Here is a 72,089-nt window from a genome sequence, read left to right as displayed (position 1 = left end):
AAATGGGCCTATAGTTATGTATAAGAGTATGGTCCACCCCTTCCTTCGGTATCAAAGAAATATAGGCTTCCAACCATGACTTAGGAACTTTAGACTCCTTCAAGACCATATTAAAGATCTCCTTCATATATTTTATAAAGAGATCTGTGAAAGTTTTATAAATCACTACTGGTAAACCATCAGTACCAGGGGTTTTTCCTGTCTTTTGTCCCTTGATCGTAATCTCTATCTCTCCTTCTGTAACATCCTTATTTAGCAAATCCCTAGCTGATTCTGGAAGTTTGGGGAGGTTCGAAAAATCCAAGTACTCCTTAATTTTCTCTTCAGATATCTGCTCATTTGCATAGAGTTGTGAGAAAAATTCCTGAGCAATTTCTTTTTTCCGTTCATTATCCACCTGTATAACCCCTCTCTTATCTTGCAGTTGATCTATCCATCAACTTTCCCTTTCCTTCTTTAATTTATAGGTAAGCCACCAGCTCACCCTATTGGCATGCTCAAAGTGGTATTGTCTGGCCATTCTAACTTTATGAGCTAACTCCTCTTGGTCTAATAAAAGAAGTTGATGTTTACTAACATCTACCGCTTCCTTAGCTTTAACATCTAGTGGGTTAGTCTGTAGACTTCTCTCAGCGGTCCGCAGCTTTGCTACCCACACTTCCCTCTCCTTAAATTTCTGTCTATATATTTAATCGCTAACCCTCTCATATACGCTTTAGCCGTATCCCACAAGGTCTGTATTGAGGTTTCACCGTTATCATTGACCATAAAAAAGGTTTCCATTTCTCTCTTTACCATCTGTTGAAATTCTATCTCTGTTAAGATACTTGTTCTCAGCATCCACCTCTTATTTCTTTTAATTGTATCACCTTTCCATCTAACCAACAGTGGATTATGGTCTGCCCAAATACTAGGCTCTATCTCAATCGCTACTGTACAAGCTTTTAAATCCGTAGTTACCCACACCATATCAAGTCTCGACCATGATCCATGCCTGGGGGAAAAAAAAGTATATTGATTTGTCTGAGGGTGGAATGCTCGCCAAATATCCGTAAGACCCAGCTCGTCCCTCATATCTGCGCACACTTTCGGAAGTATTCTCCTGTTTCCTCTCTTTTGACTATTCCCCAGTTTATAGTCCAAATCCCTGTCAATTACTGCATTAAAATCGCCTAATATAGATACATGTTCGTATTGTAGACCACTAAGCTTTTGATACACCGTTTGATAAAAATCAGATTGTCCATTATTTGGGGCATATATTCCCACCAAGAGGACCTGTAATCGGCCTATGCGTATCTCCAACATTAAAATTCTTCCCTCATCATCCTTATAGATTAGTTTTGGTTCCAAGTAATTCCTAACATAAAAAATCACACCTCTTTGCTTCTCATCCGCTAGCGCCACAAATAGCTCACCAAGTTCTGGGCAATGCAGAACAGATTCATGTTGCTTTTTAATGTGAACTTCCTGGAGACATATAACATCCATATGCAAGTTCAATAAATTCTTAAAAGACCCACTTCCTCTTCCCCTGTACATTTAGACCATTTATATTTAACGAAAACAGACATATCTCTTCCCCCATCCTTACTTATCTACGTTCTTTGCTCTAGTAGTCTGCCTGGTTACCCGTTGGTTCCTCTCCTCGTCTCCTTCTCCTTCCCCTTCTCCTACTGCTTCCTTCTCCTCCAACTCTCTCTTGGCCATTGCTATCTACCTCATCTAAATCTTCTCTTCCTCCATCCTTCTCCCAAATTTTAAATTTGCTCTCGAGGAACCCATCAGCCTCCTGGGGAGTTTCAATATGTATTCTTTTCCCCTGCCACATCACCAAGAGCCCATCTGGGAGAAGCCATTTGTATCTCACCACATATTTACATAATTGTGTTGTTAGGGCGTGATAGTTCCATCTTCGATCACGCACTTTCTTCAGAACCTGTCTCAAAATAATGACCTGCCTGCCCACATATTTTATCACCTGATTTCTCGATCTCTGATATACCTCCTCTCATAACAATCTCTTACTAAATTTTACGTGAACTTCCCTCAGGAGGTTCTGTCTCCTAGTAAATGATGTAAACACCCGGAAACACTCATCGATGCCATTGTGCACCATCTGCTTGTCCTTCTGCAGCAACCCTGCCACCATCTCCACCATCTTTTTTTCTAAATCTTCTTCCGGCTCTTCCCTAACATTTTGGAATCTCAGGATGTGTCATGAACTTTGGACCTGAGTCTGAGTGTGTTCTGATGGTGATGGGTTGATCCTATTATGTCCAAAGGTCATGTCCTGCTTCCCTGGGGCTGGGGTATGTAGATTTTAGGTGTCTTTGTCTTCTTAATGTTCTAGCTCCAACCTTCCTGATGGTTCACATTTGCATATCTATAGAACTGTTTTTTCTGCTTGGGGAAAGGAGACCTGGGACTATTAAGAAATCTGGGCATGCTTTCCTGGTTCTTCAGTCTTTTAGGAAATATATCTTTCTGCCCTTTTAATGTTTTCTTCTCTGGGGAGCTGACTTCCCACACCTTGAAACAATCTTTAAGGCTGCAGCCATACCCAATAATTCTGTTTTTAATGAAAGATAAAGGATGATTTTAATAAAACAGTCTGCAACTTCATCTGGACTATTCTGAGTCACGTTATTTCTCATCGTTCTATGATTAGATTGTTATCACTCTGCCTCTGATGAATAATGTATTTTTCTTTATAAACTTATTATGATATTTGCCTAATCCTGCCACAGAATGGTGGTGCTTGATAGTTGTCTACAAAACCTTTCATTTATACTTGAAGGGTGAGTCAGATTGTAGCAGCAGTCTCCAATCTATCCAGCTCTATCACTGGCAGAGGCGGCGGCGGCATAGTGAGGGGGATGGGGTGGTTTTGCTCACACAACCTAGTCCCATGCATGGGCAAATGGAGCTTTGCGTACTCACCTGCTGCTTGCATAGCCCAGGCCGCATACCAGTACAGGCCCACAGACTAGGATTGGCGACTACAGGACTTTATCCAAGTGGCAAAGCATGTTACTTTTAGAGAGTCTATGAAATTTTGCAATATTTGTAGGTCATCTATTAAAATATCTTCTTTCCTTTACAGAAAGACCCAATTGACAATTACACAAACATGCAATGAATAAATGTTGGATTGTGTGACTCATTATAATATTTTAGGAAAAACAGTATACATTGTTGTTGTTGTTGTTGTTAGTTGCGAAGTCGTTTCCAACCCATCGTGACCCCATGGACAATGTTCCTCCAGGCCTTCCTGTCCTCTAACATTTTCTGGAGTCCATTTAGGCTCACACCTACTGCTTCAGTGATTCCATCCAGCCACCTCAATCTCCCCTTCTACTTTTGCCCTCAACCTTTCTCAGCATTAGGCTCTTCTCCAGTGAGTCCTTCCTTCTCATTAGGTGGCCAAAGTATTTGAGTTTCAACTTCAGGATCTGGCCTTCTAAAGAGCAGTCAGGGTTGATCTCCTCTAGGACTGATCGGTTTGATCACCTTGCAGTCTGGTACGCCCATCTCTTTAAGAACTTGCCACAGTTTGTTATGATCCACACAATCAAAGGCTTTAGCATAGTCAATGAAGCAGAAGTAGATGTTTTTCTAGAACTCTCTAGCTTTCTCCATGATCCAGCGTATGTTGGCAATTTGATTTCTAGTTCCTCTTCCTCTTCGAAATCCTGCCTGTACTTCTGGTAGTTCTTGATCCACATACTGCTGGAGTCTAGCTTGTAGGGTTTTAAGCATAACTTTACTAGCATGAGAAATGAGTGCACTGGTGCGATAGTTTGAACATTCTTTGGCACTGCCTTTCTTTGGAATTGGAATGTAAACTGAACTTTTCCAATCCTGTGGCCACTGTTGAGTTTTCCAAATTTGCTGGCAAATTGAGTGTAGCACTTTTACTGCATCGTCTTTTAAGATTTTGAATAGCTCAGCTGGAATACTGTCTCCTCCACTAGCTTTCTTGTTGCTCAGCTTTCCTAAAGCCCATTTGACTTCACATTCTAGGATGTCTGGCTTGAGGTCAGTGACCACCTCATCATGGTTATCAGGGATGTTAAGCTCGTTCCTGTATAGTTCTTCTGTGTAATTTTGCCACCTCTTCTTAATCTCTTCTGCCTCTGTTAGGTCCCTGCCATTTTGGTCCTTTATCATGCCCATTTTTGCATGAAACGTTCCCTTCATCTCTCCAATTTTCTTGAAGAGATCTCTAGTCCTCCCTATTCTATTGTTTTCTTCTATTTCTTTGCATTGTTCATTTAAGAAGGCATTCTTATCTCTTCTAGCTATTCTCTGGAATTCTGCATTCAATTGGGTGTATCCTTTTTCTCCCTTGCCTTTCGCTTCCATCCTACCCTCAGCTATTTGCAAAGCTTCCTCAGACAGCTATTTTGCTTTCTTGCATTTCTTTTTTTGGGGATGGTTTTAATTGCTACTTCTTGTACAATGTTGCGAACCTCTGTCCATAGTTCTTCAGGCTCTCTGATTATCAGATCTAATTATTTAAATCCATTTGTCACCTCTACTGTAAATTTGTCAGGGATATGATTTAGTTCATACCTGAGTGGCCTAATGCTTTTCCCTACTTTCTTCAGTTTAAGCCTAAATTTTGCAACTAGAAGCTCGTGGTCTGAGTCACAGTCAGCTCCTGATCTTGTTTTTACTGACTGTATAGAGCTTCTCCATCTTTAGCTTCAGAGCACATAGTCAATCTGATTTCTGTGTTGACCGTCTGGTGATGTCCATGTGTAGAGCCGTCTCTTGGGTTGTTGGAAAAGAGTGTTTGCTATGACCATTGTATTCTCTTGACAAAATTCTATCATCCTGTACTTCATTTTGTACTCCAAGGCCAAACTTGCCTGTTATTCCGGTTATCTTTTGGCTTCCTACTTTAGCATTCCAATCCCCCATGATGATAAGGACATCATTTTTTGGTGTTAGTTCTATAAGGTGCTGTAGAGCTTCACAGAACTGGTCAATTTCATCCTCTTCAGCACCGGTGGTTGGGGCATAGACTTGGACTACTGTGATATTGAATGGTTTGCCTTGGATTCGAACTGAGATCATTCTGTCATTTGGGGGATTGTATCCCAGTATACAATCCTACTCTTTCCTACTCTTTTATCAACTATGAAGGCTACTCCATTTCATCTGAGGTATTCTTGCCCTCAATACTATACCTGATGGGCATCTGAATTAAATTCACCAATTCGTGTCCATTTTAGTTCGCTGATTCCTAAGATGTCAATTTTCAGTCTTGTCATCTCTTGTTTGACCACATCCAGCTTTCCTTGATTCATGGATCTTACATTCCAGGTTCCTATGGAGAAAAAATCTTTACAGCATCAGACTTTCCTTTCACCACCAGACACATCCACAGCTGAGCGTCCTTTCGGCTTTGGCTCAGTTGCTTCATTCTTTCTGCCGCTACTAGTACTAGCCCTCTGCTCTTCCCCAGTAGCATATTGAACGCCTTACGACCTGAGGGGCTCATCTTCCAGCGTCATATCTTTTTTTTCCTTTTGGTACTGTCCATGGGGTTTTCATGGCAAAGTTACTGGAGTGGGTTGCCATTTCCTTCTCCAGTGGATCACATTTTGTCAGAACTCTCTGCTATGACCTATCCATCTTGGGTGGCCCTGCACGGCATAACTCATAGCTTCATTGAATTATGCAAGCCCCTTCACCACAACAAGGCAGTAATCCATGAAGGGGGAAGTATACATACAATCCCTCAAATTTCACAGCTGCTATTAAGCAGATATAAGAGATTGTGAATGTTGTGTATCTCTGAACATCCAACTTTACTATCTTGAGATTACTCTTTTTTAAATCAGTAAGATTATTAATCAAACTAAGGGGTACAGTAAAATGAATTATCACACTCTATTTCAATTATCACACTTGTATGTGCACATAGGATCACATAAAACCTAAGCAAGGAAAAGGATTTACATTTTCTTCACACCTCAGGAACCAAAATTGTCTTAAAAATTACACTTCTTCCTTTCTATTGGTTTGCTACTGATATTTTATTTTATTTTTTATTTTAATCCCATTTATATTCCGCCCTTCTCCGAAGACTCAGGGCGGCTTACAAGCTTAGCAGTAGCCTTCATTCTATGTATATGCCTGCTTATTAGGGCTTTTGGCCCCCCCCCAAGCGGCATTATTACAAAGTCAGCTTATTGCCCCCAACAATCTGGGTCCTCATTTTACCTACCTTGGAAGGATGGAAGGCTGAGTCAACCTTGAGCCTGGTGGGACGCGAACCTGCACTAATTGTCCACAAAACTTAAATTTTGATACCTTTTGAGTAATATCACATTCTCTTTTTCTTTAATCTAAAATTGGAACTGTTTTTGTCAGAAAGGTAGGCCGCATCAAGACACAAATTTTCTTTGACATTATTCTGTCCAATTCTGTTTTATTTTACTTGTGGAACTGTCAAGTGGCAACTACACATTTCATTCTTCATTTTATCGCATCACTCACAAGCCTGCCAGGGTTCATCCTTATCAGGAGCAGATTGTGAGGGAATGCATTTGGAGCTCTCCATCTCTGCTCCAGCTGTCCCAGCCATCCTTTCTCCACCTTCCCCTAATCACTCTCCAGAATGTAATTGAAACTGAGATCCAAGGATGCAGGTGTGCAGGACACCTGCACAAGCATTGTATTTAAAAAGAGATTAAACCTGAATACTAGTTATATTCAAAATAGTCAAACTATTCATCTTTGCTGAATCCTCTTATGGTAATAAGATACTTGTATTCTTGACTTTGATACTTGATACTTGTATTGTCAGTTATAACAATATGCTGTTATTTGGAGCAAAACCTTTAGCAACAGGATTTACTTTACTTTTTATGTGATAGTACAGCAGATTTTTGGGAAAGCTCTGAAGACTTGCCTTTTCAGCAAGGCCTGATGCAGGGTGATGTGTAATATTTTTTTTTAAAAAAAACAAACACTAAAGTTTGCATTTGCAGCTATAATTATTATCTGCCATGACATGGATTGTTAAAATTGTTTAAAATTATTATTGCTCTTCATCAAGGCCTTTGTTGAAGGAGAGTGAGATCCCTCACTTCATCACACCTGCTGTCTTTTTCCCTTAATCTTTTATCTATGTTTTTATTGTAATTTCTTTATTTGTCTGCCAGAACTAACTGCCCAGAGTTGTTAACAGTCAGGCAGCATACGAGTTTAATAGATTATTATTAGTAATACACGTAATCCTCAACTTACAAATGTAATGGAACTGTTTAATGCCTAGAGTTGTCATGGCAATTTAGGCAGCTTCTAAATAGATTAGGTAAATAAATAAAATTAACATATACTCCTTCCTCTTCCCATCAGCTATGGTTACTTGCACATCCTCTGTGTGTTGTGTGCATGTGCAGAGTCAATAGTGGGACCGGTGCCGAAGAAGTAGATTTAACTGGGAGAATTCTGAAGTTCACATACTGTTTTATTCCTCCTCAAAGCTTGTTTCAGTTTCCAATAGCAACCACAAACTCCGTGTGAGAGTATTACACATGCCTTTCCTTTTTTCACTGTGTTTGTTCTGTGGAAAGTTTTTGAAATTTAACACTAGACCATGACAAGTGGCAAAACTGGGTACAGTTCATGAGATGTGAAAATATTGGTGGCACTTACATCTGAGTATTCTCAGATCAGATATTCAAAAACATCAGGGTCTCTGTATAAGAGTTACTGCCTGAGGATATGCATATTTACTCAGAAGCAATGCCAAAGGAACATTTGTCTGGGCCCCTTTCCCACAAAAGGCCATGTCTATTTTGAAAAATTAGGGGATTGATTGGCATCTTTTTGCTTTTTAAGTTCTTTTGTTTAAGCTAATTGCATTTCTGGCTGTCTCATTTGTATTTGTAGCCAGGCTTAGTGGGATAACATACATGTACATATACATGGAAGACAGATGCTGCTGCTGAATCCCTATGGCTTTATTATCATGTCTTATATCAACATCACATTTTATTCAGCCTTCCAGTATTACATTTATATTAAGTTCTGCCTTTGTTGGAGACCTAAGCTTGACAGTTGTCCATCAGACCCTCCTTTACTGCTATGGAAGACTAGGCAGACAATCAGGGAGAAGCTGAGATTCAACTAAAGAGGCCATGGTTGAAGATATTATGCAAGTAGACATGTTGCTTCCAGTTTTAAGGCATCTAAGCCAAAATAAAACCCGATTGTCTAAGGCAGGGATGTCAAACTGCTGGCCCATGGGCTGGATCCGTCATAGCAAAACTGCGCTTACCCCATTGCCGGCAATGGGAAAAAAAGTTGTGATACATTGCAACAGGTCATGTGATGTTGCGAGTTTGACATACCTGGCCTAAGGGATCTTTTTGGACATCCTAAGTGCTTTTTTCCCGATTCACTGCCACCCCTGTGACAGCACCAAGAAAATAACAAATATTACATATGGATTTTTTTTCCATATGTGGCCATGTTCTTGTTATGGAATGAATTCTGTGGGTCTCTCTGGAAACCTCAGATAATAACTTTTATTTATTTCACTGATTTATTTTACTGTACTTATAATTCTCTTGCTAATCAAAGCAGTGAACAAGAGAAATTTTGGGCTCAGTTGTGGTCATAAGTCGAGGACTGCGTGTATTTCTCTCTGAAGTGCAGCATTTGTTAAAGTTTGCACTTCTAGTTATAAATTAATTAATGTACACAAACGCATCGTTTTTGTCTTCTTTTCTTCTTTTTGGTAGGATGATATGGAGCTTCAGGTTTGATTCCCAAAAGGTGCAAAGAGTATAGCATCTGTTTGTAACTTTTTAAAGTATCTGTGTTTCTTTATGAAAAAAGATGTGGCTGATTTAATGAGTTGCAGTCAGGTACTAGGTTTTTGCCCTAGTGCACTTTTGAAATCAAATCTGAACTGTTGTATAGTCCTATTCTGTGGTAATGCTTATGTAGTCATATTTATCTATGTAAGTGGAAAGATGTATTAAGGAAAAAAATCAATCACTATCTTCAAATTTAACTCTAGAATTAATTACCTATTCATTTGTATGTGGTTTTTGAAGATAATGTAGCAATTACAGGAATACTGCTTTGAAGTTAAAATATATTATTTTAAAGCTTAGACAGCAGGCTACATTATAAAAGCAAAAATGTTTCTTGCTTGAAAGAGCTTTTAAAAGCCTTGGGTTAGGAACAAGGAAATGGCTAAGCACTCCCTGTTATTCCAAAAATAATACTCATGCTCATTAATTTTAAATTGAGCATGATATATTAACTAATTTTATTCAAAAATACTCCCTGTAATAGAATATCTTGACAGAAAAGCTGCTGATAATAAAAGAAAGGACTCTAAGAAGTTCATAGGCTGGCGTGGGCTAGAAGAAATACATAATCTGGTGAGCATTTGAAAGAGAAGAACTATCTGTACGAGAAAAGTACTGGACAGCAACATCTGTCCAGAGTGCCGGACAACTGAAAGAGGTATGACACCAGGGGCTAACATAATGTTAAGTAAGTTTACAGTGCCAGTGCTCTTCCGCATAAATTTCATGAAACAGTTTGATGATCATTTACAAATCTTTTCATTTACTGACTTCTAAATGCTAAGAACATAAAGCAAAGAATATCATTCACTTATTGAATGAAATGGTATAGGGTTTCCTGCCTGAGCAGGGGGTTGGACTAGATGTCCTTCAAGGTCCCTTCCAACTTTACTATTATGATTATGAAATCACCTGAGCAATTCCTATGAAGACAAGCTGCAAAGTCAACATTTTCTCCTGATTCTATGATGCAAAATCTCAGGAGTTGGAAGCAAGATGGAGCCAGAGTTACTATAAATGGAGAAATGAACTATCACAAGTTCCAAAAAACCATGGTGTTTCAAAGAAAATAGAATTTGGAAATGGAAGAGTCATCTAGAGTTATGATTAGGATCACCCCCCCTCCCCATGGGGTTGGCCGCAAACCAACATCATAGTCCAGTTTAGAGAGCTCCTTTATGACTAATGAACCTGTTTGCTTTCTAATCTGTAGCTCTTCAAATCCTAGGCACATTGTATGGGAAAACTCCATTGGAAATAGAAAAGTCATCTACGGTTAGTGTTTTGCCCGCATCTTGGTTCAAAACTAACATCTTGGTTGAATTTAGAGAGCCTCTTTAGGTGTGCTGGACCTCTTTCCTTTCAAAAAAGAAAGTCAAAAGATCAGGCCTATGTTTCAGGAAGGTAGAGAAAAAATCATTGCTACGGTATGGCATTTTGCCTCTGTACTGTATGGCAAAATTCTTCACTGAAACAAGTCATGGTCAATTTATACATTCATTACATAATGTAGAATTAAGTTCCTCTATTAGCAGAAGATACACCCAGAATCGTGTGTATTACAGCAAATTGCTTGTAATAACAAATATAACTCATCTATTTTTTAATTTAGAAAAAATGTAATGTAAGAGAATATATCATAAATGAATACAAATAAGGCAATAGCATAGAAATGTAACTATGTGGTCTGAATCTACTAACACCCACACATTCCTATTTCTAAGACCTCCATTATGATATTTACACCAAATAAGAAACTTTCTTTCTGAAAAAAAATGTTTGCTAACTTCTGCTGCTGAACATCTTCAATTCCCAAATTTTTATTAACTTGCATGGGTCTTTGTGTAACATTAGATCTTTCCATATGGCTGTGTTAAAGACACACAGCATATGTAGTGATATTCCATTATATTCTGTCTAAACAGAACAGTTTGCTCAGATTCTTACTGTGATTTACAACCAACGTGGATTCATTAGACAATTAAGTCATTGCAGCTGAACAAGCACTTTCAACTGCAAACAGTGGGAAATATTTAGTGGAGACAAACATTTCATTTCTAAAGGGGTTGTTAAATAGGTATAGGAAAGCTTATAACTATTTGTAGCCCCAATATGCAAACGGGAGGATAATTCATCTTTTTTTCCAGCATCTAGCCAGGGTAGATTCTATATATTTAATGTTACATTTATTTGATACTTGGATCATTTGTTTTCCTTTTTTGTACATCCATCTTTTTTTCTTTTTTCTTTGTTAGTGCTGGATGTATGGGGCATTTTTGGGTTTTTTTTCTGTTTTGTATTTTATTTTTGTTGATAAAACAAAATAATTTTTTTTAAAAAAGGAGAAAAAAGATTTTAGTTAGTATTCACAAGGAGCATATTCATTCCAATTACCCCCAGCTTAAAAAGAGAAATGGCAACCTGAAGGGAACCAGCATTATCTAAATTCAGAGCGAAAGACGGTGCCAGGGAAATAGCAAGGTTGGACAGCAACAAAGCAAAAGGAAGTTCAATTGCTAATTTAAAAGAGAAGCTGGGGGTGGAAGACTAAAATGGTTATCAGAAGAAAGAAAAACCGAAAAAGTGCAAAAGAAGCAGTTTCTGTTTCAGGTAAGAAAAACACAAAAGCATTAGATTTCAGCTATTCATATCTAGATAACAAATGTATGTTGCATAAAAGTTGAATCCTAGACAAATTTGTATTTGGATCCAAATATAAATAGGGTCAAATATGTCAAGCTTTGGGACACTATCCTGGAAATAAAGAAGTTCCTAACTGTCTACTCCACCACCACCACCCACCCCAAGACATTTCTGACAGTGATGACCCCGGAGACAGGGAGGAAAGTCTTTAAATCCGGAATATATTGGTTGTAAAAAACAACTTTAAAAGGGGCAATAGTCACCATCCACATGACAACTTTGATGATGGTCTTTCAAATGGCAAGTTTCTCATTTAAACAAAACAATCATTTGCTTTAGGGTCAGAAGCTCAAACAGAAGCCTGATTTTCTGTCAGGCAGAAAATAGGCAGCTAAAGCTTCATCAATAAAGATGTACACATTGAACTCAATGAATTATATGGAATGTGCCAATAAGACATATATATCTTCTTTGGGATAGTGAGGCAACAAACTGAGTCAAAGAAAGAAACAAATGGCTCTCCCTTGGAGATTAAAGTCTGGTACATGACTCTTGAGCCAGTCCAATGTAGTGGTTAATGCACCAGGCTAGAAGGCAGGAGACCAGGATTTCTAGTCCTGCCTTGGGCACAAAGCCAGATAGGTAACCTCGGGCCAGTCAATCCCTCTCAGCCCTAAAAAGAAAGCAATGGCAAACCACTTTTGAAATTTTGTCAGGAAAACTGCAGGGACTTGTCCAGGTAGTCACTAGGAATCAAAAGAGGAGGGAGATAAGGGGAGGGAAGGCAAGACCCGGATTGTGGTAGATAGCGTTTGTTTAACTGATTATGTGCCATCAAATCATTTTTCATTCCTAGCAACACATAGCTTTTTTAAAGATAGAAATAGTTTTTAGATAAGAATTAAAAGGAAAGGGTAAAAAATATTTTTTTAAAAAAAATCCAGGTCAATTTCTTGAACCAAATCATTAGGCAGGAATTACAGGAAAAAATAATAATACCATAACAAACAATGAACAAAAAAAGACAATTGATGCTCAGTCTTAAAGACAATTACAGGTTTTAGACAAAGCAGCAAGGGACTTGGTGATCATTGGACTGTGCTTAAGATGGGCTGAAACAAAGAAAGCAGTGTGTTTCTTTTCAAGCAATGAAAAGAAACAGAAGCTTGATTTCGCTTCATTGCCTTTAAAACTGTTAAACAAAGACAGACAACCATGAACGAAGTTGCTATATGCAGTTAATTTATTCAGGTTGTACACTGAACCTCTTGATTTGTCAAAGAGTTGGTTTCCTTATTGGTTTTATTTGCAAAGTGAATTGACATTCTTCTGAGAATTTTCCTTCAAGTTGCATACTGTACTTGCATGCACTTCGACTTAACTCAGTTGGTAGCAGAAGCACATGATTAATAACCAAAGCACAGGAACAATTCATGTGCTTTTGCCTGTGTCAGTTCCACAATATTCTTAAACTTGACTGCCTTTTGGGAACAAAATTAAATACGAAGTTATGAAAACTGAGTAATGTTTAAGAAAATATATGGCATTAAATTCACAAAAAATATCCTATATTTCTGAGTTCCTCTGTAAACCTCAAATCCAATTTTCTATTTTTCCCCCCTAGATATGAGCTATGTATCCAGTCGGAAATTCCTTGTATCAAGGATAATACCGTATGTAGTCTTTATATGTTAAATCCTGTTGCAATTTACTAAATAATTATTCCAACTACTTTTTACATCTCACATTTTCCTCTTCCAGATAATGTTTTAATTAATTAATTAATTAATTTTATTTTTATACCGCCCTTCTCCCGAAGGACTCAGGGCGGTGAACAGGGCAATACATGTTAAAAAACAGAATACAAAAATTAAAAAAGATTAAACAAGTGCCCAGAACTCTTAGATAGATTAAAACACATTTAAAAGTAATAAAAACCCAACCCCCTCCCATCAGGCCAAGCCAGCTTGTTCAAAAAGATGCGTCTTTAGATCGCGCCGGAAGAAGCGAAGGTCGGGCGCCATTCTGTTTGAAACAGAATCACTGCTGTTCTCTGCAGGGCAAGTTGGATGAAGGCCCAAGTTTTTGTTCTAAAAGTATGTGTGTAGGTGAGTATTCAGGTTCAAATTCACTGAAGGAAGGAAGCCTTATTTTTTTCCCCAGGCATAATGAAAGCAGAATGCCTTTGTCAAGTACAAGGAAATTGGCAGTAAGTTTTCCAAATGACTAGCTAGCTTGCACTCCTCTACCTGTTTCCTTTTAAGCTCAATTTCAGAAACAATGACCAAAATATTTCAGCATGAATTTAAGTGCCAGTAAACCAGAAGGTGCAAGCCAAGACTAACAGCAGTTAACTTATAGAAGATACGCACAAGACTTTCCAAAAGAATGTGTCTGCTTGAAAACTGAGGACTTAAACCAAAATCTAAACAAAGGACAACGTATATTCTAGAAAAATATTCAGTAATCTAACAAGACCTGAGCTTGAAAAATAATGTATAACTATTCTAATTCAATGACACCAGGGTTTTATTCCTAATTACAATGGAATGTTTTTCTTTCTACATTTTTGGAATTTATGATAACAATAATCTGACTCTATTTGGCAATGTTCGTTCTGTTTTACAGGGGAATTAAAACAACAGATTTATGCCAGATATGTCTTCAGTGACATCATTTATCAGCTTACCTAAAATGCATTCTTCAAACCAGTTTAATAAAAAAAAAATCTGAGCAGGGCCAGATACATTGGTATGAATGGGAGAATATCAGGAAATCCCTGGGCCATAGGCTCAAACAAACAAACAAATCCTGCTGAAAATAATGGCAAACCACTTACCTATTGTTGCCAAACTACACAACTTGTGTCCACATACACATTATTTGTCAACCATGTAATTTATTTGTTGTCCATGTAATCAGTAATATTGTGCTTGAGGGAGTATTTACCGTTATTTTATATTAAAATATATTAAGTTGGCAGCCTTCGACTAAATATGGCAGGATAAAGATAATGGCCCCCGGTGAACTGGACTGTGGACTAATTCACTGAAGGTAGCCAAATCAGGGAAAATTGATTTAAAAGCATTCTTTTTGTTAAAATTAGCACTACGTTGCTTCTATAGATATGAAAGGAATGTTTGATATTGTACAATCGATTGTCATACTGATTGCATGCCCATTACATAAAAAGATTAAAATATAGCACCCTCTTTTTATAGGATATATTTGATAATTTATGATCCCTTTTTCTTTTTTTTTATAAATACATGGCAGCTGCTTAATCACTAGACTCTGAACATTTGACAGGTAGTCCTTGACTTACAACAGTTCACTTAGTGATCGTTCAAAGTTACAACAGCATTGGAAAAAGTGACTTATGACCATTTTTTACACTTATGACTGTTGCAGCATCCCCAGGGTCATGTGATCATATTCGGGTGCTTGGCAACTGATTCATATTTATGATGGTTGCAGTATCTCAGGGTCATGTGATGCCCCTTTGCAACCTTCTGACAAGCAAAGTCAATGGGGAAACCACATTCACTTAACATCCATGTTACTATTTTAATAACTGCAGTGATTCATTTAATAAATGTGGCAAGAAAAGTCATAAAATGGACCAAATCTCATTTAACAAACTTCTCACTTAGCAACATAAATTTTGGGCTTAATTGTGGTCATAAGTTGAGGACTATCTGTACTTGAATCCAAATTAGCTGCAAAATTTGTAAGAGAAACTTTAGTCTGACAGAGCTTCCTCATATTGCTTCGAAAACAGCTTTCACTAATACTAAGTATTTGGTAAAGTCAGCTTTCCCTTTCCACTTTTATTTATTGATTCAATGATTATGGTTTATTTTAGAACTCTCTCAAGAGAAGGATTATTTTAGGAAGTTCTGCACTATGGTTTCTACATATTACTACAGAAACCTCTTGTTGACAGTGAAGGCAGAGTGTGCAAAATCCAGTCAGAACAGCATGGTGGCCTAGTAGAGAAGATGCTAGCCTCCCACTCAGAAAGTTGAGAGTCCAATCCTAGGGAGTGGCAGATGTTTCTCTCCTAGGATGCAATGAAAAAATATCTGCTGCAAACTCTGTGTAGCATCAGGAAGAGTAGTAAACACTCAGCTCAATTCAGTCGCCCCAACTCGTAATGGTTTTCAAAGCCCTACATGGCATGGGTCCGGAGTACCTTAGGAATCACCTGCTTCCAGCGTCAACTTCCCTCCACCCAGTGCGCTCCCACAGAGAAGGCCTCCTAAGGGTTCCGCCGTTCGGAGAATGCCGTCTGGTGGCTCCCAGGGGGAGGGCATTCTCTGTGGGCACGCCTGACCTATGGAACCGTTTACCGGTTGAATTCCGGATGGCTCCCGACCTTTGCTCCTTCCGACACAACCTAAAAACCTATCTGTTTGAGCAATCCGGTCTGGTCTGACGGGTTCTGTTGTAATTATTATTTTAAGGTAACTTATCTTCTGCATTTGAGCATTAGGGTTTAATTTGTTTTCAATATCTGTATTTGTACATTTTGATATTTATGTCACTGTTCACCGCCCTGAGTCCTTAGGGAGAAGGGCGGTATACAAATCAAATCAAATAAATAAATAAATTTACAGGGCCATAAAAAGGGAGGCATCTGGCCCTCTCAATTCCTGGCAAATAGATGTGGAAGAAATGGAGGTAGTGATAGATTTTATTTTCCTGGGCTCCAAGATCACTGACGGGACTGCAGCCAAGAAATTAAAAGACGCTTGCTCTTAGGGAGGAAAGCCATGGCAAATCTAGACAGCACACTAAAAAGAAGAGACATCACCCTGCCAACAAAAGTGTGTATAGTCAAGGCTATGGTCTTCCTAGTTGCAATGTATGGCTGTGAAAGTTGGACCATAAGAAAGGCTGATCGCCAAAGAATTGAGGCCTTTGAACTATGGTGCTGGAGAAGACTCATGTGAGTCCCTTAGACTACAAGGCGTTCAAACGGTCAGATCTAGAGGAGATCAACTCTAACTGCTTTTTAGAAGGCCAGATCCTGAAGCTAAAACTCAAATACTTTGGCCACCTAATGAGAAGGAAGGACTCACTGGAGAAGAGCCTAATGCTGGGAAAGATTGAGGGCAAGAGAAGAAGGGGATGACAGAGATTGAGGTGGCTGGATGGAGTCATTGAAGCAGTAGGCGTGAGCCTAAATGGAATCCAGAAGATGGTAGAGGAGAGGAAGGCCTGGAGGAACATTGTTCACGGAGTCATGATGGGTCGGACACTACTTCACAACTAACAACAACAAAAAGGGAATGTGTGTTTGTGTGTGTGTAAACTTCCTGACAGTTAGAACAATTAATCAGTGGAACAACCTGCCTCCAGAAGCTGTGAATGCTCCATCAGTGGAAGTCTTTAAGAAGAGATTGGACAGCCATTTGTCTGAAATGGTATAGGGCAGAGGTTTCAAACTGCCGGCCTGCAGGCCAGACGCATCATCCGGAAGCCATGCCCACCCCATTGCCAGCAATGGCAAAACTGTCCTGATACGTTGCGTGACATCATGTGACACCATGAGTTTGACATGTCTGGTATAGGGTTTCCTGCCTGAGCAGGGGGTTGGACTAGATGACGTCCCTTCCAACATTATTATTATTATTATTATTATTATTATTATTATTATTATTATTATTATATTATTGCCTTAAGGCTTGCAAATATTTGATACACAAACCAGTGCTTTAAATATCCATATTTTAAAAATTAGTTCTTGAAGATTATCCACATTTGAAATGTGTTCCTTGACATACTATGCAAAGTCCGATATGGTCCATCTTTAGGAAAAGCTCAAATTTTTAATCTAAATTACTAGTAGAAGCATTTCCTTTTTCCTGTACTTAGAAATAGATGGTATAATTATATTGCCTTTGACACTCCTCCTTATTTAGCAGCAATGGGAGATGACATTTGAGCTTTATTTCCTGCTGAATATTATGGTTTAACGACTGCTTTTTGTCCTTTTTAAAGGTGATTGTTCAGATTATTAATGTATTTTGATTACTATGTTGTAAATTGCCCCATAGGCATTAATTAAGGGTGGCATGCATATAAACACATTAAATTTAAAAAAGCGGTTACAGGGAAATAGCCTTCTACATCTAGAAAGAATCACCCCTTAAAGCTTGTCCTCATTAGCAGTCCTTAGCAGGGTTCAGTTTTTATGGTGGCAGTAGAAAATGTTGCTGTTACAATAATGCATTGTCTTGACAATCTCTATCCTCCTTTGTGTTTGTTGGGCTTGCTGGGGTTTTGTGATTTAGAAAACAGTGGGATAAAGCTGTGTAAATCATAGTCTGACAAAAGCCACCCTCATTGGGATAGGGACAAAACTGTGGTTGCTAGGCTGTTCCCCGATGCTGTAAATAACTAATAAAGGAAGGTTCTGAGGTTTAATGTATGCATGTACTACTGACAGTATCAATTTAAACACAAGGTCTGTTTGCATTATGTTTTAGCCTGAATAATTATTTTGGTTTGAAATTTTATGGATTGCATAACTGCTGTGTTACCATGATAAAAAAAAGCCAGTGAAATTATCCCGATTCCTACATTGCAGTAAGCCATAATTTTGTTAGCAAAGATTTATTGAAGAAGGTACTGCTGGTTGGGTTCACACATTCTTTCAATGCATTTTATAAATCACCAAAACTGACTGCATGGTGATGTGGTGTGATGTGCGAACACAGTGCTGTATGTGAATGTTCAGACATGTTCTGATAATCTATTATCCGGAAAATAGTAAATAGTCACCTTAGTTCGCTTCGGATGAGGGAAGCATTTTGCATTAAAAAAATGTCATTCTTGACTAGGAGTTTCATGTCATTCTGCACGCTTCCTTTAGTAGCTGGGAGATATTTTTGCACATATATACAACTTACGTATAGAAGTCTTTTGCTGCTATTGGTTGTGTCAAAACATATTACTTTATCTTAGGGGCTACATTAATTTAAGAAATTGGTTTGAAAAGTCTTTCTCTTAGAGAAGAATTACAACTATACTTTTCCAGTTTTGCTGAGCCTTAAGAAATATAGAATATCTTTTTATATTTTATACTCATAGAGTTGCTTTCTGGCTTGATCCCTGATCCTATCAGAAGTTTGATATAAGCATATGAAATTGCCAGCAGAGACATAAGAGAAAAGCCTGTCAACTCAAACCACATAGTAGTTGTAATCTTTGTCAACTCTGAAAAGTTGTGATTATTTTTTTCATCATGGAAATGCAATAATAAAGAAAACCTCACTCATTTGATTTCTAGCTGGCATACGAATAGAGGTAGAAGGCTTCTCTGAAAAAGAAGTTGGCAAATCTACATATTTTAAAGTTGCCAAGCTTGAAAAGGACTAACCTACAGGAATTCTAATGAATGCATTTTACATACAGCAGGCTTTGAAATTCTTAAAGCTATCTCAAAATCTCTTGGCAAATTTGCATGACACAAAAATGATGTTTACTACTTTAAATGTTTTTATGATCCTTAAAATTACAGTATGTACCAAAGCCTTCAAAAAGTTGCGACATCTTTGAAGCTGCAGGCTTTGGTGCTTAGTAATTTACAAAGATGGCCAACATTACTTCTGCTTATTTACAATCCAAAATCATGACCTTTCTCTAGATCTCATCATAAAACTTCACTTGGAATGCTGTGAGATGATAGCAGAAAGTAGCAATGATGGAAGGATAACACACCAGAAAAATCACTGCAGCTGGGGCTATAGAAGAACAGGAAAGTCTCGTTGTACATTTTACTTCATTGTACCAGACATTTTTAACAGAAAAAAGGATAATGGCAATTCTGTAATGAATTGTAGGGACACTTTGCTTTTCAGTCCTTCAGATTCACAACTCTTCCATAAGAATTAAGGATTAAATATTGAAACATCTGCACAAGAGTAAAAAGGTTAGAGTAATAATGGACAATTATTTGACTATTATTTTATTATCTTCACAAGCATGCAAGACCTTTTTAACCCAGAAAGACTTCTCTTACTTGACAAAGTATTTTAAATTCTTTCATATTTGTCCACTGAAACCATGGCCCAGTAATGGCAATACAGAAAGAACTTCACATTTCTCAGCTCTTAGGATTTTTTCTTTACTGTTTTGGTACTTTAATCACTGAAATTGTTGGACCAAATTTTGAATAGGCATATTTTATGCGTGGAGCACAGTCTAGTACTTTCGATCAGACTGGAAAATTAGGGTGGATGCATAAAGCTCCAAATTTATGCATGCTTGAGATTCTACTTTACTAAGCAGAAACAAGGCTACAGAATAGAGCCCCATTTTTGAGTGAGATAGTGTAGCTCAAGTCCTTAATAAGTTATAACAGCCAAGGCCTCCATTTAGGTTCCACTGCCTTTACCTCAGGGGTGTCAAACTTGCAATGTCACGTGACATGTCATGATGTATGACTTTTCCATTGCCGGCAAAGGGGTGGACGTGGTTTTGGCATGACGCATCAGGCCCATGGGCCAGCAGTTTGACACCCCTGCTTTACCTTGTCAGCAGAGCTCAATTAAAAACCCTATGACAATATGGCAAATTTGCTTCTGATTTAATGCTGTGAAAACTTATTCATTACATGTTAGCATTATACGAATCAGTCTACTATGGTAGGGTTATAATATCCATGTGGCTTTTCTCAATTTAATTGGTATGGTCATTTGACTAATTGCTAACAATAAGCTAACATATCCACATGGCGAACATCCAAACTTCAACCAGATAGATAGCAGCAAAAATGACAGAAGTTTTCAGCGTTTTCAGCCATCTGGATATCTGCCACTTGGCAGCCCAAACTATGGCCTGCTTAATAACTCATACTTTTGTTTTTTAAAAAAAACCCGTTTAATTTATGCATGAACCAGGACAACGTGCAAGTAATGTTCATTAGAATTATCAGTAAGTTGATTAAAAAAAAAGGAAGCAAAGTTCTGGATTTCCTCTCCCTCTCTAAAACACTCCTGGTGGCAAGCAGTATTTCATTTAATTATATAACAATTTCAGCCACGTGATTTGGTTTACGCCTCATCCAGGTGATACCTTTTAAGTAGCTTGCGGAGTCCTGCCATTATTTGGTCAGATCGTATGTCATATATTTTGTTTACTGCCGTCTTTGCACTTCTGTTTGTCCCATTCACTCAAATAACACAAAGGACTCCCCGCTCCCTATTTCCTCCTCCGCCCCTTTTGGAAATCATCCTCTCCCGTCTGCAGAACCGGGACTTCTGATTCCCATACGTAGCATGATTGATGGGACAATTTCAGGCGCCCTTAAAAGCCCTTCCCGGCTTCGTCAAACGCGCAGCAGACGGGAGGGTTGCGTCTTTGCATGCAAAGCAGACCAGCTCCTTTGGGGGGACGGGCGGAGAAACCTCCGGGGCTCGCGGATCTAAGCCGTCCGAGCTCCCGCGAGGCGGCAGCGGCAGCGGCAGCAGCAACGACAGGCTTTCATTACGCCCTCCTGTCGAGTTGAGAAGGTGGGGTTTGCCTTGGCGAGGGCGGGGCTCCGACTGAAGGCCGAGCACGGTGCGGGGACCGGACTGGAGGGCAAGGAGCGGGTCTCGGGTGGAGGGAGCGCCTGGAGCGCGCGAGAGCAACCGGTCGGAAGTTTTGGCTGAGCCGAGGCTCGGAAGCTTTGCAAGTCCTTTTAAGCCTTCGCCTTTACTTTGGTGCGGTTCCGATGAGGTGAGTTGGCTGGGTTTAATTGGGGGAAGGATTAGACTTGACCCGGGGCTTCTGTATTGTGATATTTTGGCGGGAAAGACGCTTGGGCTTCCCTAGTTGGGAGGCAAGCTGGAAAACTCCCCTCCCCTCCCCTTCCCTGCAGAAAGTTTTCCTAGCAGCAACTGCCGTTAAAGGGATCTTGAAGGGAGGGCTGAGTTGGTGGTTGTAAACACGGCGCTTCTTTCATCGCTAAGCCGCAAGACTTCCTCAGGTTGATGGGGGGTTGCTCCTTCACTCCCCCCCTCCCAAAATAACCCGCCAGAGGATTATTATAGGGAATAATGTCAATGCTACCGGTATAAGGCTGCTAACGGGAACAGTGGTATGCGAGCAGTTACAGAGGAATGCATAGTATAGGAATTACTCTAGTGCTCATATGAGGAGTGCCAGGTCAGATTTTTCTTCTTAAAGGTGCAGTCTGCTTAGTTCAAAGGCTTCAGAAGGATTGCGCCGCCGTCCTGGAAGGACAACAGGGGAAAAAACCCCAATCCTTCGTTTCCGATACTGTTCAATTCGTGGATCGTGCAGAGAAGGCTTCTCGCTGACCTCCTCTTGTGCTTCCTTATGTGGCATAAACTCATCCAAACACTACCAAAGAGTGCAACTGTATTATGGCACACAGTTGTAATTAATGTAGACGCTGGAATTCTTGTTTATTGTCCTTAGTACTAACTGTGTAATGTTATGCATGTTTTACACAAGTCCCATGGCGCTGGAGGGGCCTTATCCTCAAAACATGTCTGGGCTTTCTCAGCCTCAGGCTAAGCAATGAGTAAGGCATACTTAAGCATGGAATTGTTAGAGCAAAATGAGGTTCTAAAACCCTATTTAAGTATTGTGGAACAAATGTCTAAAAGCAAAATCTTGGTTTGCTGCTATTTTTTGCTTTAAAAGCTAATGTTGTGTAATACAGTATACTAGTTTGTAAAATGTTCCTAGACTTTGTACAGTTCTGCTTATCAGATTGGGCTTCTGCTGGTGGTAATTCAATAAACTTTGCTGCTGAAGTGCAATCTTGTACATGTTAGTTCAAAAGTGAATACCCTGGAGTACATTGGTGCGCTTTCTTCAATGTAAATTTATGAAGGATTTGTTTCTGGGAAAGGAAGTGAAATTTATACTACTTTGCAGCATGTAATGCCATTATTCTTTGTTGTCATACACTAGCTACTCTCTTAGGATCCCTCGTGTATGTTTTGGGGTATGTTTTAAGGTATTGCCACCCTTTCTAAAAAGCACTGTTAGGCTTTGTACAAATTGTACCTATTTTCTTAATATCCCTGAAATATTTGCATGATTGTATCTGAAATATGGATTGATGGTATTATTGAGTGAAATTAGGTTTGATGAAAAAAATGGCACCAGACTGCATAACTATTGCATACCCTACATGGTTTCAAACTTAAAAAAATATTTTTTCTAGAGAATTTATTTGTGATAGGAAATATAAAGTGTTCTTAATTTGCCTGTCTGGTGGAGAGCAGAATGACTTGTAGATCAACAGAAGCTGATCCAATACAAATGATTACCTTTCTTTTGCTTTGCCTTCTGGAACCACCATGGCTTATGTTAAATTATTCTTGGCTAGTATTCTTGTGCTGTAATAAAGTAGATCTTTTATTTAAAAAACAGCCTCACTGTTTAACTGCATGTAGAATAAAAAACTGCTTCCTTTAAATGCCTCAGAAAAACTTTAATTAAAAGGGGTTTTTTTTCTGGCACAATATGACCAGTGAACCTTTTCATATCATCTTGGTGGGAATAACTGTAAGAATACATTTGAGACTGCCTACTTATTTAAATGTTAAACTCTGCTTCCATACGTCCACTGTTATTAGTGTACTCACCAGCTCTAAGCCAAAGTCTTTTGAGTGTTCATCAAGCATTCTTTTTTTATTTCATTTTATGGAATACAATTTTTCTCCTTTATTCTTTAACCACAGCGATGGGAGTCTGTGGGAAGATGGAAAACACTGAAACATTTTTTTGATATTTTAATTCGAATGAGAAATATCAATACATCTGATAATCATCCTTCATAAATGGGGCCTGGGCATTACTATTTAAAAGAACAATCTAGAACTTAATCCAGGGGTGTCAACCTGCCGGCCCATGGGCCGGTTTCATCATACCGAAGCCACGCCCACCCCATTACTGATAATGCAAAAAGAGTCACAACATGTGACACGTCACATGATGTGGCAAGTTTGACACCCGTGAGGCATTTGAATGGTATCCATTACCTATCTCAGCTTCAAACTGCTACTGCTCATATCCTCTCCCAACAGTACTAGACATGTTTTGGAAATGGTAGACAGTTTCTGCTTTTATTAAAAAGTAATACTGAGATGATGGATGCTTTCTCTTCTACCTTTTTTTCCATCAAGGGTGATTTATTAGATTGTGGCTACTGAATGATTTAAGTTTTTGTTTTTCCTTTTTTTTATTGTGCAATAGGACATATTGCATTCCTGTGTTGATGTTGAATTGACCTCAGTTCTGGGTTATGGATGGACAAAATGAAGTGGACTTTTCCAATAACAAAATTACACCATTGTGGAAGAGAAGATCAGCTCATCGTGGGCATTTGCATACAAAGAACAAACCTAGACCACAATCCTATCAGAGTTCCACTGGGGTCCTCTTCACAGATTTTCCTGTGGAAGACAAAGATACATTCACTTCAATGCAACCTGATGAAACAATTACTTCTCCAGACAACAACTCTATTCAGAGAGGTCCCTTGCTTTTGACCTGTAAAAGTGTACCAAATGGAAAGGTTCAGTTTCCAGAACATAGAACCTTATCTTCTACACTTTCTGACCAGTCCCCACAAATCTTGAAAATGGTTTCAAATAATTCTATAAATTTTACATCGAGTGGTTATTTAGATTCAGCAAGCAGTAAATCAACTTGCACAAGGAAGGCTTCTAATCAAGCATCACTTAATTCTGAGATGGAACATATTGTTTTCAAATCAAGCCCTGGAGTGTCACCAACGGAAATTGTGTATTCGCCAAATAATAACACAACCATTGACTTAGCATTACAACCGAGTCAACTTCCTAAAAACTTAGAAAATGAAGCTGTTTGCCTGTGTACTCCCACAGACATTGCACATTTGCCTCTGCAAAGAATACCATCAAATCGGAATGGCCAATCAGATATGTCATCTGTGATTCTAAGCACAAATAGTCTTGCCGCATTAAAAGTGGGGAAACAGCAAATCATCCCTAAGAGTTTAGCTTCTGAAACAAGAGTAATTGGTAAAGCTAATTGTCAGAATTCAGAGCCAAACAGCAGGGTACTTAAGGTACGCAGCATGGTGGAGACTCTTGATGCACCTTTGGCAGCCAGTGAAGATGATGAAGCAGAAGGGGATGTGGAAAGCCCAGGGATGCTAAAGCGTAGCTTGAGGTCTACTTCATACCGACGAGCTGTTGTGAGTGGTATTGACTTTGATGGTATTGCCAATATTAAAATGAAAAGCAAAATGTCTCAGCCAGTGCTGAAGGCAGTAATTGAAGATAAAGAGAAATTCTCTAGTTTAGGAAGAATAAAGGTAAGTAAATAAATGAAATTATTAATAGTTTACAGTCATTGGTAGTTCAGATGGGCTTATTTTGAACATTTGGTGTTTTAGTTTTTATGCTGCGAGATCAGAATAGTATTTTAACCATAGATTAATTGGGAAAAATGTGAGAAATCTTACAGGTTTAAGGATGAGAAAGGAAATATTCTTTACCACAAATGAGTGATAACAGCCCTATCACTAAATGAGTCTTTGAAATCTTCCTGAACAGACCCTTTGCTGTTATATGTAATCTTATCCATTTAGGAGAAAAAAAACCTTAATAATGCAATGTGTTACTTTTCTTAAAAGGTACATATTTTAAATATACAATGCATCATCCACTTTTCATTATTTGTGATAATCTTTTATTTACTCTTTTAAGTGGGAAATTAATTCAAACTGCATGTCTTGAAAATCACAGTGAATTCTTTATTTCATCAAGTGCTCTTAGTAGCTATCCAAAAATTTATCCCTGTGACATTCATATGCGATGAGGTTTTGTGTCTGAAATGTTTCTCAACTCTAGCACAAGCTCTGGATACAAACTCAGTTTTCCTCTTTGTGTTTCAAACTTGGTTAGTGTGGAGTACTATCCAGTACAAAAACAAACTGACTATTGAGAGCAGTATTTTTAGGTACTCCGGACTCTTGTTAGGACCAGAAGATTGTATCTTAAACTTATCCCAGAAAAAGGCAGGGTCATGCATTGATTTGCTTGAACTTTCTCTAGGCTGGCAACCTAAAATGTTTATAGCTATATGCACAAGAATATTACCGTTTCATAAATTTCCATTCAGATGCTCAAGTTTATGATATTAGTTGACATGGTAAAAATGATCGTTCCAGATTATGTCAATATGTCCTGATTGAAGATTATACATTTTTATTTATCATATTTCCTGGTTGTAAATATCTGTATAACTCTTGATGGAAATATTGTTTAAGCAACAATGTGTGTGTGTATTTGAAAGCATTATTTGGAGTTGGGTTTTCTTTTCAAATAATTGTATTAAGGGGATAGATACCCTTCTAATCATTTTTTTCTGGCATCTTAATTCAGATCAGTCAAGTCATTGATGAATTTCACTACACTGACAGGGTTTCTTGCTATCTATTCAGGTAGAAACTTTTGCATAAAGAAAAGTTAAAATCCCCATAATTTAAAAGTCAGATAATTTGTGCAAAGGCAACATTTGTAAAACTCTTACAGAGTTCAACACATATACAATGCATATTTGGCAGAGATGTATTACTGGATTTTTTATATATATAATTTTGCTAACCATGTCTTTACTAAAAGCAAGATTCTTTTTTTATTTACAGTCCTGTCTTTGCTAGGCACCATGGTATAGCTGTTCAACCAATATTTTTTAAAAAATTCATAATGTTAACCTCCACCTTGGACCTCAGAGATTTTTACACAGAAATGTATGCATTAAACTATTAAAAAACAAAGAATTTGAAGATTTCTTTTTTTTTAAATTCCATTTTGGAATGTAGAGATCATCTGAGGAATGTTAGGATTTTTTTAAGTATCCCTGAAAACTGTGTGGTTGTTTAGTTTTAGCTTAATGTGTTGTGCAGCCCATTCATTGTGTTTTGGAAGTTATGATTATGTCTTAGCATCATGGATAAACCTAGCTACTTGTGATTTAACAAACAGATCATTGCTATTATATCCTGTCCTTTTCATTTCAACTCTTCTACCATGTTGAAGCTGAATGAGGTAAATTGTGATTAAGAGGTGTTTCTGTCAATCCAGCCTTCATCTGATCTTTGACCTGTTACTTCTGGTAATTTATATAACTCTGGGAGCATGGAGAATCTGCTAAGTGGAGATGGAATAGGAAAGTCTGTTTTACGTCAGTCCTGTTACGTGTATCCAAATTTCAATCCAACTCCCCAGACTTATTACCAAGTAATATAAGATTTAAGTTATGAAGACATTATCTCTGATGGAATATATACTAAAAGAATGGTGTCCAATTAATTTTTAGTAACGTATATTGAAACTAGAGGTTTTTTTTTTGAGGGGGCGTAATTGGGAAAAAAGGCTGGCTTTTCCTTTATACAGGAAATACTATTGAATTTAAAGACTAATAAAATCATTTACTGTATGCATTTCATTATACTTTCATTATACTTCATTATACAGTGAACCATTTCCTACTTTAATAAAAAAATTAAAATTTTTCTTCAACAAAAATATTACTGATATGCATGTCAAAGTCTGTTACTTTCAATGGGTTTGGGAAATTTTGATTCCAAATCAGAACATTACCAAAGTTGTAGACCTCCTGGAAGATGGCTATTATCCTAACTTACTAATGATTAAATGCTATGGGAAACATTTTAAATTCATTTATTCTTATGAGCATTCCTAGTTTCACCAATTTCCCCTTCCCCTTCTCTTTTTTCTTTTTGAAATGTAGAAGAAAATGCTAAAAGGACAAGGAACATTTGATGGACAAGGTAAGAGCTGCTTGGGTATTCTGTACTAATTTTTAATGATATATCTTATAAAGAAATGGAACCAGGTTAGGTTTAACTCTGCAAAGCAAAGTTTGGGTCAAAGGTGTAGATTCTTCTGTTTATATTAACAGGATGAGGGAAAACAAAACCAAAGTTGTTACACCAAATATCAACAAACATTTTGGTTGTATTATCTGTAGTGTTCTTCCACTAGTAGCATGGGTGGGAAAACACTCTGAACCAGCTTTATAATGTATTCAAGTATAGTAAAATAGGATAAGAGGATTTCCTATTGCAAATAATTCTATTATATTGTATAGTTAATGGAGAGAATAAGGAAATCCAAGGTATAAATCTTGTTATAATGGTTATCTAAGCATTGGTTATGGCCCATTTGTGTGGGCTCCCATCTCTCTCATTGGTATTGTGAATTTCTTTGGTTATCATTGTTACTTCTTGTCCTAATTTGCATACTTTTATCACTTGTAGGCAACACTTTGTTTTGTTGGTCATTTGCATTTCAGATGTCTGTGGATTTTTTTAATTCATAATTTTCTTATAATTTAACATATATATATATATGTTAAATGCTTGTTAACTATTTAGATTACCTTGCTAGGCCCCAAACATGGGACAAATCTTTATTTCCTGTTTCAGCCTATCCGAAGGCCATCGACAGGCAGTAGTCACAACAGTGACAGCTCATATTTGTGTAAATTTTAGATTGCTAACTATCTAAATCTAAATCTCTCTTTAATTCTTTGTTACCAATCTAAAATTTACATATATATATGTGTGTGTGTGTGTGTGTGTGTGTGTGTGTGTGTGTGTGTATATATATATATATATATATATATATATATATATATATATATATATATATATATATGGATCCTTGGTTTTTCGGGTTTCTCCCCGCGTAGAACTAAAGGTGTAGGCGCAACGTTTCGACGAAATCCCATCCGTCATCATCAGGCTTGTGGTTTCTGCTTCCTTCTTCTGGGAGAAGTATGTGGCTGTTTGTTTTTCTTTTTTAAACTGCCAGAGGGGGTGTGTTCTGTGAGTGGAAGTGTGCTGATTGGGTGGGGATTATGTGTGTTCTGATTGGGTGGGAGTGTGTTTTGAATGGTGGGGGTGTTCTGATTGGGTGGGGGTGTGTTTTGAGTGGATGGGCTGGTCTCAGCTGCCAGCCTTAGACCTGAGCTGGTGAGTTGTGCTGTTTTTGTTTGCCTTCGTGTTTGTGGTGGTGCCATGTTTTTATAGTGGGTGTCAGTTTGCTTATTATGTGGTTTGGAGGGGTTTAAAGTGGCTGATGTTGCAGCTGTAGTTAGGTTTCTGTTTTGTGGTTGTGCCTCTTTATCATTGTGGGTTCGGATTTGCTTTTTGAATAGTTGTGTGGTGGTGATGTCATGTGATGTTATCATGAGTTTGGGTCTGGTATCATTCTTGGTGGTTGGGACTCGTCTGTCAATCAAGGCGGGTTTCCAAATAGCTGGTAGGCGAGAGGTATCATCTCGTTTGTTCATGCTGTGGGGGCGTTTTTCTATCTCAATGGCTTCTCTGATTATTCTGTTGTTAAAATGTTCAATTTTGGCGATAGTTTTGGTTTTTTTAAAATCAATTTCATGTCCCGTGGCTTCAAAGTGTTGGACCAGGGATGAAGTTTGTTCTCCCTTTCTGAGTGAGTTTTTGTGCTCTTCAATGCGTGCACTTATTCTTCTGTTGGTCTGTCCGATGTATGTGGTGGGGCAGGTGGTGCATGGGATTTCATATACTCCTTGGTTTTCTAACCCAATTATGTCCTTGGGGTTTCTTAGGATGGTGGATACTTTTCTGTCTGTGTAGAATGCTGTTTTGATGTTGTGTTTTTGGAGGACTTTGCTGATTCTGTCTGTGGTCCCTTTTAAGTATGGGAGGAGGGCTTTGCCTTTTTCTTGTTCTCTGTCTTGGGTTTTTGTGGGTGTCTCTCTTCGGATTAAGTTGGTAATCATGTTTCTTTGGAATCCATTGGCTGTTAGTACATTAGTGAGGTTGTGTAGTTCGGTTTTTAGGTGTTGTTTGTCAGCTAGTTGTTTTGTTCTGGAGATGAGTGTCTTGGCTACGGAGTTGATCTGTGCTGGGTGGTGGTGTGAGAGTGCATTCAGATAGCGGTTTGTGTGCGTTTTTTTATGGTAGATAGTGTGTCCTAGGGAGCCGTCGGATTTCTTGTAGACTAAAACATCAAGGAAGGGAAGTTGGTTGTTAGCTTCTGTTTCCATGGTGAATTGTATTTTGGGGTGTAGGCTATTGAGGTGTGTGAGGAAGTCATCCAGTTTTTCTCCCAGAAGAAGGAAGCAGAAACCACAAGCCTGATGATGACGGATGGGATTTCGTCGAAACGTTGCGCCTACACCTTTAGTTCTACGCGGGGAGAAACCCGAAAAACCAAGGATCCACATACAGGCACCCGCGAAAACCTCAGAGAACAAATATATATATATATATATATATATATATATATATATATATATATATATATATATATATATATATATATATATGCTGATTTATAATGGTCTATGATCATAAGAAAGACTTGATTTGATCTACATATGCTGCTGGTTTAACATATTGGAATTTTTAATATTTTTTCACACTTTCAGTGGTATCCTCATACTTTGTTATTACCAGTGCAACTTATTTATATATCCCATATTTTACAAATCTTAGGCTTTCAGCCCAAGCTGTAAATTGAACAACAGTTGAAAAGTAACATGATAAATTGAAAGCGGGGCTCAAATCCAGTTACTCTCCCCCTACTCAAAGAGTATTAATAACAGGAAACCAGACTTGATAGGATTGATCCTCTGTGTGTGTGTAACTTCTATATAATTCAATAAATATTCATAAGATTCACATATAAGAAGAATTGAAACATAGTTCAGCCTACTTTCAGAAGGTCATTTTATTGTTAACATGTCTCTTAACTGATTATGTGTGTATTTTTGTATTGCATTAATTTGTTATTCATGTGGAAAGTAAATTTCAGTTACCGGTACATTTAACTGAAATAGGGCTATCTGGGATTTCTGACTGAAACTTCAGATACTTAGGTCAAGCCTATTTTATTTACAATAACGATGTATGGTACTGTAACTTTACAACAGTTCTATATTATCACTTTTTAAATCTTAGGGTAATATGTATTCAGTATTTAAAAAGTAAAGGAAATCAAAACATCAGATTGTATAATTTATGCAACATGATAAATTATGGAATGGTTTGATTGACATTTTAATAGGCCTGAGAAAAAAGCCCAATATTTAGTACTAAATCTAAGATGTTGCTATATACCATTCAGCTCTGCATTTGCAATCATAATTACAACAAACTAATTGATTCTGTTTAAAGTTTCAAATGACTTTACACCTTGCTTACGTACCTTGCTAACAAGATAAATCAGCCATCTTTCACAGAGGAACCATTTGTATTCAATCATCTACAGGAGGAGGAGAATAAAATAGGTTTTTTGTTTTTCCTTCCTGAATTTGGCTGACCTAATGTTTCTGTATTTTATAATATGCTTTCCCAGTATCTGTTCTGAACAAAACTAGCTGTCTAAGAGAAAATTATTAGAAGTATCTCAAATCAATTTTGGTTTTTTGTTATTACAGAAAATGCAGTGTTATATCAGAATTATAAAGAAAAAGCTTTGGATATAGATTCCGATGAAGAAGTAGAATCAAAAGAACACAAGTTAGATGAAAAAATAGTCATTCAATACAAACCTCTAAGATCGACATGGAGTCAACTGTCTGCAGTAAGTGTCATAATATTACTAAGCACCTCAAATTTCAAATTGGTGATGTTTATAAGCAAGTTTTTTACAGCCTTATTTTACTCTGAACTACCTCCCAAAGCAAAATGTTTATGAACATGCAGATACTATTTAGTAGTTGTAATTGGCAAAGGCAGATGATACCACTCTAATGGCAGAAAGTGAAGAGGAACTAAAGAGCCTCTTGTTGCGAGTGAAGAAGGAGAGTGCAAAACTTGGGTTGAAACTAAACATTAAGAAAACCAAGATCATGGCATCTGGCCCTCTCAATTCTTGGCAAATAGATGGGGAAGAAATGGAGGTAGTGACAGATGTTATTTTCCTGGGCTCCAAGATCACTGCAGATGGGGACTGTAACCAAGAAATTAAAAGACGCTCCTGGGGAGGAAAGCCATGGCAAATCTAGACAGCACACTAAAAAGCAGAGACATCACCCTGTCAACAAAAGTGCGTATAGTCAAGGCTATGGTCTTCCCAGTTGCAATGTATGGCAGTGAAAGCTGGACCATAAGAAAGGCTGAGCGCCAAAGAATTGAAGCCTTTGAACTATGGTGCTGGAGAAGACTCCTGCGAGTCCCTTGGACTGCAAGGCGATCAAACCGGTCAGTCCTAGAGGAGATCAACCCTGACTGCTCTTTAGAAGGCCAGATCCTGAAGCTAAAACTCAAATACTTTGGCCACCTAATGAGAAGGAAGGACTCACTGGAGAAGAGCCTAATGCTGGGAAAGATTGAGGGCAAGAGAAGAAGGGGACGACAGAGAATGAGGTGGCTGGATGGAGTCACTGAAGCAGTAGGCATGAGCTTAAATGGACTCCAGAAGATGGTAGAGGACAGGAAGGCCTGGAGGAACCTTGTCCATAGGGTCGCGATGGGTCGGACACGACTTCGCAACTAACAACAATTGGCAAAGAGAGGTGTCTGCTACATCTTCATTATTCCCTTGATTCATGGTTTTTATAGCAATCAGACTAACTGGATGATGACTTCAGGAAACATATTATAAACAAACTTATTTTATGGAAAGGAAAAGCTTTGATTCATGCTTAATAAAATAACCATATGGAGCATGGTCAGGATGATTCCTTCCTTCTTACCACTTAGGAAATCAGTAAAATCTGGGTCTTTCCACAGATTTTGGGAAATCTTCACATGTGGTTGACAGCACATATAAGTGGGTTAGCTGTTTAATTGTCTAATGATTAATTGGATAGATTTTGTTGTGTGATGTCTACAAGCTCCACAGAATTCATGGAGTTAGCAGTACACCAATCCGTAAAGAATAAAAAAAACAAAACATGAAGAAAGAGTGACTGAATAATCTTGTCTTATAAATGCCAGGGCAAGTAAGAACTGCCTCCCCGCAAAGCATTACTTGTAATATATCTTTAAGGAGTAGTCTCTTTTAAAGCTGTCAGTCAGAAGACTGCCTCATCCTCTTTTCCTGTCCTCTCACTTCCATTTCACTATTGTATTTTCAAGGAACCACTGAGACTTCTTTCAAATGGGTCAAATTAGAATCCTAACTTTTTTGGTAGAGGTTTGGAGATTGCTTTCTCTGAGTACTCTTGCCTTACTGGAGTCCTTCATTCTATGGAGAGGTGTACAGGTGGCTACTATTTAAGTTGAAATGTTGAAATGTGAAATTTTAACGGTGCTGGATAAATGGACTTACCGTATTTTTCAGACCATAAGACGCACCTGACCATAAGACGCACTCAGTTTTTAGAGCAGGAAAACAAGAAAAAAATATTCTGCACCAAATAGTATCAGTATACTAAAACAGGGCTTTTCAACCTTTTCATCCATTGTACCACTTAGGACAAGGCAATGTCCGAGTACCACCAGTCGCCCAGCAAGGTGTCAAAAACTTGACACCTCCCCAAAAAAAGGGGAAAAAAATGATAAAGTACAGGTAGTCCTCGACTTACAATGATTTACTTAGTGACTGTTCAAAGTTACGATGGCACTGAAAAAAGCTACTTATGACCATTTTTCACACTTATGACCATTGCAGCATCCCCAGGGTCATGTGATTTACATTCGGATGCTTGGCAATCGATTCATATTTATGATGGTCACATTGTTCCAGGGTCATGTGATCGCCTTTTGTAACCTTCTGACAAGCAAAGTTAGTGGGGAAACCAGATTCACTTAACAATCATGTTACTAATTTAATTTCTCTCTCTCCTTCTCTTTCTCTCCCTCTCTCCCCCTCCCTCTTTCTTTCTCTCTCCCTTTCTCTCCCTCTCCATTCTTTATTTTTCTCTTTCCCTCTATTTCTCCCTTTCTCTCCCTCTATTTCCCTCCCTGTCTTTCTCCTTCTTTCTCCCTCTATTTTTCTCTTTCCCTCTATTTCTCCCTCTCTCCCCCTTTCTTTCTCTCCCTCTCTTTCCCTCTCCCTCTTTCTCTCCCTCTATTTCTCTCCCTTTCTTTCTCCTTCTCTCTCTCTCCCTCTTTCTCTCCCTCCCTATCTTTCTCCTCTCTCCCTCTTTCTCTCCCTCCCTATTTCTTTTTCCTTCTCTCCCTATCTTTTTCTCTCTCTCTCTTTCTCTCCCTCCCTCTCCCATTGTCCCTTCCTTCCTTCCTTCCTTCCTTCCTTCCTTCCTTCCTTCCTTCCTTCCTTCCTTCTCTCCCTCTTTGTCCTTCCCTCTCTGTGTTAGAGCAGTACCCACGGAGGCGGCCCTGCAGCCCGGCTTTCTCTTGCAGAAAGCAAGCTGAAACGGAGCGAGGGAGATTGCCAGGAACGCAATCTCGCGCGGTTTCAGTTTCCCTTGCTACAAGAGAAAGCAGGCTGAAACAGAGTGAGGGAGATTGCAGCAGTGCGAGATTGCGTTCCTGGCAATCTCCCTCGCTCCGTTTCAGCCTGCTTTCTCTTGTAGCAAGGGAAGCTTGAAACCAAGTGAGGGAGATTGCAGGAGTGCGAGATCAGCGTTTCTCAGCACGTGCCGATTCATGCTCATGGCAGTCTCCCTTGGTTTCCACTTGCAGAGGTTGGAGCTAGCCATACGGATCACCTTCGGACCATAAGATGCACCCTCGTTTCCCCCCTGACTTTTGGGGGGAAAAAGTGCGTCTTATGGTCTGAAAAATACGGTAATAACTCAAGGGTGCTTTTTTCAAAAGGCAACTGGGCTATGTTTTTTCTTTGAGGAAGATGACGTTTCACTTCTCATCCAACAAGCCGCATCAGTTCTGACTGGATGGTGGGGGTCATCTGGTTGTTCATTTAGCACTTGGGGGTTTTATCTGTGCCCCCAGGGTCACCTGAATCAGAATGCAAATGGTTGTGGAGCCTTCTTGAAAGGACTGCATTGTAGGCAGGAGATAGGTGCTGTCATATTCCTCCCCCTCGGTTGAGGGAGGGCTGTTCAGTTCTAACTTTTTAACCCTTCTTTCAAACCAATGATTCTCTCTATCCAGAATATGGACTTAATAACAGTTGCCAGAAGTGGCAGCTATTGTAGCGCCCCTGTGGCCATGTTATGAAAATTTGGAAACTTGGCAGTCTGTTCAGCTTTTCCTACCTACCAATCTCTCCACATCTCAGTCACCCACTCAGCCCAGCAACATGTGCAATGCTGCCACACCCAAAAGACCAGCCCTACTCCCTGGCCCACAAGACCTTGGTCAGTTGGAGGGCCAGCCAGTGCATGCACAGCACCCCATTTCACTCTTTTTCTGCAACTGCAAGTGGACTCCACTCCTAATCATGCAGAAGCTTTCTAACCTTCTGAATAATTGTGAGAATGATGCCCACTCTTGCAGAATTTCAAAAGCCTCCTCCTGCCATGTAGCCCTTCTAAAGCACTGTGAGAGCAGGCATTATTCTCATGATTGTTTGAATAGGTGGTGGTGGGGAGCAGGCCTGGACCTCCCAGGAAGTGGCAGCTTTGTGTTGTACTTCAGCACCCTGCCAACTAACACAAAGTCTAAGCCCAGCCTTCAGTGCCTCCCGCAATACCTTTTGACCTGGGACTCCTTCCACTTAATGGCCTGCACAATGGCTTAGCAACAGCAACTAGCAGAGCCAGGATTCCAATCATTGAGTGAAGAGGTTGTATGACATCTTGCTTAATGTCTGCTTTGCTTAGTGACTGATTTCTATATGTCCATCTTCCATACATTCAGCTGACACTTTTTTTAGGAATATTTATTAATAATAATAATAATAATAATAATAATAATAATAATAATAATAATAATAATAATAATAATAACAACAACAACAACAACAACAACAATAATAAAGTTGGAAGGGACCTTGGTCTATTCCTCCAAATTCTAAACTATTAAAATTTTTCAGAGTTCAAATATGAACTTAGTCAAAATGTTCCCTGTAAAAGAATATTTCTTAAATCTTTCTGAAGCAACATGATTGAATTGGATTTCAGCTACATCAGGTACACAATATAATTTAACAGCATAGTTTAAGGGCAAGCAAAAAAAAACCTTTATTTTATCATCTGGTCTAAAAGGTTGTTTTCATTACTCCAATTTTGACCTATTGCAGTCAGAACAACCAACTGTATTGTGCTGTTAATTTCCTACTGTGGTCTCTGCTGGATTAGAAGAGAAGATGGACTGATCCAGCTGAAATGGCTCATTGCAGGGAGCTTAAATTATAGTGTGAACATCCAAATTTGGCCATTATCTTAGCAGTCTGATTATTGCTTTCATGTGATTACTTCCCATTACCATTTCACAGGGGTCATGTAGAGCTGTTGTAAAAAATAATCATGCCACTAGTCCCTTGCCCACTTGATATCAATAGCCTCAAGATTATCAGAGCAATATGAATGGATAATGCATAAGCAGATAATGAAAATCAGTTCTCTTATATAACTACCTTCCTGCAGTTTCAGAGATAAGGAAATAATTTTAAAAAAATCTTAAATCTGTAAGATGTCAAAAATTATACTTTTTTTAAGTTTTGAAGTTAGCTGCACTTACAGGTACAATGTGATTCATTGCTGAAGAAGTAATGTTATTAGCTACTTAAATTTAATTTTAATGTTTGACAATACCTTTGCAAAAACCTGTTCCGAAAAGTGGATAGAACTTAATATTTCATTACTGATGCAGTAATGACTTTCTAAAATGTTTTTATTGACTATAACATAGCCTCGTATGTAAGAATGACTGGATTAATTGATAGGTGTTAGACATAAAAAATAATCAAGCCAAATATAGTCCAGTAATCACACTTTATGACCTGTTCTTGATCTGATACAAATATGATACAAAATTGGGTGATTGCTTGGTTGGGTTTATTGTTTACTGGATTTATTCAGCATATCAAACTAAACAAATTGCTTTATGATTTAGTGTAGCTGTGAATCCAATGTGGTTGTAAGCCAAGATTTATAAGTTAGGAGAATTTAATCTGTTAACAAACTAAAAGCCATGTTTTTCAAAGATGAGATGGACCAAGTTGCTATAAGTAAATAGGTGATGGATTACAAATTGTGCTGTAGTCAGATTCTTAAGCTCTGGTGGCTGCACATTAAACAGTTATGTTGATAAACAGCTAATATAAACAAGGTAAATGTGTGTAACTATAAAAGATAGTTTTCGCTTTGATGGTGCCATTTTTTAAAAAATCTTCAAGATTAACTTGTAAATTATAAGGAGGAACATAGTAACATTTGGACAACAACAAATTGAACAATATTCTGCACTAGGAAAAGACAAGTATAGCTTGATGAGTTGGTACCTTTTAAAGGCAGATTTATATATACAACTTATGACATACTCATTTTCTGTAAACCTGCATCCTCTTGTCTCCTGTATTTGATAGTGCAAGGGTCAGATTGTATGATCTAAAATTAGCAGTTCCCATTATGCTCTTGTTTAAATAGCATGGGGTTATGACAAGCAAAATCAAATCAGTTTGTTACTCATTGATTCACAACAAAATGCTACTATATCATGAACATTTGATATCAAAGCTCCATATAGACCTTATGAGTTGGATCCAAAGAACTGAAAATGGGATTCTACTATGCATTAGAGATTTATAATCAATCTTTTTCTGCTGTAATTTGCTACAAGTCTCATGAAAACATTGTGTTGGTAAATGTAATCGAGTCCCTGTAGGTTTTACTCCACTAGTCGTAGCCAATAAGCGTTGGTATACATATCACAACTAAAATATAGTGTAGTTTGTTTGGTTTTGGTTTAATAGCCATTAGATGTTGTAAATCATGCTTTATGACTAAAAGTAATGTATAAATCGAGCCATTATACTGGAGTTAAAACAATTTCTGATTAACTATTGGAAGAAGAGGATTAAGATATTGGAGTTGCAGATGGAAATCTCTTTCTTACGGACCAGAAATGATTTCCATTTAAGCAAGCAAGTGAGCAAGCATGTAACATATGCACTTATATGTGTATGTATAATATGTATAGTGGGTGATATTGCTCCTATGTGTGGGGGTTATTTTTGTTGTTAATCTTTCCAATGCTCTGTTTTATGTAAGGTCTTTTTTTTAGTTTGCTTATCTCTTCTTAATTGATTGAAAGAAGCTGAATAGAACACAGAGTCTTTTGAAAATAGTTCCTAAGCTATTAAAAATAAGATATATTCAGCTCTTTTTAAAGCTGTCTTTGTTTTAAGAAGTAAAAGCCGCAGTGTCTCATTCACAATATGCAATACCAGGGCAATAACATGCATGTGAAAGTAGCTTGAATTGTGAGCATACCAGGAAATAAAGTGAAAATACATTTGGCAATAGTATTATCTTAAGTTATATAATTAAGTTTTTCAAGTTATCTGCAACATCGTAAAATAGCTGCATCTTTTGCCAAATTACATGAAATACAGCAAAGTAGTTATAAAGTCGAATGCTAACAGGAAGTATCAATTATAGCCTGTGAAGCTACATAAAGATGTGTGGTAGATTCAATGAATTGTTCCCTTTCAGGTAATTTTGATTCATTGAGACTTAGGCAGCTGAATGTAGAAGCATAGAAAGGTGTTTAGAGATACCATACCAATATTCCTTTCTCAGTGACTGATCCTTGGCCTTCATGAACAGTGATAATCTTAGGTAAAGAAGTGTTATTCTAAGGGAACAATTAAACTTTCATAAATCATCAGAAGAATGGCCTTTCTCATTACCTAAAAAAAAGGTAAAGGTTTCCCCGCACATGCGTGCTAGTCGTTTCCAACTCTAGGGGCCGGTGCTCATCTCCGTTTCAAAGCCAAAGAGCCAGCACTTGTCCGAGGACGTCTCCGTGGTCATATGGCCGGCATGACTAGATGCCAAAGGCGCATGGAACGCTGTTACCTTCCCACCGTAGTGGTCCCTATTTTTCTACTTGCATTTTTACGTGCTTTCGAACTGCTAGGTTGGCAGAAGCTGGGACGAGTAACAGTTGCTCACTCTGTTACGCAGCACTCGGGATTTGACCCGCCAAACTGCCGACCTTCTGATTGACAAGCTCAGCGTCCCAACCCACTGAGCCATCGCGTCCCTTGTTCTCATTACCTAGGTATCTATAAATGACCTGTTTGCTGGATTTTAAAAAATTTGCTGTTAAAAAAGAAAACAGAATATGTGGGGATGGGAACCTGAATTGCATTTTCTTACAGGCAAATTTGACATTCTTGGGCTATAGGAATGTGGGGAGCTTGACCAGCATGATTGAATCTGTCAAACAAGGACAAAAAAGATTAATTTTAATTCTAATCTTTTATTGCAGTAATAGAGAGTTTTGTTTGTATTAAAATTAGTAGAGGCATGCTTTAACTAATCTTTATAACCTCACAATAAAGTAATGCCTCTTACCATGTTAAGCATTAGACCATATAATAAAATAGGTTTTAAATAAAATAGTCTTTCTAAGTGTATGTGAAACAAAGTATTAGTAAACGTAAAGCTTAGATTTGTCCATTTTCTACTAGCTTTTTACCTTTCCTCCATCATTGTTCTGAACCAGGTTGGATCCATTGTTCTCTGCCATTTTGCTCAGGTGTTATAAAAAGACACATTTACACCATCAGTATATACTGTATGTCCCTCAGCCATATGCTCCTTTTCTGATCTCCTTCTGCAGGATTCCATATAATTCTACCTTTCCTTGTGAGTTGAAACTGTATTTTTTCTTTAATTTTTATTTTTAACTTTTTTATATTAAAGAATTATAGAGACACACATATGATACACATACATACTTACATTTTATTTGAATTTAACTTCTGGCCTTACAAACAATTCAATTACATAAATAAATTAAAACTAATTAATTAAAATGCAAATAGATGCTACCCATTTTTTAATTTTTGAGTAAAAATAAGCACACATGATTTTTCATGTAACAAAAAGGTAATGAAAATAATATAAAGCAGGGGTGTCAAACTCGCAACGTCACGTGACACGACGTATCGTGATTTTTTTCCATTGCCGGCAATGGGGTGGGCGCAGTTTTGCTATGATGCATCTGGCCCCTCGGGCTGGCAGTTTGACACCCCTGATATAAAGCAACAGATAACCTATGTTTGTCTTCTGTTCCTCCTTTTCACAGCCTGCCCAAGCCCTAATCTTACGACCCCACATTCAGGGTTTTTGTCTCAATTCTTATCACATGCCCACTAGTGATCTGCCCATCTTCACAGACTGATCCATCAGCCTACATACATCGCTCAGTAATCCCAAACTGTTGGAATTTTAACATAAGAAATACCCTTTTTAAGCACAAGCCTTCAAATTTCACATCCTTGGTCCATCCTTGAAATTTTTGAAGTGTCATATAATTTGAGAACTCTTACTCCACTAGAATTAAATCGACACTTTAGTGTACTAGGGAATTGAGGACATACTTTTGACAGTAAGAATAATAATAATAATAATAATAATAATAATAATAATAATAATAATAATAATAATAATAATAATAATAATAATTATTTAATTTTTATACCACCCTTCTCCCGAAGGACTCAGGGCGGTGTACAGGGCAGTACAATAAAATACAATATATAAAAATTAAAAGAAATATTAAATACAGTAGCCCAATTAAATAGATTAATACAAAATGTTAAAATACCCCTAAACCCATCAGACCAGGCCGGCTTGTTCAAATAAATATGTTTTTAGGTCACATCGGAAGGAGCGAAGGTCGGGAGCCGTCCGGAGCTCCACCAGTAAACGGTTCCAAAGGTCTGGCGCGCCCACAGAGAACGCCCTTCCCCTGGGGGCCGTCAGTCGACACTCTTTGACCGACGGCACCCTAAGGAGGCCCTCTCTGTGGGAGCGCACTGGACGAAGGGAAGTACTAGAAAGGGCAATTTTTTTACATCTGGGAGCCATAGCAAAATCTTTCTAGAGTGCCTTTGGTTGGGCAGAGCTTCAGTAGTGTGTAACATCTGTAAAGGGAACTGACAGCACAGAAGTCACCTATGGTTGAGACATTGACAAACCATTTAGGTATCATAAATTGTCAATTGCTATCATAGAAACTATGAGTTAGGGTAAGCAAATGGACTATATATATTAAAAAGTATGAATTATAAAAATATATTAATTAAGCATTCATTTCAGGTGAAGAGGAATGGCTTATCTCAGACCATCAGCCAAGAAGAAAGAAAAAGGCAAGAGGTATCTGAAGTGTTATAATCATTAATTCACTTATTCATATATGCCTTTCTAGTACTTTGTTTTAGAAAGGCAGCCTTTAATAAATTCTGGTTCTCTTTTCAACCTTTTTTCTTTGAATTAAATTACATTAGCATTCTTTTTATCCATGATTTCTGGAATTGTATTGCCCCTATAGAGAGGGGGGGAACACTTGCTGGTAGAAAAGTGTTGTATAAAATATAAATTCATATATAATATAAATAACGTGTGGGTTTGGAGATATATTTAATGATGGAAAGAAGATCCTTAGCCCATGTAAATTAGTAAAGTATGTAGAAATAGCCAGTGTAATATTGGTGTCTTTTCTCATAACCAATTCTGTTTTGATGTATTTCTGATAATCTTTCACGCTGTATAGATTTGGGATTGCAGAGGTAAAAGGGGTTAATAGTAAAGTCTATTTAAGTCATTGATTCAGAAGTAGAAAAATTAAACTTGAGAACAAAATCACAATTTAAAATTGCCAAATCATTAAAAGGGAAGAGAAAAATTATTTTGCTTATATGGTGTAAATTGATTAATTTAGGCTGTACAACTTTTTGCCTTTAAACCTCAAATCCAGCCAGTTATTATTATTAAGTTAGATCTCCAACAGCAATAGAGTTAGTAACCTTCATAGCATTAAATAGTTGATGAATATTCTGCTTGAAGTTACTTACTCTTGTTGCTACAGTGCAAAACCTCGATGTACAATTACACAGGTCTGTAACATAGGTCTGACAGAAGGATTAATGTTTTCTACCTGGTAAATGTTTCATGAAAGACATGATCAGATACATTTATATAAAAATAGCAGTATAATTAGGTGTGGTCCATATCCTATAGTGCATGAGATTCCAAAAGCAAAAATGTGTTAAGATATCTCTGATTCTGATTCTATTCCCTTACCATATCTATGTATATTGAACATCTTAGTAATATTTATATAATCTTCGATAAAAGATATTTAAAATATTGGTTATTAATAATAGCAGAAGGTAGTACATCAAGATTGGCTAGAGTAAGAGCTCTGTGGCATTTGTTAGATTGACATGTAGCCAATTGGACTAGAGCAGACATGTCAAACACAAGGCCCGGGGGCCGGATCCGGCCCGCGAAGTGGTTTCATGTGGCCGGCAAAGCCATCCTGGAAACAGTGAGGGAACAGCCCCCACTGCCTTGGCCCTGGCCCAGAGACCCTCCTTCTGCCAGAGACCCTCAGATCTGACCCACTCCTGTCCAGGGCCCCATAGGCACCCTTGATGCGAACGATGTAGAGCTGGCCACACCCACCCAGTAGGCCATACGCACTCTAGCCACACCCACCCAGTAGGCCACACCCACCCTGGCCATACCTCCCCAGCCCCCTGAGGGCAACCGCAATGCTGATGCGGCCCTCAATGAAATTGAGTTTGACACCCCTGGACTAGAGGTACATGGAAATGTGGAAATAACTTCCTCCCGGTTTTGTGAGTTCTGCTCCTGAGCTTGCATTGGATCTCTAATCTTTCTATCGTATTAGTATGAGGAGTGATCCTAAAATGTGTTGTTTTCTCCTCCTCAGCCCTCTAGAGGCTTCTGCTGCCCTCTTGATGAGTTTGGAAAACTCTCCTCCAGCTCCCTTTGATTTGGACTGCACTCAAGAGAACTGTTCCTCAGAATAGTCCTGACAATTCAATGAGGGATCATAAGGAAGGACCTAAAGAGCGTTTTGTGTGTAAGTCAAGTCAGATTTTTAAGCTGCATAAAGTCAGGATAGGGAACATCCAAAGGAGAGAATATCAACATACTAAATTGAACTTTGCTTTGAATGAACTGGGAAAGAAGCAACTTATTCTTAAAACGATAGGAACTTGCCAGCTATTACGGGAAAAGTTGAAGGCTGGTGCAGTTCTCTTCAGCTGCGGTCCAAATCAGAGGAGCTCAAGGCTGGATAATGACTCAAACTAAAGAAGAATAAAGGAAAAAGGCTGTTGGATTGGATTGGCTGCAACTTTACAGACCAGGCATGTTAAACTGCTGGCCCGCGGGCCGGATGCATCACTCCAACCCACACCTACCCCACTGCCTGTAATGGGGAAAAAATTGCAAGTTTGACATGTTTGTTATATAGACTATAAAGTAGGGTTAAAATGATTAGGGAGATTACCTTGAAAAGCTTTTTACTGAGTGATGATGGTTAGAACACATTTTGTGACTTACCTTAGGTGTGAACCCCATCATAGTTTATGAGCTCTTGGCTTAGATCACTTGGTTTTTTTAATAAGCTTATTAAAACAAACCTTAGACTTAATATTACATGGTAAAGCAGACATACATGATGGTAAGATATGAAGGTGTTATCCTTAAATGAATCAAAGAAAGAAATGCACAACAGAGTGCTGAGGAGTCGATCACTCTAATATAAACTGTATCTAGCCTAGACTGCTTTAATAAATACAAGTGTTATGTATACATGTAAATACAGTATACACTTTGGTGCCGTTTCCCTTGCCTTACTGATTAAGGTTTGTACAAAAACGTACTTTATGTATTGAAAAGGATAAAAAGTAAAAGATACCGAGTGAGGTTCTAGAAAGTACATAACAATTTATCGTGGATGCTATTGTTGCAATGTATTCAATCTGTGTGATAATGCAAGCCAAGGAAAAATAATCTGGCCTAAGATAGCTCTTAAAAATATATCTGCTATCTACAAGCCTTTCTAATCTTAAATGTAATTACTACAGTGGACCTAAGCACCAGCTTTTAAAAACATGCCTTCTGTTTTAAAGGCCTTTTAATTTTAAATTAAAAGTACTTCCTCATTGCAATATCTAAAGCTTCAGTGGACATTTCAACTCTAAAGAGCTCTGACAACTGTTCATCAGCTATCAGACTTTAAACATCTATCTCTGTGTGTTGCTATTATGCAGATGAACTGAAACTACATTTTTGAGTGTCACTCATGAGGATTGTCATTTGTCTTCAGTAAGAAATAAGAATCGGAAAATATATTATCATTCTTCACCTCCAATTAGCATCACTAGGATATACATGAGCTCAAACACTCCCTGTTCTGTTTTTTTTAAGCTTGATTGTTTGGAAGTTTTCTGAAATCCTTTGAAAAGCTGTTTTCATTATCTGCTTGGCTCACAAGCAGCTATAACTGGCTAACCCCTATCTCATTTTCGCTTTCAAAACTGGGATGCCTAGGCTTGGATTTCTCAGCTTTGAAGGAATCAATTAGGGCTGTCATCAGGACTGAGAACAAAGAATCTTTAAATAGCGTTGAAGATGAGTTCTCTGATGTCCTTCCTTTTTTTTTTAAAAAAAAATCAGATCAGAACAAATTAGTCATGGAACACTGCTGCTCTCTTTAGGCAAATCCTTTCTTTAGGATTGCAGTTAAGGCAACAAGATGAAGTAGAAACATAGTTTTCAGGGCAAGATGATGGCAGGAATGTAAGTCATAGTGCTCCTGTTGCCTCTAGTCATATTATACAGATCTTCTTTATGTTCCCTTGGTTGTTGATTAAGAACTTGAAAACAATTAACCAGCCTGCCCCAGAAGGCTGGACATTTTCCAGATATTTGGACTTTAATTCTCAGGGTTTCCAAGCCAGAATGATCATTTCAAGAACTTTGGCAGTCAAAGCCCACCCAGCTGAAGAATGCACAGATTGAGAAGACCGGAAATACATGCATGCATGCTTGAAATGCTTACAGACTTCATAGCTACAGTGCAGCTCACTGTAGACTTTCAACTCTCAGTGGAAAAAGACTGACAGTAGAGAATACTAGGATCTCAATCAGTATGCTAAATATTCATTATAAAAACAACAATGAAAGAATGGGCTGCATAAAAACTACATCAAAAGATATATTTTGGGGGAAAGCAGATAATCATACTGAAAGTGGTACAGCCATCATGTAAAAAGTGACTAAATCCCACTGAGGTAGTAAAGCCATCCTGGGTAGATAGAATGGCTGTTTGCTAACATGCATATTCATTCATAAATGGGAAATTTTGATTAACTATCCTGGACTTGCATGTAGGTCTGCTTTTTTGTTTGTGGGTGCACACACTTTTGAGTCAGTGTTGATTTCTGGCGACTGCCTGGACTAGTCCATGCAGTTCCTTGGAAAGATTTTTGGAAATGGTTTGCTATTGACTGCTTCCTATGGCTGAAAGAGAATAAATCACCCAGTTGCTTCATGCCTAACGTAGAATTAGAACTTGGGGTGCTCTGTTTTTTAGCCTAGTGCCTTAACCACTAAACCAAACCAATTCTTGTAAGCCCTTTGCACCTCCACCGAAATTTGGGCACCACTGTTGTAACCAAATTTAAGAATAATTAATTAAGTCTCATATTCTTCTGTCTCTGCCATTTTTTCTTTTATTATTTTCCTTATTCACAATCATGTGAATAATAAGTTGGAAAAGTTTGAGAGACAATATATATATTCTGGATCCCCATCCTTTTCATATTCAGCCAACTGTCAATAAAAACAGCACTATTCTGTGCGACTTTGCTGCTGATTTTACTATGAATCATTTTAATTTTGTAATAAATTAATAAAGCTTATTTTTGTTTTATGTATGTTGGACAGTTCAATATTCAAATATTTTCCTATTTTAGTTACATTTGAGCTGAATTAACATGATTTTTAACGTTTGTTTTTGTTTTAAACAAAGTACATGCTAAAACAGGTATAAAATGGTCCTGACATTTGTATTTTTGCTTACTGTTGAAACATGTACTCAAGTGTTAAATTTTAATTTATAGTTCAGAATAATTCTTTCAAGGTAATTGTCCAGGATATTCAAAAATACTCTTGTGAAAATGTATTACTATGAAATGGTTTGTTGTATAAAAGCAAAAGAAATAACTTTAGTTTTCTCTTTTGCTTCTCCCATCCCCCGATCATGCAGGCTATATTTGAAGTAATCTCTTCAGAACATTCATATCTGCTTAGTCTAGAAATTCTGATTCGGATGTTTAAGAATTCCAAAGAACTGAGTTCTACAATGACAAAAACAGAAAGCCATCATCTTTTCTCCAATATTGCAGATGTCTGTAAAGCAAGCAAGAAGTAAGTTTTAAACAGTCTTTATCACCAGAATTAGAGATATGCCTTTGATTGTTGCTTGCTTCCAGGAATTTTTAAATGCTTTCATGTTCATGTTGTTGGCAAGTACATTGTTGCTGCATTTCTTTAGGCAATTCAGTCGAAGACAGATTTATAAAAGTGTGACAAAGTGGGTCAAATTTGTAGTATCAAATTGTAAAGAAGTCAAAAACTAAAAAGAGCTTTTAGCTATTTTACTTCTGTTTTTTAAGACATATCAAAATCAATACAGCTTAGCCAAGCATGCCAGCTAGACTAAAGAATGTACATGGGAATGATTTTTCTTAAAATAAATCTTACTTGAAATCATATTATGTTGCCTATCTTTGCTATAAGATATACTATGACATTCATGGAATATGCTGAATATTTGTTACACAGATCCATTATAATAGATTTATATATGTGCTGTTTTAATCGTTTGGCAGACAGTACAGTGCATAGTACAAATACTGTTGAAAGCTTTGACAGATTTCTTCAATTAAGGCAGTTCTGGTTTAGAATCATATCTTTTCTGGTCTTAAACCAAACAGCTTTTGCCAAACCCTTAAGAGACGTGTGGGAATTATATGCATAAAAGATTAACTCATTAGTGGATACTATTGTAAGGTTGTGAATTTGATAAAAAAAACTATTGATTTTAATGTTGCAGGATATTTTGATGATTCTTTAATTTGTGATCTAAATTATGTTTGTAAATTCAAACAGATTTCTAGTCATGTTTGGACTAGCTTATATAATTATCCCTTTCTTTGTAGACAATATGGCAGATAGTCTGTTTAAGCTGAAAAACTAAGTGTTATTAAAGAATAAGTCTTATTAAGTACAGTTATATTTATTTCTGAAAAACCATGCATTTAAATATATTCAGTAGCTTTTATTTCTAGGAGCAATTTTTTTTCCTCAAAAAAATTGAATATAGTAATGCACTGGATATTTTCATAGATAATTACAAGGGTAATCCTACTGTTAAGAAAAATGACTTCTACTATTTGCAGGAATATTTTATGAGTAGAGTTGCATTTTAATTTTTATAACAACCTTCTAAGTTTTGTGGGAGTACATTTCTCAGAAATCTAGTTATTATGGCAAGGAATTCATGTTATCCCTGTTTTTTACTCTTCCATTCTTCATTTGGCCTTCTCCACTTCAAATTTTCACCAAATTCTAATTCAGCACTTTGGGCATAGTTTCAGAACTTCTGTTTGGTTGGTGTTGTTTTCTACTGGATGACATTTTGATATTTGAATATCTATAGAAGAGAATATTTGTAGCTCAGGGTTGAACTGTGGGGTCTTTGGTGATTCCTGGGCTTGGTAGCTTTCTTGCAGACATTTCATTACCAAACTAGTATGCAGATGATGTGTGTACACACACACACACACACACACACACATTTATTTTTCTCTGTTTTCTTAGAAGAATAGATCATAATCTTCTGAAACAGAGTCAAAGTTACTATTTATCTGTTACTTTTAGATTAGCTGTACTATGCCGGAGCCGAGATAAGGAAATCAGAATTTAAGAAAGAAATCTTCTTACATAAGAAAATTATCATAGAGTAACAATATAACCTTGGGCATTGCCTAATCCAAGAACTCTGAGTCACTTATACCACTGTTTGCTTCCTCTTGGCTGAAAACTCATACATTTGTTGTTTTTGTCATCTAGAACAGTTACATCATTGTGCTTTATCAACCTGTTGTTTTCTATTAAACTATTAAGTACAGAAGTTACTTTCTTTTTTGCTGTAACAGGGACATGTTCAAATCTTTAACTTCCATAAAACTTTCATAAGTAGCTGATTTGTTAATTAATAAATCAATAGGTGTTTCAGCCAGCACATATAAGTCCCAATAATAAATAAATAAATAAATAAATAAATAAATAAATAAATAAATAAATAAATAAATAAATAAATATAAACTTTTTCATATATCTGGTGGGGTGCCTGTAGGATATCATTCTGTCTTTCATCTCCCCATCCTGCGAGAACCAGTGAAGCTTCTTAGATGAGAAGTGAAATGTCTTATTCCTCAAAGGAAAAAAACAACAACAGTCCAATTGCCTTTTGAAAAAGCACCTTTGAGATATTGCAGTTTATTTCTGTGTAACATACGTCGCGTAGGGATGTAATCATAAAACGTTTAAGCCACTGAATAGAGATGTACAGTGTTATGTCCATGGACATCTTTTCCCGCACACAGGAAGACCTTTTTATTAATGCATAATCTATTTAGTACTTTGATTATGTGGTAGTCTTTCTGTGAAACGGATTTTCTTAACAGTAGAATATTATGGGTTTAACAAGTTTGTATTTTGAGACTGGCACACTTGTTTCTACAATGCATTCAGTTTCTTTTCATTCATAATTTGTTTCCCCAATTCCAAATACATCAAGCAGTATGAGAAACCAAAGCCAGATTGTCTCTAGCAGAGAGCTGTACAGATCTGACAATCATAATAGTAAAATTGGAAGGGACCTTGGATGTCATCTAGTCCAACCCCCTGCTCAGGCAGGAAACCTTATACCATTTCAGACAAATGGCTGGCCAGTCTCTTCTTAAAAACTTCCAATGTTGGAGCATTCACAGCTTCTGGAGGCAGGTTGTTCCACTGGTTAATTGTTCAAACTGTCAGGAAGTTTCTCCGTAGTTCTAGGTTGCTTCTCTCCTTGATTAGTTTCCATCCATTGCTTCTTGTCCTGCCTTCAGGTGCTTTGGAGAATAGCTTGACTCCCTCTTCTTTGTGGCAGCCTTCAAGCAATATCTGCTTGAAGATATTCCCTTACTTTGCTTGCATAGGTCTTCAGGTTAAGAATAAGTGTTAAATTTACAACAGGTATTAATGTAAGGGACGCGGTGGCTCAGTGGGTTAGGACACTGAGCTTGTCGATCAGAAGGTCGGCAGTTTGGGTCGAATCCTGAGTGCCGCGTAGCAGAGTGAGCACCTGTTACTCATCCCAGCTTCTGCCAACCTAGCAGTTCGAAAGCACATAAAAATGCAAGTAGAAAAATAGGGACCACTACGGTGGGAAGGTAACAGCGTTCTGTGCGCCTTTGGCGTCTAGTCATGCCGGCCACATGACCACGGAGACGTTCTCAGACAAGCGCTGGCTCTTCGGCTTTGAAACGGAGATGAGCACCGGCCCCTAGAGTCGGAAACTTTACATTAAAGTTGCTTTGAAATGAGATGGGAAGCAAATAAATTTAATAAATGAAATAAATAAAAGAAGAAAAAATTCTGAAGTGATTTAACTTGGTCTGATGTTTTTACATCACTAAAACCTAGCATGTAGTGTGTAGACCTTTTATATCCACTGTAGACACAAAGATAAAGCATTTCTTTTGCTGGCCAGCGAAAGTAATCACCATCCATCTGGCATTGTAGAGAATAAAACATTTAGGAGCTACTACTTTATTGATTGATTGATTGATTGATTGATTGATGGGATTTATATCCCGCCCTATCTCCCGAAGGACTCAGGGCGGCTAACAACAAAACATATAATAAGTACAGAAATCAAGATAAAAATAAAATTGAGAACATCTGTGCAATAAATTAAAATTAGAGAATTTAAAAAATAAATTAAAAATTCTAAATATAAATTAATTAAAATGCCTGTCAGTCCAGGTCAGCCTGGTGGAACAGGAGTGTTTTGAGGCCGCGGCGAAATGATTGGAGGTTTTGGGCCATCCGAAGCTCAGGGGGGAGCTGATTCCATAGGGCTGGCGCTCCCACAGAGAAGGCCCTCCCCCTGGGGGGTCGCCAACCGACATTGCCTAGCTGACGGTACCCTGAGGAGGCCTTCTCTGTGTGAGCGTACTGGCCGATGGGAATTTGTTCCCGGCAGCAGATGATCCTGCAAGTATCCCGGACCTAAGCCATGTAGGGCTTTAAAGGTAAGTACCAGCACCTTAAATCTCACCCGGAGGGCAACTGGTAGCCAATGCAGCTCACGCAGGAGGGGTGTAATATGGGGGTATCGGGGAGCTCCCATCACAACCCGTGCAGCTGCATTCTGCACCAGCTGAAGCCTCCAGGTGGTCTTCAAGGGCAGCCCCATGTAGAGAGCATTACAGTAATCAATATGGGAGGTAACGAGTGCGTGGGTGACTGTACGTAGGGCATCTCGGTCCAAAAAGGGGCGCAATTGGTATATAAGACGAATCTGTGCAAATGCCTCCCTAGCCACGGCTCCAATATGATCTTCAAAACTGAGTCGTGAATCTAGAAGGACGCCCAGATTGCGTGCTCTATCAATGGGAGGTAACATCTCTCCTCCTATAGTCAGAGATGGAACCTCTTGGACTAAACGAGATGACAGTATGTACAGCCACTCAGTCTTGGCCGGGTTGAGTCGAAGCCTGTTTTCTCCCATCCAAATCTGTACCGCTTCCAGGCAACGGGACATCACATCGAGGGCATCACTGGGTTGGTTCGGGGTGGAGATGAATAGCTGGGTATCATCAGCATATTGATGATATTTCACCCCGAAGCTACGGATGATCTCTCCCAGTTGAACAGGAGGGGCGAGAGCACCGAACCCTGAGGCACTCCACAATTAAGAGGCCTAGGGCTTGACCTCTGCCCTCCTGCCAACACCGTCTGCGAACGGTCCGAGAGGTAGGAGGAGAACCACCGCAGAACGGTGCCTCCCACTCCCAGCCCCTCAAGACGATGCAGTAAGATACCATGGTCGATGGTATCAAAAGCCGCTGATAGATCTAATAGGACCAGGACAGAGGAATAACCTCTATCTCGGGCCCGCCAGAGATCATTCACCAGTGCGACCAATGCCGTCTCCGTGCTGTGCCCGGGTCTTAAACCCGATTAGTACGGATCTAGATATTCAGCTTCCTCCAGGTTCAAAGGGAGCTGTCGAGCCACCATGCTCTCAACGACCTTCGCAAGGAAGCGAAGGTTGGAGACAGGACGGAAGTTGTTTAAAACAGCTGGGTCCAGTGCCAGTTTCTTGAGGAGGGGCCTTACTACCGCCTCTTTCAAGGCAGCAGGGAAGTACCCTTCACTCAGTGAGGCATTGATAACTGCTAGGAGCCAGCCTCATGTAACCTCCCGAGATGCATAGACTAGCCAGGAGGGACACGGGTCCAACAAACATGTGGCGGCACTTAGTGTCCCCATGATCTTGTCCACTTCATCCGGAGTCACAGGATCGAACTCTTCGCAAATGTACTCGGCCAACTTCATCGTTTTCCTCTCATTAGATACTGCCCAGTCAGAGTCCAGACCAGCCCGAATCTGAGCAATTTTGTCCACCAGATATTTACTAAATTCCTCAGCCCGTCCATGTAGGGGGTCCTCTCCCGTCTCTTGACTTAAAAGGGAGCGGACCACTCTAAATAGGGCGGCCGGGCGATTATCTGCGGACGCAATGAGGGTGGTGAAGTAGGCACGCTTTGCCACCCTCATTGCCACAAGATAAGATCTAGAAAAGGATCTTAACTGTGTTCGGTCAGACTCAGACTGACTGGTTCTCCAAATGCTTTATGTAACACTGCTGGTCACCAGAAGCATGTAAACTCCCATTTCAGCCTCATGTGTTTTAAATGAGGAATAAAAGAACCTAATTTAATTCAAACATTCATTTTTCTGAAACAAATATGTTTCCACTCAGTTTCTTCCAGTTGTTTGTTGAGTAGCCTGTAAAATATGTTCAGTTATCTTTTGAATGCAATCTTTGCTGTAGTCAATTTACTAGTCACCTTCCATCCAGATAGACAAGTTATTTTTTTCCTTCCAGTAAGGGGGGGAAAAGTGTTAAATGTTTTTCAGAAAGTTAGGTGAAGGTTCTACTCTTGTGAATAGTTGCACAGAGTATGCAAGGACAGGCTGTCTAGTAACTTGCAATTGTTTGGGTGGAAAGACAAGGATCTTTTGCTTTTAGATAACAAATTGTGATTAAATGTGTTCTTTAAAAATGTTCTGTTCATTTCAGGTTCTTCACAGAGCTTGAAGAAAGGCATCAGAGCAACATCTTCATAGATGATATTAGTGATATTGTAGAAAAGCATACTACATCAACCTTTGACCCTTATATAAAATATTGCACTAATGAAGTCTATCAACAGCGGACACTTCAGAAACTGTTGTAAGTAATGAGAACTACTATTACTGGAATTGTTTGGAGAAAATAATGCTGTGAATTATGTATAATTTTGTTTTTTGAAAAATAAATATTTCAGCCATACTACGTAATTGTGGAATACAATAAAGTGAGATTTTGATTTTGGTTAAGTGATTCCCCCAAGGTTTATTTTATTTCAACATATTTCTAAATTGTCCTTTATCTACAGGCATCATGGCTGAAGTATGAATATAATTATAGGTAAAACTAAAAACATTGTTTCAATCACAGTTGCTATTAAAATGTTTTGGTTAATTTTCTATAAAAAAAACTCTTACTGAAAAGATTTTCTCATTAGCATTGGACCTATTCTAGATAAAAAAATAGATTTTTTATGAGATAAGCTTGTATAGATAAAATATAGTTGTAGCTTCATAATAATTGTGTTTTTACAGGTGAAAAAGCCTCTGTGCTAGCTAATCAGCAGTTTCTTTGAGTTGAAAAACTATAGGCAACACTTTTATAACTAACCTGGATACTACCACATCTTAATAGAAGATTTGTGGGACAGTCTTATGAATTTTGGACAAAACCCTAATGTTCTGTACCAGCCTGCTACCGGCCCTGCAGAAAAGGCAGGGACAACCCCTTTTACAAGAAGGCAAGAGGCTGGAATTACGCCTGCCAAATTTATTACTACAAAAACAAACGGAACAAGACAAACCAAGAAACAGGAGCTTTAAGAAACAGGAACTATCCAAGCGGTTGCCTTCAGCAAACCAGCCCTCCCACACATTCCCCTTATATAGAGTTCAGGGCGTGGCTTCTCTCTGCCTCCTTCCGAGGAGCCCCATTGCCTTCCTCTGTTTACTCCTAATTGACTGCCTCCTGCGTCGGGCGTCCTTGAACAGGGCCAGATGTGGGTCATCTTCATCCACACTGTCAGGCTCACACAGCTGGGTCTCCGTGGTGACCAAGTGGGAGGGGCCTGGCTGAGGGCTCTCATCAGCAAGATCTTCAACCCCCTCAGCAAGGTCTTCAACACCCCCCTCCTCCTCCTCTGAGTCATCCGACCCAACTGCCGAACCCACAGGCTGACCCTGAATCACAACACCTAATTTATGAGGTGTGATTGTTGGTATTAGTTTTTATGTTTTCAAGAAAGCTATTGGCAGACAATTTTTTTGGACAAAAACAATGTTTATAAAATTGTTGCTATTTTGGACAGAGCTACCAATCCATCCTTCAAGGAAGTGTTGTCGCGGATTGAATCTCAAGAAGAGTGTAGGAATTTACCAATGATATCCTTCCTCATTCTCCCAATGCAAAGGGTTACCCGGCTTCCACTGCTGATGGATGTAAGAGGAGCTGATTTTAAATTATCTGTTCTGTTTATGATTGTGTTTATATAGGTAATTCTGCTGTCATAATTTATAATTATGTAACCATTTAGTTGCTTATCTATCATATAAACTGCTGAATTGTCATAATTTCAGTAATTTAGAATTGGTCCAGAGAAACCTGGGAAATGTTTTTGCGGACAAGTAAACATTCTGCTAGGGTGGCTTCGGTGGGATTATAAGACTATATAAAGTACGATTTCATCCCTTGTCCTTTCATGCTGGGCACTGCTGTTTTAATTTCAGAAGATTATATTTTACAGTGCTGCAACAATTCTTTTAAAAGAATTAGGCTTAAGAACGTAGAAAACTATTTCTTAAAGCTTTATGGGCTAAAACACAAGGTGGTCATACTTAAAACAATTGTCACAATGCCACAGTACCTTTTAATATTTATTTGGTTTATATGCCTGACCTTCTCACTTGCATATGACTCAGGGTGGCATGTACAATTAAATCTAACAATAATAAAATTTCAATCATTAAAACCAATTGAAACAGTTAAAAACTACAATAATAAAAAGGCAAGGGGGAGTGCTGTCTAACCTAGCCAGTTTGGTCTAGTAGTTAAGGTACCAGACTATAAACCAGGAGACCATGAGTTCTAATCCAGCCTTGCCATGAAAGCCAGCTGGGTCATTTTCTTTCAGCCCAACCGGTTGTTGTGGGGAAAATAGGAAGAAGGTTTGTTGGATAAGTTTCTCACCTTGAGCTATTTGTCAAAACAAAGGTGGGATACAAATTAAATAAAAGTTATGTTCAGGTTTTGTACTGTACAGATAAGTTATTATAGTTTCATTTAACAATTAAAAATCAATAAAAAGCTATATTCATAAATAAAGCACGATAGAATTTCAATGGTGAGAATGAGTGGTCAGGACCGCCCAATGAGCTTTGTCAGCAAGAGTTTTGAATCTTCTGCTACCATAGCTTGGTATGCTAAATTATGTATTAGTACATAATTGCTGTCTTTTGGCCTGCAATTTAACAGTAATGGTTCTTTTTATCCCATTAAGGCTCTAAAAACAACATATTACCAGGAACAGTTTTATAGCATTTTGGCTTCCCACAAAAAAACTCTTAACTCCCTTGTCATTAGAAATATATCAGTGTGACATGTTTGCTTCGTTTTCTTTTGTTTTCATAGCTTGCTCATAAAAGTAAGTTGATAAAATGTTGATTTAATGGTCAGACCATTTTTATCTTTTTAAGAGAAAATGTTAATTTGCATCTTGTTCTGGATCTAACTATCTAAATATCCAGTATGCAGATTTTTAATACCTTGTATCATATACATTCCCCTCTCACTAATTAAAAAAAATACACTTCTCTAAATTGGCGAATTTTTTATTTCAGACAATTTGCCAGAAAACACAGAAAGATTTGCCAAAATATGAAGTTTGCAAAAGAGCTTTAAAAGCAGTAAGCAAGGTATGTTTAGATTCTCTGTACGGAATACTAGGTGTTTATTGCTGAAATTATTTTGTGCATGTTTAGAAGTCAGAATTCCATGAATAATTTCTTCAAAATCTATTAAATACTAAATCTACTAAATATTCTTACAACCATAGTTGTTTCCACAGTGTCCATTGTTAAGCAAGACAGATGCTAACTAAGTTTTGCCCAATTTTACAACCTTTCTTGCCACAGTTGTTAAGGGAATTACCGCAGTGGTCAAGTTAATAATATGGTTGTTAAGTGAATCTTGCTTCGCCATTGAGTTTGCTTGCCAGAAGGTCGCAAAAGGTGATCAGATGACTCTGGGACACTGCAACCATCCAAAATATATGCCAGTTGCCAAGCGTCCAAATTTTGATCGTGTGAGTGTGGGGATGTTGCAATGCTTGTGTTAAAACCAGTCATAAGTCTTTTTTTCTTTTTTTTAGTACTGTAGTAATTTCAAACAGTCACTAAATAAATGGTTGTAAGTTGAGGACTACCTGAGTTTCACTGGGCAAATCTACCTTTTGGGGGGTAAAGTTTGATTCAGCAAAATTATTAATTGTCTCTAGGAAAAGATGATAGTAAGAAGAAGGAAAAGCTTCCCAGACTATTAACTGACCTACTGAATTATGTTGTTCAGTTACAGTACAGGTAGCTTTATGTCCATAAGTTATAAGAGGTGTTTTCCATCCTAGTGTTCTATTACATCTTACAACTCTTTTTTGTGATAAATTGGGCTGAGACATAAAAACCAACAAGTTATCAGGTGCCCTTCATTACTGAATATCATTTAAACATGGATCTCCTTGCCCTTATTCAACTTCTATTGTAACTGCATTGATCCTCATTATCAGAGATACTGATTCTACTTAATGCAGTTGCATAGTAGCTTCTGCACATTTACACTAGCATCAAATATATTGTCTCTTTTGCAGTTTTTTCCATTAAAGCAGCTTTAAACATTTTTAAAAAATGTTCTGCACTCTGAATTAAATTTTTTGTGTGGAGTGAGCTAAAATATATGTAGCTGAAGTGTCTGAATTTGGCTCAATAGCCCATGAGTCATCAAAGATTGGTCAGCTGTAACTGTTGAATAGAGTATGCCATTTTCTATAATTTATTTAGCACTCGGTTTTATGTTTGTCAAATCTTTATACATATATGTTGGCTGATGCAGATAAAATAGTGTCAGAATGTATTAATGTTTATTAAACTAAGTTCACACTTAGAACACATTCAACAAGAAATCTCTCATACATATTGATTCTCAATTAATTTCCTTTAAGGAACATCCTAAAATGAGCCTTGGTGGAGCAGTGGGCTAATGCCTCCTTAAGTAACCCCAGCTGCCTGCAATTAGTGCAGGTTCGCATCCCACCAGGCTCAAGGTTGACTCAGCCTTCCATCCTTCCGTGGTAGGTAAAATGAGGACCCAGATTGTTGGGGGCAATTAAGCTGACTTTGTAATAATGCCGCTTGGGGGGTGTGTGAAAGCCCTAATAAGCAGGCATATACATAGAATGAAGACTACTGCTAAGTTTGTAAGCCGCCCTGAGTCTTCGGAGAAGGGCGGGATATAAATGGAATAAAAATAAAAAATAAAAATAAAATAAAATTATGTACTGATCATATGAGCGGGAATCTAGGATTAACTATCTGTCATCTACCACACATTTGTAGCAGAATTTTGTTGCAAGCTAAATATGGGGCCAATTCTTCGTTTAGCTTGGTAGTCTCTGAGCCGTCTGTATTTCTAGAGGTCCATAGAATGTTGAAGGAAGGAAGGAAGAGAAAAATGGCAGTGTTGATAGGTTGGTTGCCATTGGGGATGGTGGGCTTTATATTTTCAGCTAATAATTTTTGCAGCCTAATATGTAAAAGAAAGGACTCCCCCTCTTTTGTCAAAGGACAATTGAAATGTCATAGCTTGGATTTCTGTAATTAAGCACAAGTAGTTCCTCTCCATTGCAATCAGCAATCATTGAGAATCTGAAAAAAAAGGAAATAAAATTGGTTTCTGGCTAAAAATGGAGAATGAATCTCCTCCAATTCTCCAAGACAATAAGATGAGCTTTTCTTCCCAAACCTGGCAATTTGCCAGACAGATGTTTATCACTGGCAAGAAAATTAACATTTAGTGATACTGCTTTCAGTGAACACTTGTCAAATATTATAGATATGGTGTAAAATTACATAGGAATGCAGTGCTTTCACCCATGCTGTGAAGAGAGAATAATATCCATATAGATCACAGGACCCGAGTTGCATTAAGAACTCTTAATAATACTCAGTTTATTAGAAGTAAAATTATATTCTCCTTCAGACCCAGTAATTTTTGTTGCAAATTATTCCTGGTAATAAGAGTGTTGACATTTTTCATAAAATATAAAAAGGGGAACAATATAAAAACTGTTCATTCAAGAATGATTTATTGATGATTTATTTCTCCATGCTGATATTGCATGTTATATAATGTAATCAGCATTGTAACATTTCTAAAAAAAGTGGTGCATTTTACAGACTGTTCAGATCAGGAAAGAAGATAAAATAGCATTGTCTTGACTTTATATGGAAGTCACTAAATTATCAATTGATAAGTCTGATTTTATCTTTGGTTCATAAAAAGTGCTTCTAATGGCTTGCTAACAAATACTTTCCAGAAAAAATATGCCTTATGGGTTTTTAAAAAATGCCTTTATCTTCATTTTTTTCCAAATTACTCATTATTTGCTCTGAAATGCATTGCTACTGAAAAAAGAAAATACTTTAATATGCCTCCTACACATAGAATAGCTAGAAATAGAAATGTAACTGCATTGTATCTAAGTAACTCCAGATGATTTTTTTCTCAGAATATGTTTTTTTTCAGTTTCTCTCTCTCTCTCTCTCTCTCTCTCTCTCTCTCTCTCTCTCTCTCTCTCTCTCTCTCTCTCTCTCTCTCTCTCTCTCTCTCTCTCTCTCTCTCTTTTGGAGGGGGGTTCCAAAGTTTTTCAGAAATATAACAGACTTTTCCAGAAGTATCTTCCAGAAAGTTGGGTAAGGCTGCTATCAGTACAGTAGTTTTACCTTGGTGGCAATTAGAAAAGTTTTTTTCAACCAACCTTTGGTGTTCCTTTTCATTAATAATATATTTGGGAAATGGATTTAATGATACAGATTGGAAATAAATAGAATCAGCATTTTGTGTTATTATAATTCTTGAAGTTGACCTTTGCAATAGGAAGAAAAAAGGACAAAGGGAAAGCTTTAAAAAATTTTCAGTTCTTTGGCACTGAAATCCTGCATTGGTAGTAAGGAAAATAACAAGTCTTACATTAATTTTTAAAAGTAGGTCAGTAGTAATACAAAAAATGTTATTGACATTTTATAGTTGAATGTCTATAGACTAGAGTATCTCAGCTTTTAGTCACTTAGTCAAGAGGAGAACGAGGGTGCAACCTGGTCATATTAAATATCAGCGTATGGAGAAATGCTGAGATGTCTGATTTGGGGCCCTGGCTGTTTCAATGCTGGTGTTATTGTCTGCTTATGTTTTTATTGTTGTTTCTATGAATCACCCAGAAACATATGGGCTACCATATATGCCTTGTAAATAAATATTCATTTGTAGGAGGGCTGGACATAAATTAGCAGTCTAACAATAGAGGAAAAAAAGTACGGTGCAAACATACATCAAAGAAACAGTCACACAAAAAAATGAAATCAGCAAAGTAACCATCACGTGGCTCACAACCTCACTACCGTTAAAAGCACTCTCTCCTCTTATGCTAGATGGAAAAAAATGGTCCTTAACAGCTAAGGCCCAGGAGGTCAGGGCCAGAAAAACCTCTGTGAGAGTGGAATTGATTGGATGGCAATCATGAAGGGACAGGATCTGGAGGGAGTTGATCCTATTCAGTTCGATTGAATGAATAGGTGAATATGGGAGAGGGCAGATGTAGAGCAACATAAGGCTGTGAGAATGATAACCAGCAGTAGCGTCCTTGATTCATAGCTGGAAACTTGATAGGCAGCCAGTGCAGTTCCCTAAGCAGAGAAGTCAAGTCTGGTACACCAGATACATCCATAACTGACCAGAGCTGTAGCTTCCAAAATGTCTGAATGCATCACAGTTGTTCAAGGGGGGAAAATAACTAGGACATGAGTGGCTATAAGAAGGTATAGATAGTCAGCTACTGTGCCTGTATATTAGAAGGGGCCTGTCAAGAAAACCCCAAACCAAGAAATCATGTCTTTTATGAGTTGGAATACTAAGGAAATGTAAACAGTGCCCTTTTTTAACAAAAAAAATGGATGTAGCATTCTTACATTGTTTGTAGAAAAGGCTAGTTCATTCAAAGGTAGCTCTACATTAAAAAATCTTTTTTCTGATTCCTTATTGTTATGTACCTCAGAAAGATGGGACTTTGTACAGAAAAAAGTAAATGTTTAATACTGAGTGCAAATGTGTTGGGTGAAATAGATGTGGGGTTTTTTTTCCCAGTTGGTTCGTCTGTGCAATGAAGGTGCTCGAAAAATGGAAAGGACAGAAATGATGTATACCATCAACTCCCAGTTGGAATTTAAAATCAAGGTAGGAAACATCCTTCCATGCATTTTTATGCAGACTTCTAACTTTTGCTTTGTTGTAATGCTGAATTTTCTGAGTGAGAATAAGCTGTGTTTATTTTTCTTATGATGAAATAGGAATTATTCAGTTGATGTTTTGGAAAATAACAAAAGTGTTTCCTGAAAGCAATAATGCATAAAGATTAAAGCACAGTTCATATTTTTTGGTTAGTGAATGCCAGTTCTTTTTTTTTTTTCTTGCATTCAGAACTATAGAAAGAACACCATTTATTGTTAAAATGTCTGTTCGGAAAATCTAGAGCAGGGGTGTCAAACTCAATTTCATTGAGGGCCGCATAAGCATTGCGGTTGCCCTCAGGAGGCCAGGTGGGTGTGGCCAGGGTGGGTGTGGCCTACTGGGTGGGTGTGGCTAGAGTGCGTATGGCCTACTGGGTGGGCATGGCCCGCTCTACATCGTTCGCATCAAGGGTGCCTATGGGGGCCTGGGCAGGAGTGGGACAGATCTGAGGGTCTCTGGCAGAAGGAGGGTCTCTGGGCCAGGGCCAAGGCAGTGGGGGCCGTTCCCTCACTGTTTCCAGGATGGCTTCACGGGCCACATGAAACCACTTCGCAGGCCGGATCTGGCCCCCGGGTCTTGTGTTTGACATGTCTGATCTAGAGAAAAGATTAAATTGCAGTTTTCTTACATTGTAGCCCTTTCCACTAGTTTCTTCTTCACGATGGTTAGTGAAACGGGGTGAATTGGCAGCATTTGTTGAAGATACTGGGATTTTTTCTAAAAGGACTTCTAAGCAACAAGTATACTTCTTCCTCTTTAATGATGTCCTCATTATCACAAAAAAGAAAAGGTAGGCACTATACTGGACACATTTTTTTACAGTGAAATGGTAGAATTACGCCTGTCTTTTTTTTATTCTGCCTTAAAAAGAAACATGTTATTACTTACTGTTTCTCTTATTTAAACTTTTGATAGTTCAGTTGACTTTTAATCAATTGCCTTTTTTGTGAGAGTATGATGAATAAATACTTATGTGCCATGTTAACAGGGTTTTGTTTTGTTTTTTTAAAAAGATCTACTTAGAATACTCTCATTGATACGTGGAGAAATCAGTTCTGATTATGGAATATTGTCTTTTCTGCCATTTTTTTTTTTTAAAATCATGGTATCTAGTTTCTTGAAAAAGAAGACTAATAAAGGGAGAAGATTATCATAGATGCTGATATTCATGTTTATTAGCCTGGTCATTTTTCCCAGAGTTTTTGCTCAGCTCTTCATTTGAGTTCTGTTAAGGAGCAATATGAGATACTGAACCTGGAATCTTATGGATTGATGATGACATTCAGAATTGAGAAAAAGAAAAATACATTGCAAAATGATCTTGTAGTTAAGAATGACATTGCACATTGGCTTAAAATTGCTTGTATATTATAAGAAGACTTTCCGAATGCTTTACATACCAGCTAGGTTATTAAATGACTTACCTGGAATTTTTCTAATCATCAAGCATGTTGAAAGGCATCCAAGTAATGAGACTTTTTCAAGTCCAAACAGCTATAAGTAGCTAATTTTATATACTTATTTTTTCATATTAGACAAAATCATATGGGTTGTTAGGCTTTCTTTGAGTGCTTCCTAAGAAGAAGTTGTGACCAAAGGTGGATCCAGGATTGGGTTGAGAAGTAGAGTTGTGAAACTCAGAGGATTGAGTAATTTGTAATTTTACAAATACTTGAAAATTACTACGTCATGATAATAATCACTTAAATATGACTTCCCCCAGACTCTCTAGAAAACTTTGGAAGGAGTGAAAGGTACTTAATTCTGACTGGTTCAGCTCACATTGCAGAATTTGCCCAGAATATTGTGGGAGCTGTTCAGCGTGGTAGAGTCCTTGACCAGCAGTGAATGAGAGGTCTTTCTATCTTTATTGCATTTGTCTCTTGATGTTCCTTCTAGGATAGTCCAAAATTCATGATTTCTAGAACAGATTATTCCAGGGATTTCTGGAATAGTCTGTTCCCTCTGAAGCATGTCATTCCAGGGACAGATTTGACAGTTTTCAGTTTTAAAAACACTGGTTTGAATTATTTCATTGTGGTCCAGCCCTGAAAGAGATCTATGTTCTCCAGAACTCTGTATCTTAGGCACCTTAACCTGCTTTCGGTTCTGAAAAAATGTCTTCCAGAAACCATCCTAGAATAGCATGATCCAAAGAGGTTAGGCATTGATCTTAAATTTTCCAGAATATTCTTTGACCAAATTAGCATGTTTTGTACACCTCTACCAGTTTTGAAGCAAATGGAGGCCAAGTGGGATCCTTGTCTTCTAAAACTAGATGAATATGTTGCTTTTTTCTGCTTCTGTATTAAGACCTTCAGTGCTTGATGAAATAACTTTGAAGGGCTTCTTCTTGTTCTTCAGCGAATACTGTACTGTTGTTAGGCTGTACTGCCTTAAAACATAGCAAATGTGATTTGATTAATTCCAATGTATTTTCCTCTCTTATATACAATTAAATGTTTCTCTTTTTGACCTGTTGAATTATTTTTACAACAAATCAGATAACAGAAACACAGATAACTGTCAGAGTAGTATGCTCACATTTTAAGAAGGCCTGCCCATTTTTTTAAAAAAATCTGTGGTTATTACATATTCTTACATGGTATACAGTCCCCTTAGGATATCACTGAAATTCTTTCTCCATCTAATGGTTTGTCAGCTCTTGAGATAATCCTGGAGTGGAATGCAGCTGGACTTAGATATGAAGCCAGCCAAAGGTCACAAACTCTTTGGAATGTTACCTGTGTACAGTTTCTGGATAAAATGGAACTTGTGCTACACAGAGCAGAAAAATATTCAAAACAATAACACCTGTTTGTAATTAAATTACTGCTTGAGTTTCTTTAAAGTTGCAGAGCATTAAAACCAACAAAAAATAGTGATGCTAATATGTATTGAAACCTTTGCAATTGTTTTGCATTTAATTGAGAAAAAAACTTTCTAACAGAAAAGAGAGGGGAAAAATATATATAACATTGGCTGCATTTCTTGGCATGCTAGCAAATTTTATGTGGAAATTAACGCAACAGTTTACTAGCAAGCAGATCCCTAATTTTTCTACCTCTACACTTTTCTGTATAAGGCCAGCCTGATTGCATTTCCAATTTCATACATCTGCTAACCATCTCCAGCAATACATTGTTTATTGAGATGTGAAGGAATTGGCATTACTCATAAAGACTCATTATACATTGTAAACAAATTAAGCTCTCTCATTCTAGTGCATTCAAAAAATTACAAACTACAGAATATCAATTGTTTATATAAAAAAATCTGTATGAATTTTCAGTTGGATCCTGTAGACGGTGATGGAACTAATGTAATATATTTACTAATGTTGAAAGTTGGGGAGAATTATGTGTTTAATGTTTCAAAATCAGCTAAACATTACACACACCCCTCCCCCCCCCCAGTAAGGATTGAGATTGAATCCAAACTGAGTGACTGTAGTTTCAGTTCCCACTAAGGGCATTCATTCAGGCAGGAACAAGCATTGTGGAAGTTGTGCATATTCTTCATCAAATTTGTATTCCCGTGTGATTGGTAATTTTTCATTAATAATGTTTTCTGCTGCAAAAAGCCTATTTATTTATTTACTGAATAGAAAAGGTTCTCTTTCTGAGTTCTGCCAAAAAAATTCGCTTCCTGAGGAGGAGGCAGATCAATACGTCTTTAAACCCTTCCCCTCAAGGATGAATTCACCACTGCCAGAATCCATCCACACATCACCACAAGGCTGGGCTTGGCCAGAAAGGAAGGGGATGGATCTAAAGGGCAGAAGGGCAAGTTCACAGTCATCGTGACCCCACACAACATAAAGTTAGGAATGTTTAAATTAAATACAAGGATGCATCAGTTTAAATATGGAATAGACTTCTTCTAAAGGACCCAGTATTATCTTGTTATCTTGATAATTAGATCCTTCATGAATGTTTTCTTTCTTGCCTTTCTTCATTTGCTGAACAGCTGAAAATGTCTGAAAAATTAGGCTCCGTGGACTGTTCTGTAGACCGTTTGTTGCACACCTGACATGTTTAGCATTGATCTGAATCTAAGCTCCCTTTTACTTTTGTCTCTTGGCTCCTTGTATTGACAGTGACGAGAGCTACAATGTTACAGATTACTCCTTAAGGGACCAGTTACTAGTTGAGCAGTGTGACAACGAAGAGCAGAATACCTCTCCAGTAAAAAGCAGCACACCAATGCTTTACTCTCGGCAGAGTTCTGCAAATCACCTCTTCAGATTAACTGTCCTAAGTAACCATGCAGGAGAGAAGATTGGACTGCTTTTGGGAACTGAAACTCAGTAAGTAAACGTCACTCAATAAGTAAATTTCTTCTATTTGCTTTTCAAATCTGGGATTCTGGATAAATTATATTCAGAACAAATATGGGACTAAAAAGTTCCATTTAGCTTATGAGTAGATTTTAGTGGGATATTGTTATTGGTACTTTGTTTGTAGTTATGTTAAAGGGGAGTTAAAGCACATTATGAATTTGGTTAATTGTATATTATGTATAATTTTTATTTAGAATATGATTATTGTAACTATAATCCTGTATTTAGCTCTGGGAAGTGGGGGGGAAGTGGGTGGGTTTGGGGCGGGAGGGATTTGGGGATATATTGTAAAATTTTGTTTTTGTAAAACTCTTTAATAAAAAAAAAAGTAAATTTCTTCTATTTGCTTTTCAAATCTGGGATTCTGGAACAAGACTTTTCCATCCATTGTATAGAAATATATTTTTTCTATTTCTGTTCACCTTTATTGTGCAAATACATAATAACGTACTCTTAAATTATCAATTTGATGATTTTTTGTTAATAACTATCGTAGGATTACAGATTTTTGAGATAATAAATATTAGCAAGTTAATTAGAATGAACAGAATAACAGAGTTGGAAGGAACCATGGAGGTCTTCTAGTCCAACTTCCTGCTCAGGCTGGAAACCCTATACCATTGGAGACAAATGGTTGTCCAATCTCTTTTTTAAAGCTTCCAGTGGAGGCAAGTTGTTCCACTGATTAATTGTTCTAACTGTCAGGAAATTTCTCCTTAGTTCTAGATTGGTTCTCTTCTTCCTTAGTTTCCATCCACTGCTTCTTGTTTTGCCTTCAGATGTTTTGAAGAATAGGTTGACCTCCTCTTTTTGTGGCAGCCCCATAGATATTGGAACACTGCTATCACATCACCCCTAGTCCTTCTTTTCATTAAACCAGGGCTTTTCATCCAGTGGTACAGGTACCACCTGTGGTACATTGGCACCTGGCAGGTGGTACGCAACCATCCTAGAAAAGTGGTAGCGGGGGAGGGGAATGAGCTGAACCGTTGGCAGCACTGCACAATCCTGAGCGAGAGATGGCTGGAACTGAAGGGCTGTCAGGGCTCAGCGGAAGCACCAGGATCAGCACTTCTTTGGGGATGTCAGGGCTCAGTGGAAGCGCCAGGATCAGCGCCAGGCTCCAGCTGGAGCTTGGCGCTGATCCTGGCACTTCTGCTGAGCCCAGAAGAAGGGCTGATCAGCTGGAATGTTGCAGCATCTCCAGGGTCTTGTGATTTACATTCAGATGCTTGGCAACTGATTCATATTTATGACGGTCACAGTGTCCCAGGGTCATGTGAAGTGACCAAAACCTGTTGCAACCACTCAGCAGAGGGGGGGGGGAATAAAAACCAAACACCCTCCCTCGCTGCCAAACCTCAGCAGAAATGCTCACAAAAATGGAAACCTCGGACAGGAGGAAAAGCACCGCCAGGCAGGCAGGCAGCTGTCTTGCTGGGCTGTAGCTTGGGGGGCACTTTTTTCAGTGCCATTGTAACTTCAAACAGTCACTAAGCGAACTGTTATAAGTTGAGGACTACCTGTACTTTTTTGGGGGGGGGGGTTGGTCATCAAGTGTTTGACACCTTGCTAGGCGATTGGTGGTGCTCGGATGTTGCCATATCTTAAAAGTGGTACAATGGGTGAAAAGGTTGAAAAGCCCTGCATTAAACTATATGTTCCCAATTCCTGCAACCATTCTTCATATGCTTTAGCCTCCAGAAGCCCCCTGATCTTTTTTGTTGCTTTTCTCTGCACTTTCTAGAGAGTCCGCATATTTTTCATATCATGGCAATTGATATAAACTCATGTATTGTATCCAGGCCCATAACTGTCTCTGTTGCTCTTCTCTGCACTCTTTCCAGAGTCTCCACATCTTTTTTATATTGTAATGATTACAACATATTTTGTTTGAATAGCTTCATAACTTTTTTTGATTTGAGACTTTGAGATGGCAAGAGAGTCTTCGCTAATTTTGCCTAAGGGAAAAGTATATACTGTATATATATTCTAAAGGCATCACAGTGCTATTTGTTCCTTTATTATATTTATTACAATCATTATTTGTTAAAAAGAAGTCATATAAAACCTCCATATTTTCAAAATTTTGTTGTTTCTGTAAAAAGTTCAGCTTAAAGCATTGCATTCTTTTCATACACATTCATTTCCTAAAAAAATAAGCATTATAATTCAGATATTAACTCCAGACTGCTGTGAAGCTATGGAAACTATCTTGTTGAATTCTATATAGCCTGGAAAAGGGAGATAATAAAAGAAGCTGCTCTGCCTTGTTTGGCGAGACTACATTGAAAGACTATTCATCCTAAGAGCAGCAACAAGAAGCATTTTGTTTTTAATGGTTCTGATTCCATAAAAAAAAATTCTATTTTGTGGAATGGCCTTGGCATCAGTGTAGCTTTCTGAAAACTAAAAGTCTAAATCTGTTTCTGGAATTCATGAAGCAAAAGAGCGTATATGTGCATAAAAGTCCGTACATTTTTGCCCAGTATTGTTAGGACATTTCTTCCATTTGAAAAATTAAAATGAACTATGAAGCATCGCATTGTGAGACACAGATACACACACAGAGAGACATACATTCTTATAGGATGGCTTTAGAGCTAGCTGATTAATATTGCAATGTTATTAGATTAACATGCCAGAATGGCCCATGTGAATTCAGCTAATTTCAAAATTGGCATAACTAAATCTTTTCTATCACAGTTCAGGCTTTTAAAATCTAATTATCATGACTTCTTCATTGGAAGAAATGAAGTTTTCTTCTAATATTGCTGAGATGTCTGCTGTATTTCAAATGATATGACAAAAATCATTAGCATAAGTGTAGTTACCTATTTTCTGGTGTCTTAAAACTTAATAAATAGTGATGCATACATATATTTGTATTGTATTTTTTCAATCAGGCTTAATTCAATTTCCTTTATTAAAACCACTGTTTAATATATTGTAGTTTTTTCTTCAGGTACTGAAACTCAAGTGATTTTATTTTTCTGAGCTGATCCATGGAGGCCCCTCTGTTTTAGGAAATGTCTTGCATGTATTACAAACCAGCCACCTACAAAACATAATCACATTTTTTTGGTTAGCAAGCAACTATAACTCCCTGGGATGTATTTTCTTACTGCATTAGCAGTGTGTTGTGAATAAATAACAATGTCTTTTACATAGAAAACATTGCTTTGTTTAATACCAAAGCACAATTTTAAAAATGTTGTAGTGAAGATATTTGAGGGAGATTACGGTACATTGGTCAAAAAAAATTATTCCATCATAGAACCAGGGAGAATAACTTAGCTCTTCAGTAGCTCCTGGAATATCAACAGAGTGGGAACTATCTGTGTCTCTGAAGAGATGTTATTCCAGAGATTAGACATTGCAATAGGGAAGACATGCTTCCTGAGAAGCAATGAGAACATTTTCAGCTTACTACACTAAATACTGGTTTGCTTCTAGGTGGGATACAAGATGCTGATTGTTACCTGCAGGTTACTTAAAGAACTGCCTATCTACCATAACATCTGCCTGCCTAATTTGATCCTGCAGGTGGGGTGCTCAGGTTCCTTCAATTAAAGCCAAGTCATGTATTGGAGCTCTGGAAAGACACCTTCTCTGTAGCAGTACCTACTAAAACGAGATCCTCCCACCCCAGAGATATGGATGGCCCCTACCATGCTGTTATTTAGAAGAGCTATGAATACTTGGCCCTCTGCCAAGGGCTTTGGTGAGGAAGAATGAGACTCCCACTTCATTGAGCTTGACGTCTTTTATCTTTTATTGATTTCATTGAAATTTCTTTGTTGATTGTTTTGTGCCACCCAGAATCATCAAGTGTCAGGTGGCATACAAATTTAGTTAATCATCACCTCCAGATTTAAAAGGCTTTCACATCTGCAGCCATTCTGACTTCCTAGACAGCAACCTACACCTTAGTCCCAGTGCAGATCCTAATCATCTCTACTGAGTCACTTCTTTGGCCTGGGATAAAGTTGAATGCAGATAACATTAGCACAGAGATAGTAACTTTACTACATACTAGTGAATTACCTCCCAGAGCATCTGAGAGTTTAAGTTCTCCCACCCCTGCCAACTAATACTGGCCACTTAAGGACCAGAAGACGTAGCACAATGTGAGCTGTCCACTCCCAAGTCTCCCGTACAGTTCATAAAGATATTTATGGTATTGAAAGTCAAAGAGAGATCCATAAAGGTTAGGAGAATCACCCTCTTCTGTCCCAGTCTTATCAGTGCAATGTTTTAAATTCGCTCATTTCGCCGGGACCTAAAAACTTGACTATTCGAGCTTGCCGGCCTGGACTGAGGGTTTTTGGGTTAAGTTTTTAATTTTTAATTATTTTGGGGCTATTGAATTTCATTCTATTTTAACCTGTATATATTGTATTAATTTGCCCTGTAAACCACCCTGAGTCCCTTGAGAAAAGGGCGGTATATAAATAAATATAAATATAAATCATTCATTCATTCATTCCAGTTAATACGGGTCTAAATAATCTGTTCTCTCCCATGTCACTTTAAAAGGGAAGCTTGGACACTAGGCAATCTTTTGAAATATGTGTAATATAAATATATACATACAATGAAAAAGAGGGAGATAATTAAATATTGATGATGTTTTTTCCCTTCTTTAGGAATGAGAGAGCCCGCTGGATTACTGCACTTGGACAAAGCAATGATAGAAGAACCAAGGACAGGACAAGTAAGGAAGGGATGAGAAAATTACTTGGTGTTGCAATGTGAGCTTCAGTGACCATTGATAAAAATTAAACTTAACTAGGTTTCTGGTGTTTACCCCCCCCCCCAGCCCATATTTATCTGTCTACTTTGAATTATAAGTAGGCAGCAGAGACTCTATTATAAGTATTTGATTTCCTTTGATATTTTTTTCCCTTTTAGTTTTCATGAGAGATTGAATGAGACTTAAGAACATTTCAAGGATGCCCCCTACTGGTCTATAGCTTTGGATGTAATTGATAGTTAATAATTTACATAACATTTTTGATCTTGCTTCTTTCTGTATGCTGTCTAATTCTCCTGTATTTGCAGAAAAGATCAAGAATTTTTCATTTGAAGAGTTTGGAAACTGCATGCAGAGAAATTTAAGTCATACTGAATATGTTTATAATTGCTTCATCTTTAAAGTGAATTCCTGAGCTTTTGAAATTCACCATATATTATGACTCAATAAATAATGTTTTTTCTCCATCAGCATTGACTCAGGTAGAAGTTATCAGGTCTTACACTGCCAAGCAACCTGATGAATTATCTCTCCAGGCTTCTGATGTAGTTCTTGTTGATCAAAAAGTCCAAGATGGTAAGTTGTTTAGTGGCTGTAAACCCTTTTAAATGCAAAGCTCTTTAGCATTTGTGCTATACAAAGTGATAATGTTACTCTCTGTCATTTATTCTTATAGAGTTAGGATATCTTTACTGAAATTTAATAAAATGTGGATTATCTCAACATAAATACCTTCTTTGGGCATTTTTTCCAAGTATGTGGGAAAACCATAGATGGAATAAAAGTACATATAAATTTGCTCAAATAGAAACATTTAATTTGAAAACATCTTTCTGAAGGGCTTTCTGAAAATCATTTTTGTAAGCAATATGAGTATTAACATAATACCACACTTAAACTTTTACTTACGCTTTCAATAAAATCTGCAGTACTTTCTATAAAAATGTCACGAAAGTATCTGACCATGTAATTTTACCTAACCAGGCTTGGTGGGATGTCCAGAAAAGTCACCTGACAGAAAGCCACAGAAATAAATTGGATGTTTCTAAGTAACCACAAAAAAGGAATGCAAAGTGTGCTGAAGGTTTAATGATTAATCTTAAAGAACGTTAAGCTTTGCAAATTCAAATTAATGCTTACTTTAATTGATGGTACAGGAAAGAAAATAAATGTTCTTTTCCCCCAATCCTTTTGGGACCGATAGTATTTGGAATGTGTGCTTTTGGTAACGCTGTGTGCATTGCTGTTCAGAAAGTTAATAACAGAGCACTTTCTGTATTTCACAATTGTGTTAGTTAATGGTTATCCTTTAGATAGTAGCTAAAATAATACAGGTGGTCCTTGCTTTAATGTCTGTTCAGTGATCATTACAAGTTATGACAGAGGACAATTGGTCCTCAAAGTTCTGGCCGTTGTAATACTTCTGTGCTCACATGGTCAAAATGAGCGCCCCTTGGGTTCACTCACATTTATTTTTTAATTAAATTTATATGCAGTCCATCTCACTGTTAACTAACTCTAGGTGGCTTACAACAGCATAAAACAACCATATTGAATAATTAAATGTTAAAAACATTGAAAAATATTTACAAAAATATTTTTTTGTAAATATTTACAAAAATATTTACAAAAATATTTTTTGGCCACCCTGTATCCACGACTGCCAGTTATTTAAATGCCCTGCCCTGGCTGTCACTGCTGCAGTTAACGGAGTAGTCTCTGTTGTCTAGGGCCTTCTTTTATGCCTAATTCTTTTGCACTTGTTCAAGAATTGCACTGCTGTGCCACTGCTATGGCATTCATCAGTGCTTATCTGGTTTCTTTCTGTACAAGCTGATGATTCCTAACCAGTGTAAGACAAAATATAGTATTTGGAGCTTTTTAAATTTAAGTCCAGAGGCCAAAGAAGTTTAAGTCTTTGATAAAGGAGACCAAGGGGGATCAGGTTTATCATAATGATATCAGAGTGTCCATTAAATTTCCCTCTGCTTGAGAATGCAAAGTCACTGCTTCCCTTATCCACTGATACAAAAAAAGTTCTGTCTCTTCTCTCCAAAGGAAGACATTAACTAGACAGATAGTGAGAGGTAAAGACATTGTTATAGCTCCTGGTGATTATGCTACATTTATTTTTCTATTGTCTTTCCCTTGAAGGGAAAAAAATATGGTGCAGGTAAAGTAGAGCTGATGCACCAGAGCTTGTAGATGCATAGTAGCTAGTTTTGGGGCTCAAGGAGTGCAAGATCCTATTTTAATAAATCATTGGGTATCATTAATTACAGGAGGGTTTAATAATACACAAATATTTATTAGATTAATAATCTTTGATAACCCAGTTGCATATATTAAATATAATATTAAATTATAGCTCTATTAAATGGGCTCTGACAGGTTTCTTTATCCTTATGGTGCCTTCTTTTAATGTGTTTAATCCCTTTTGCACTTCATTGCAGGTTGGTATGAAGGAGAGCGATTGCGTGATGGAGAAAGAGGTTGGTTTCCAATGGAATGTGCCAAGGAGATCACATGTCAAGCCACAATTGACAAAAATATGGAAAGAATGGGACGTTTGCTAGGCCTAGAAACTAATGTATAAAAGTTCTCTATAATACATGTATTCTAGAATTTGCACTAAAGTCAATGGCATTTTGGTCCCCTTCATTTGATGTTGGTAGCAGAACAAATATATGAAGATAGATTTTTAAGAATGGAAGAAATTAACCTAATTCAGGCAAATGAAGGTTCTTCTGAATCAATTTCTACACAATAAACTTTGTTTTTAAAATCTTATAAAAATAAATGTTGATTTATTGATAGCATATGTTGATAGCATTCCTATTTACAGTATTTACAAGATATTCTTGTATCTTATATCTAATATACCTTTGTTCTAAAAGCTAGTTCTGTAGTCCATTCATTTCACCTTCTATTTTAATTTAATAAACAGTTTTCATTCCTTCACTCCCACAATCAACATTTTGAATTGAATCAGGCTTCTGTTATGTGTGCAATTGCTGTGGTGCACATGATTGAGGTATTTGAATCTTTTGAGGTAGAAAGGCTGTTGAGACCCATGAATATTGACTAACACTCTTCCAAATGATTTCAGTTGAACTGAAACACAATTGATTTCACAGCATATACTGTGATACCTGGACTAATTGGGGGGATACGATGAATGAAGACACAGAGACTACAACCATGGCAAAGACCAAGGAACAGTGAGTAGACTGGTTGCACTTATCCACTCTCCAGATAAGGAGAAGATGGAAAATTGCCCACATGTGTTCCTTATGAGACTTCAACACAGCATTCTTCGCGGGTGCCAGGAAACAATGCAATCACCCATCTTGCTCGGAACTATGATGGAACCTTTTAAAGGACACTTAAGTTTAAAACCTCACTTTCTAATTACTTTTGCAGATTGCCTATTAGCCATCTTCAAACGATTAGAGATATTTGGAACAACAAGATTGAAAATCTTCATCGGGCGAATTTATATTCTTAAATTACAGTTCTTAATTACAAGCTTAAAGACTTAAAAATTTGAAATAAACAGTAAAAAACTAAAGATTTTAT

At 37.7% G+C, this 72,089-nt stretch overlaps 1 protein-coding gene across 3 annotated transcripts; it reads left to right on the top strand.

Moving 5' to 3' along the window:
* Positions 1 to 21,061: 21,061 nt before the first annotated feature.
* Positions 21,062 to 71,331, top strand: ARHGEF26 (Rho guanine nucleotide exchange factor 26). 3 transcript variants are annotated; one of them, XM_083364666.1, is made up of 15 exons: positions 21,062 to 21,218; positions 23,715 to 24,819; positions 27,264 to 27,303; positions 30,957 to 31,102; positions 40,668 to 40,724; positions 45,658 to 45,818; positions 51,814 to 51,966; positions 53,171 to 53,300; positions 54,699 to 54,773; positions 59,269 to 59,358; positions 60,048 to 60,202; positions 63,512 to 63,721; positions 68,404 to 68,471; positions 68,982 to 69,086; positions 70,964 to 71,331. In XM_083364666.1, exons 2-15 carry the CDS (start codon positions 23,764 to 23,766, stop codon positions 71,104 to 71,106), a joined length of 2,589 nt encoding a protein of 862 aa, XP_083220792.1. In that variant the 5' UTR covers positions 21,062 to 21,218; positions 23,715 to 23,763; the 3' UTR covers positions 71,107 to 71,331. The 3 variants fall into 3 exon arrangements, with proteins under 3 accessions (XP_083220792.1, XP_083220793.1, XP_083220791.1); XM_083364667.1 differs by lacking the exon at positions 21,062 to 21,218 and having other exon boundaries at positions 23,567 to 24,819; positions 51,814 to 51,963; XM_083364665.1 differs by lacking the exon at positions 21,062 to 21,218 and having other exon boundaries at positions 23,567 to 24,819.
* Positions 71,332 to 72,089: the final 758 nt, after the last annotated feature.

This window comes from Vipera ursinii (genome assembly GCF_947247035.1).
Source record: "Vipera ursinii genome assembly, chromosome: 5".
Classification (NCBI taxonomy): Eukaryota; Metazoa; Chordata; class Lepidosauria; order Squamata; family Viperidae; genus Vipera; species Vipera ursinii.
This window is presented reverse-complemented; position numbering and strand designations above follow the sequence as displayed.

Excerpts from the sequence above, each read along its gene's own strand:
- ARHGEF26 (XM_083364666.1), top strand. The coding sequence starts at position 23,764 with ATGGATGGACAAAATGAAGTGGACTTTTCCAATAACAAAATTACACCA. Across the intron at positions 68,472-68,981 it reads AAGAACCAAGGACAGGACAA|CATTGACTCAGGTAGAAGTT; the intron begins GTAAGGAAGGGA and ends TTTCTCCATCAG. Across the intron at positions 69,087-70,963 it reads TGATCAAAAAGTCCAAGATG|GTTGGTATGAAGGAGAGCGA; the intron begins GTAAGTTGTTTA and ends ACTTCATTGCAG.